At 38.2% G+C, this 72,089-nt stretch overlaps 2 protein-coding genes and 1 long non-coding RNA gene across 4 annotated transcripts; 1 reads left to right on the top strand and 2 right to left on the bottom strand.

The window, feature by feature from the left end:
• Window positions 1-4,666: 4,666 nt before the first annotated feature.
• On the bottom strand, window positions 4,667-5,320 carry LOC131018574 (uncharacterized). The gene has a single exon (XM_057947288.1). It carries the CDS (start codon window positions 5,318-5,320, stop codon window positions 4,667-4,669), a length of 654 nt encoding a protein of 217 aa, XP_057803271.1.
• A 17,021-nt stretch (window positions 5,321-22,341) lies between these two features.
• Window positions 22,342-50,600, top strand: LOC131015788 (xanthine dehydrogenase 2-like). 2 transcript variants are annotated; one of them, XM_057944211.1, is made up of 14 exons: window positions 22,342-22,828; window positions 23,284-23,383; window positions 26,612-26,720; window positions 29,119-30,624; window positions 33,641-33,883; window positions 35,087-35,401; window positions 42,335-42,574; window positions 42,891-43,175; window positions 43,308-43,529; window positions 43,628-43,789; window positions 45,980-46,114; window positions 47,540-47,776; window positions 48,989-49,162; window positions 50,133-50,600. In XM_057944211.1, exons 1-14 carry the CDS (start codon window positions 22,687-22,689, stop codon window positions 50,373-50,375), a joined length of 4,113 nt encoding a protein of 1,370 aa, XP_057800194.1. In that variant the 5' UTR covers window positions 22,342-22,686; the 3' UTR covers window positions 50,376-50,600. The 2 variants fall into 2 exon arrangements, with proteins under 2 accessions (XP_057800194.1, XP_057800195.1); XM_057944212.1 differs by lacking the exon at window positions 22,342-22,828 and having other exon boundaries at window positions 23,284-23,379.
• Window positions 50,601-56,246: 5,646 nt separating this feature from the next.
• Window positions 56,247-57,139, bottom strand: LOC131019190 (uncharacterized). Its single transcript, XR_009100119.1, has 2 exons — window positions 57,012-57,139; window positions 56,247-56,932 (listed from the first exon to the last, which is right to left on the bottom strand). It is a non-coding gene; the product is annotated as an uncharacterized LOC131019190 (long non-coding RNA).
• Window positions 57,140-72,089: the final 14,950 nt, after the last annotated feature.

Genomic DNA, 72,089 nt, shown 5'->3' with positions numbered 1-72,089 from the left:
CATCCCATCACCTTATCACTTATCTGACACTCCTCAACGTCATCTCCCGTTTTCCCCATTTGCGTGTTATCCATTTACTCACTTGGTCGACAAAATACGTCAAAAATAACGAGACGAGTTTTATTAAAATAAAACTCCCCTTAAAATATATACATAGCTAATTTATATCTATAATTAAAATTCCCACCAAATAAATATATAATTTAATAGGAAAATATTATAATTACTAGAATTTCATCGCAATGACTCTAGTAATATTTTTCCCCAAATATTAGTAAAAATATTATCACTAAATAAATAATATAAAAGAAATTAGCATCTTGGCTAATTTAAATATAATAAATCTGTTATAATTATAATCGCTTTGATTAAAATAAGCGACTAATTACTTGTGAGGATAATAAATTCTCTTCTAAATTTCCTCGCTAAAATATATATAACATATTCTGTATTGATGCTATAATTTATAAAATCGCTTAATTAGAAAAGCAATTAAATTCCATAGGAATAATTGCTCAATTGCAACACACAAATAAACTTTCAAGCTTTAGTCATTGATCGTGCTATTTTATTTGTATATGATAAACGTACAAATATATATATATATATATATATATACACACACACACATATATAGCACATATATCTTACCACATAACAACCTCCGACAATATATATAAGCACAGAGAAATAACGATTATTCAAGGTTCTAATTCCTATAAGAATTAACTAAGGAGTAAAAATGTCGGGTATTACATCCTCACCCCCTTAAATAAATTTCGTCCCGAAATTTACTCACCTTCTGAAAATAGTTCGGGGTATTTCTCCTTCATTTTGTCATCGAGTTCCCAAGTGGCTTCTTCCTCCCCATGATGTTTCCACAATATCTTAACCAAGGGTATAGACTTGGTTCGTAACTGTTGAATTTTTCTATCCATGATTCGCTCGGGTTTTTCTTCAAAACTCAAGTCGGGATCCAAGATAACATCCTCTTGATGGATGACGTGTTTCGGATCGAACACGTATTTCCGTAGTTACGATACATGAAAGACGTCATGAACATTCGCGAGACTTAGGGGTAGAGCTAATCTGTAAGCGACGGGTCCCACTTTTTCTATAATATCGTAGGGCCCTATAAATCGGGGCTTTAGTTTTCTTTTCACCCCAAACCTATGGATGCCCTAGGATGGTGAAACTTTCAAGAAAACTTTATCTCCAACAGTAAATTGGATTTCAGTTCTCCTTGTATCGGCATACATTTTCTGTCTATCCTGGGCTTCCTTGATTCGCTATCGTATTTGTCGAATGATAGTAACCATTTCCTCGACTGCCTCTGTTCCAAGTATTTTCCTTTCTCCGACTTCATCCCAGTACAGTGGTGATCAACATTTTTTCCAATAGAGGGCTTCATAAGGTGCCATATTAATTGTGGCTTGATAACTTTTGTTGTATGCAAATTCTATCAATGGTAGGATTTGCGCCCATTGTGCTCCTCTATCTAGGATTACTGTTCGAATCATGTCTTCCAATATTTGGATCGTTCTTTCGGATTGTCCGTCTGTTTGAGGATGGAAGGCAGTGCTAAAATTTAGTTTGGTGCCCAATTCCCTTTGCAAGCTCATCTAGAAACGAGAGGTGAATTTGGAATCCCTATCCGATGTAATGCTCATAGGGGTTCCGTGTAGTCTCACAATTTCTCGGATGTAAATCTGTGCTAGCTTATCAGATCCATATGTGTTGGGAATTGGTATAAAGTGTGCACTTTTGGTTAATCGATCCACGATCACCCACACAACAGTATTCCCTTTGGGTGACTTAGGCAATCCCGTAACAAAATCCATTGTTATATGGTCCCACTTCCATTATGGGATTTCTAAAGGTTGCAACTTACCATATGGTCTTTGATGCAACACTTTTACTTGTTGATATGCCAAGTATTTCTCTACAAACGAGGCAATGTCTCGTTTCATTCCTTCCCGCCAGAAGGTTGTTTTTAAATCTTGGTACATCTTAGTACTTCCAGGATGGGCAGTGTATGGAGTATCATGAGCTTCACTCATGATTTCTTCTTTTAAATTGATATCATTGGGTACACATATTCGTCCTTTCATCATTAGCGCGTTATCTGGAGCTTCCTGGTATTCTCCTTTTCCGCCAGTTCTCACATCCTTCCTTATCTTTTCTAGTTGGTCATCACTTCGTTGAGCTTAATAATTCAGATTCTCAAGTCTGGCGCAACAATCAAAGTGGCGACAACTAGTTCGGTGGTTAGAGATGGGGTTAGCATCTCTAGCTTCATTCTTTCAAATTCCTTAATTAACTCCTCCTCTTGGGTGATAAGGCATCCCAAGTTGGTTTGTCCTTTTCTGCTTAATGCATCGGCAACCATGTTGGCTTTTCCTGGGTGATAGTTGATTCCACAATCGTAATCTTTTACAAGCTCCAACCACCTTCTTTGTCTCATATTGAGATCTTTCTGTTCGAAGAAATATTTGAGACTCTTGTGGTCTGTATATATTTCACATCGAACTCCATAAAGATGGTGTCTCCATATTTTTAATACGTAAACTACTGCTGCCAATTCTAAGTCGTGGGTAGGGTAGTTATGTTCATGTGGTCGTAGTTGCTGTGAAGCATACGCTATTACCTTCCCATCTTGCACAAGCACGCATCCTAATCCATTCTTGGAAACGTCGGTATATACTGCGTATCCTTTATTGGCGTCAGGTACCGCAAGTACTGGGGCGGTAGTCAATCTCGCCTTAAGTTCTTGGAAACACTTCTCACATTCTTCTGTCCATTTGAATTTCGTATCTTTCTTTAGCAGCTGAGTCATAGGTTTAGCGATTTTGGAAAATCCTTCAATAAATCTCCGATAATAACCTGCTAACCCTAAGAAACTACGAACTTCATGCGGTGTTGAAGGTGACTTCCATTCCTGTGCAGCTTGCACCTTGGTAGGATCGACCTTGATTCCTTCTGATGAGATAATATGCCCTAAAAAGTTCACTTCCTTAAGCCAAAATTCACATTTTCCAAATTTTGCATAGAGTTTCTCCGAACGTAATTTTTCAAGCACTGTTCGGAGGTGATGCTCATGCTCTTCTTCACTCTTGGAATAAATCAGGATGTCATCAATGAATACCAGTACAAAATTATCCAAATATTCATGGAATACCCGATTCATTAAATCCATAAACACTGCTGGTGCATTTGTTAACCCGAATGGCATTACTATAAATTCGTAGTGGCCATATCTGGTTCTAAAAGCAGTCTTGAGTATATCTTTTTCCCGAATTTTCAGCTGATGATATCCCGTCCTTAGATCTATCTTTGAAAATGTGTTAGCTCCACGTAGCTGATCAAACAAATCATCGATTCTGGATAGCGGATACTTATTCTTCAATGTGACTTTATTCAATTCTCGATAGTCAATACACAATCTTAAGGTACCGTCTTTCTTTTCCACGAATAGCACCGGTGCTCCCCACGGAGAGACACTAGGTCGTATGAATCCTAGATCCAGTAATTCTTGGAGTTGTATCTTCAATTCTTGCAGTTCAGCAGGTGCCATACGGTAGGGTGTCTTGGAGATTGGTGCAGCTCCCGGCTCGAGATCAATGGTAAATTCCAATTGACGATCAGGTGGCAATCCTGGTAGGATGTCTGGGAAAACATCCTTGTATTCTCGTAGAACTGGAACGTCATCTAAATTCGTCGATAGATCCTCCTCCTTATTTAGGTAGACTACATAAGCTGCCGCGCCTTCTGTTTGTATCAGTTTCTTTGCCTTCATTGTAGAGATAATTGATATTTTCTTCCACTTACGTTCTATACCGTAAAAACTCGTGGGCTCTTGTCCGGGCGGCTGAAAAGAAATTTGTCTTTCTTTACACCGTATCGTCGCGAAATTTTCTTCCAACCAATCCATACCTAAGATAATGTTTGTAGTCCACATAGGCATTACTCTCAAGGTTTTGGCTAAAAGTTTGAGTGACCCTAGTTTGAATTCTAGGTTCAAACATACATGTGTCACTGTAGTGAATCTCCCTATTGGCGTAGCTACCCGTAACGGTTGGGGAGCTATTTCTACCTTTAGTTCTAAGGTATCCACGCATACGCAAGAAATAAATGAGTGTGAGGCACCAGTATCAAATAGGACAACAATGGGTTTCCCATTTAGTTCTCCAATACCTGTTAGGTTTCCCTGATCCTTGTCAGTCGCTTTGTTCTCTATAGCATACAATCTCGGTTGGTGGAGCGGTTATTCTAAGCGATTATGACAGCGAGGCTGCCAGTATCGCTGCGGCTCTGGAAGTGTAGGAACTTCCTCCACTACTCGTAACTGGGGCTATAAATTGGGTTTTCCTCCGCTATTTTGACGATTTGGGCATTGAGCAGCATAGTGACCAATCTTTCCACAAACGTAACAGGCATTGCCTATTGGTTTACACGTGCCATGGTGTGGTTTATGGCATTTCGGGCAGAATGGGATTCGTGGAGCATTCTGAGATGGTATATTTGGTTTAATCACGGGTCGCTTTTCTCCTCCATGAAATTGAGGAGGTCCAGACATGCCGTGCCACGATTTCTTCGGGAATGGTCCGCGAGATTCCCATTTCATTTTTCCCTTATTTACTTGATGAGTAGGTGGGGTAGGATTTATCTAAGAGTTGGGGGTTTCCGAGGGTTGGGAGCCAGCGGTGGGTCGTTCTGGCTGCATTGCCAACTCCATATCCAATGCTCGGTTTAGAGCTTCAGCATAAGTCAAGGCATGCTGACTTGCTAACACAATTCTTATTTCTTGGCGAAGTGCCGCACAGAATAATTCGGACATTTTCTCATCCGAATCCACTCGGTATGGTGCGTATCTAGCCAGGTCATAAAATTCTCTATCATACTCCGCCACCGTCTTCTTTCCTTGTCGAAGATTAACAAATTCCATCTCTTTCTTTCTCCTGTAACTTCGTGGAATATACTTCTCACAAAGTGCAGTTTTGAATTCTTCCCACGTAAGTTTCTCCAATTGCCCAGGTGTCATTGTCTTTTGTTTTGCCTTCCACCAGAAATCGGTTGAGCCCTTAAGCTGATAGGACATACACATGATTCGTTCCTGGTCGTTACAGCGTAACAATCGAAAAATCCTTTCCATTGACCGAATCCATTCCTCAGTTACTGCAGGATCACCTTTTCCATCAAAAACTGGTGGGTTTTGGCATAGGAAGATTTCTTCTATTCTCCTTTCTTGGGGTGGGGGTGGTGGTGGCATAATTTCACGCTTTTCTTCTTCCTGAACTTGATTCCTTCTTCTTTGCGGCATATCTTCCTAAATAATACAAAATGTCTTTGTTGCAATCAATTTGTCAACAAAGCACCACATCTATAATAGGTTATCATCAACGTAGTTGTGAATGTCAATAATAAAAATATAAGCACTCTTGACCACTCATGTCATTGTGCATCGGAACTTCTGTTGGCTTCTTTTATTAGTAACATCACAACTTTAACACCATATGAATTTTAATCATATTCATTCATTCTGGTTATGCAACACATAACTAGGGAGAACCTAATCGTTATACGTTCCGTCCGTAGTTCTTTGTTTGAGTTTGGCGATCTTGTGTAACACATTTTCATATTAACTAGTGATCGCTTTGGCTACAACGAAATTTTCACTAGGAAAATTGCCTCATTAATGAGGACTGGTACAAGTAGGGCTCGATGAGTTGGAAAATTTCGAGTCCTAACAAGTTTCTTATCCCCTAATACCTAACTAGAGACCTATCTATCACCATTACAAACATATTCATACCTTGAGCCTTTAGTGAAATATAACTAATACTAATAGTACACAACTTATCCTATAACACAACTTCAAGTGCTATCCTTAACTACTTCCTTGCATGTCATTGCTTTATCCCAAGCGAAGTCGCTCACTTTCTCTGTTTCCAATGTAACTCCCGGTATCACTTTCCTCACTTTCTGAATTGTCTGCTCCTTCTTCAATGAGATATCGATCAGTCGTCCAGTAATTATCACACAGGTGAGTCCCATAAGCAGCTTCAGTTGTCAAAAGGGGCAGGTCTCCTGTTTCAAAAATTCCTTCTCCACACATTCCTGATTGGTTTCTATTATTCGGGAATCGTGATGATCCCACCTCGTGGTCATTAGCTGCAGGAACCAGGTTTGGAAATGGGTAAGTAGGATCATAGATTTCTAGCTGAGGCAGGGCGGTAGTGAAAGTAATTAATAGGCCTGCCTGGTGGAAAAGTGGATATATTTCCAATGGAAGGGTCATCTGGCTCAGGGTAGGGCAACAATGGACAGTCCCTCAGGCTTCCAAAATTATCTTGAGTTACCGCAATATCGAAGGTTGGTATAAGCTGAGCTTCTTGTTCCGGTAAGGCCAACGTAAACTCTAATGCAGAAGGGACTGGAAGGGCATCATCTAACACTGCTCTAGGTGGAGTAAACATGAATGGTACTGGATCGTATTGTGGTTTTGGGTCCACTAATCCCGTCTCTACATCCACTGGTCCTTCTACTTGAGGAAATGGCCCTGGGGGTGGCGCACCCTCCGCATAATATCGTTGGCTAATAGTAGCAATAAATCTCTTAAAGTCACCATAATATATTCCGTCATCCGTCCTCTGAACGATATAGTTGGACATTATGTAGGCAGCCCATGATCGCCACTCCCGAGGCAGTAATGGAACTAAACGTATGATGCCTTCCACACCCTCAACACCATACTCTTGGGCCTTAATCCATCGTGCATGGTAGTAACCAAGAAATTCTGCCAAGGTTTCCTCCTCATTTGGCTGGTACGTTCGAAAAGCTTTCAGGGTTTCTACGCGGCTCGCCATCCTGTAAGGAAATGCGTCTTAGTACTAATGTTAACTTAATATCCCCTCCACACAGGTATCAACTACATCGACTTACGTATTTTTGAAAAGTTATTACTATCACCAATAACTTAAGTATATATGTCAATCCAAGGTTCTTCATCTATAATAGCAAGAGTAATAATAGTGTAACATTTCAATCAACCACCAATGTAACTTGAATATTATGCATATCAAACAATCATACCACCACTATACATACCTTGGCGAACGGAAGGGAGGAGAGGTGAAGCTCTTGTTACACTCTGACTTATACTCGATTCAAGATTTAATATTTTACTAGACTCTGTCAGATAATAACCCTAACAGGATTAAAATTGTAGGGCGTTTGAAAAAAAAAAGTTCTCCCCCCCCACTTAAAAGTCCCCCCCACAAAGTTTCTAATAATATGACCTTAGAGTCCAAAACGGAGCTCTGATACCACTCTGTCACGCCCCCTCCCCCCCCCCCACTTAAGGCCCGTGATAGTGTGGATAAATCATCACGCAAATATATTACACCAAGGACCGATTTATTAACAGAACTTTGATATCTTTATAAATTCAGTCGATAATAACTTAATATTATAGATAGAAAGACTCATTCAAGGAACATCTTGCAAATAAAATACTAACCAATTATAATCCAACGTTAGAATTTCTCACATTGGGCTTATGCCCTTATTGCACAAACTATCATAAAGAAGTAGTAGACATCGGAGTTCAAATTATACACACACAACCAAAGCGTAGTCAGATTACTCGTCTGGAGACGAATAATCCGTGAGGTCCAATCGAGACACAATACGAATACCCTCACAAGCGAGAGCATCGATTTTACCATTTGTAATAAAATAGAATTTAAAACACACAATAGAAGTAATTTTAAACTTCCGAGTGTAACTTGTGCCATGCACATAGAGCACTCTCACCTCCATCGCCATTCAACCTGCACATTTAGAAATACATGCAGGGCTGAGTAATGAAATTATTACTCAGTAGACACGTACCGAAAATAATTTGAAAGGTGCTCAATTAGAGCTATATGTTGAACTTGCCTGGCAGTAGCTGAACACATGATATTATTTTAGGAAAAGAATTACATGTTCGCCATTTTCGCAAATAACCAAATAATAATAATGAATAAACATATATTTCACGATTCAGGATATCCATTTAACTCACAGCATATGTACCATTTTGCTACCCAACATCATCATCTTAAAGATGGAATCATAATAACCATGGGATAGAGAAGGTGGCCACCCTCTCAATCCATGTGACCGGCCGATGCATGACAACGGCTCACGATCACACCCCTGTGCACAAACCTTAACTAGTAGCCCGTCGGCTCACGTAGTTCAAGGCCGATCGTATCATCATAGTAGCGGGTACCATATACTCATCAACACAAATCATGGCAAGTCAACGGTTTAACAATAATTTTTTCACCAATATAGAGGATTATTGATAATAATAATAATAACGTATAAAAGATTTTATCTTTAACCCACATAAGAGGGTTTTCAAGGCCCGCATACTAGGGTTAGAAAATATGCCTACCTTTCGTCCTTGCTCTTTCCTTATCATCACTTATAATCACTGGCGTGCTTTACCACGTTCAGACCTTAAATAAACGAGAATATATATATATATATATATATATATATATATATATATATATATATATATACTCGTGTTAATAGAGAAAAATAAAATAAATGATTAACAATTATTAATCGTTTATTCACTGTCATTAATAGGAGTTCTTCTCCATCATAAATATATATATTTTCATATGAATCACGTAACTATGCTAGATAAAACGAGTCATCTATATATATATATGTATATATAAAGTACTTTATTAATAAGTACTTACTTATCTCCACAGGGCGTAGCGAATCGATATTCTTTCTCCAACTGAGCTAACTTTGAATTTCCGTTTTCCTCGTCCTGATCTATCATAATAATCCATAATATTACTATGTAAGATTTCTTTTCAAAGAAAAGAAATTTAAACCAAAAAATATAATTATTAGAAATAAGAATTTTCTAATAATATTATCATTATCAAATCCTTTCTTATATAAATGTATACTCAATATATATATATATATATAATAAAACCAATACTAAGTATATATATATATATATATATATATTAAAATCGCACATACATATATATATATATCCTCATGCTTATATACATATGTACGTACACATACATATATATCATGCATGGATATGTGCACGAGTGCATGAGAGAGAGAAAGAGTCGGGACAAGAAAATAAGCGTCGGCTACCCGAGAAGCTAAGACTGACGACTGCTCTTCTCCTCGGTGCGAGCTGCGGTGGTTCCGGCGGTGCGTAGGAGCTGCATGCTACTCTCTTTCGTTCCTTTGGGGAGTTACCTCCGGTGGTGAGCTAGGGAGGAGAGATGTGGTAGCAGCCGAATGATAATTTGAGGGTGAGAGACGAGAGAGAGAAGAAAGGCAGCAAGGGCTCATAGAGCTTGGCCACTTAACAGTCCGGCGTTCGCTTCATCGTCGTCAATGAGGTAGAACGCGAGGAAGAAGGGTGGCAGTTTAAGGTCAACGGAGCTTGCTGCACTCTCTGTCGAACAACAGAAGAAACGGGAGAAGCTCATCTCAAAATTTCAGCCTCCGGCGCTTGCCTGTTCGCGGTTGATGTGATATATGCGAAGGAGGAGGGTGAGCTGGGCTGAGCATGAGTTTCAGAGAACTCCTAGCTGCTGGAGAAGAACCATTGAGTTGAGGAGGGAGAGGGTCGGCACACAGCTTGGCCTCCGGCCGCCGTGCTTGGCTGGAATCGAGATGAGCTAGCCGTAATGCTTTGGCGACTAAGGCTTACGAGAACTCCTTGCCCTTTACAAATATCACCAAGTGATTTTGGCTTCAAAGATGGAGGTACAAGAAGTAGATTATAAAGCTCCGGTGAGTTTCCTCACAATCTGAAAATTCGGCGTGAAACATCAGCAAAAGAGATCGAAAGCTCGATAGTAATAGCGGTGAGTGAATTCACTTGCAGGAGTTACTTCTGCTGCTTCCGGCGATCGATGGCGGCAATGGAGCGGTGGTACAGCAGAGGTCGAAAGAGAGACGAAGTAAAGGGGCGGCGGCTCGGCGATTCAGCCGCGAGCTGCTGCTGCTGCTCCTTCATGTTGCTACTGTTGCTGCTGCGTTACTGTTGATGCTGCTTCTTTAACGCTGCTGATGCGTTGCTCCAAATGTTGGCTGCTGTTGCTTCTTAACTAAGGCTGGAGAGGTGGGGTGGTCGAGAGGAAGGAGGGTGTTAGGGTGTTAGGGTGGTGGGGTGGTGTTGCGTGTAAGAAGGGGATAGGTGGTGAGTGCTGAGCGAGAGGGGAGGGTGGAGTGCCGGGTAGGGGAAAAGAGAGAGACGTAGGTGCTAGAGAGAGATACACTCTGATTTGTTTAGTGTGTGTGTGGGAGTGTCTTCATGCCTATTTATAGACTTCCAATACACATCACAATCAGCCTTAGTTCCTTTAATATAAGCAGATATCTATATAAGCATCCCATCACCTTATCACTTATCTAACACTCCTCAACGTCATCTCCCGTTTTCCCCATTTGCGTGTTATCCATTTACTCACTTGGTCGACAAAATACGTCAAAAATAACGAGACGAGTTTTATTAAAATAAAACTCCCCATAAAATATATACATAGCTAATTTATAGCTATAATTAAAATTTCCACCAAATAAATATATAATTTAATAGGAAAATATTATAATTACTAGAATTTCATCGTAATGACTATAGTAATATTTTCCCATAATATTATCACTAAATAAATAATATAAAAGAAATTAGCATCTTGGCTAATTGAAATATAATAAATCTATTATAATTATAATTGCTTTGATTAAAATAAGCGACAAATTACTTGTGAGGATAATAAATTCTCTTCTAAATTTCCTCACTAAAATATATATAACATATTCTCTATTGATGCTATAATTTATAAAATCGCTTAATAAGAAAAGCAATTAAATTCCATAGGAATAATTGCTCATAATCTTATAAATTATTCTCATCAATTGCAACACACAAATAAACTTTCAAACTTTAGTGTTGGGAACCTTGTGAAATATCCTAATCCTTGTTTTGATGATACCAAAATTCATAAGTCTTAGTTGTAATAGACTAGAACAGTTTTGAACTCAAGTGTTAGAGTTCTTTTCTAGTTTAGGTTGCGGTTCTGAACACTGAAGACCGAAGGACTGAAGACTGACGACTGAAGTTACCAACTGAAGTATCAGTTGAAGAATCCGTTCGGAACTGATTACTTAATGCGTGCCGCGTGGACTCAGCGGACTGATACTAAAGTCAAGTATCAGTAAAACATTCTTCCTCAGACTGAACTTCCAACGTTCAAAGGAAGCCACGTACTCACAAAAGTACAACCGCATTAAATGCAGAGATCTCAGGATCTCCTTATCTCTGCAGAGGTCATTCCTATTTGGTGGCTACTTTATCAGAGACGTCGCATCTCCTGTTCATCAAGATAGCCGTTCTCACCAAACAAGGAACCTCGAAGATTGAAGCCTCAGCCCAAATTCTAAAAGCTCTCCAACGGAAGAAATCTTGAAGACGTTCTCCGTCAACGGATCTATTCAGGATCTCTCCTATAAGTAGCGCTCGAAGATCAACTTCAATCTTCACCGATTCAACAACATAAGCTGAAGCTCTACCGAAATTGCTACTCAGCTCAAAGCTTAACCTCACCAAAGATTGAATCGAAGAAGAGAATTCCAAAGCCAAAATTAGTCACTGCTGATTACACACATTCTCTTAGACCTTAGGCATATATTTGCTTACGCAGAAGCCCAGGTCAAAACTTGCTCCAAAGAACTTGTTCTTTGAAGTCTAGTTGGCAAGTTTTTCAAACCTCCTTTCGTAAGAAAGAAATCGAGTGTTTGAGTGGAAAAGGAGTTCAGGAAGGTACTCTGACTCCGTGAGATCCTAGTGCAAGGTCGTGCTAGGAGTGAGAAATCTGACGCGAGTGAAGCGTGGGTACTGAAGACTTCAGTGGAACGGTTGTGTGCACCCGGCAAGCACACGGTTCGGTTTGCAGTGCACCAGTTAAGCACTTGCGGAGTGGATTGTTGGTCTGATCAACCGACCGTGGATGCATGTAGAAGCGAATTTCCCGAATAGCATATGTTTCCATCCGCAAAGAAGGTAACCCATAAATATCACAAAGAATTCCCATAAGAAGGCCCATTTTCGTCCGATATGGAGCTCATGCGAGAAAAATTCCCCAAAATCCCACGGATCTAACAGATCTCTACCACAAATAAAGTAGCAGAAAACCGTATCCCCAGAATTCCATAGATTTGTCAGCGAGAGACTCCCAATACCTATTGAAACACAAAATCAAACAGAGATTAGCACAGCAAACCACATAGTAACGCAAAAGATACACTAACACAAAAATCACGTAGAAAACAGACGCAATAACAAAGATCACAGCAAACACCCCACCATAAGATCAATTAAAACCGCAGTGAACACACACATACAAGTGTTTGTGCCCATCAGATCCGAATCCTCAGCAAAGATATGTAACTTGTGCCAAGAAATTCGGCTGAGCAGATTCCATGCACAACTATCTTCACGTCTTAAGCTCGATTCGCCTTTCCCACAGACGGCGCCAGTTGGTGAGTTCGATGATTTCACCATTAGATTATGAGTAAAGGGGTTCACCTGCAGTGTGTTGGTAAATCGGTAGAGATAGAGCGAGAACAATTAAAGCAAGAGAAGAGAGAATTGTATTAAAATTTGAATTACATGTGTTTACAATGACCGGCGCTCTTCCTATTTATATACGTCTAATACAAGGGTAAAGTAGTAATTGTACAATTGAAAGTGACCATAGCAGTTAGAGAGAATCTTTCCGAGGTCGTTATCAGTCGTTGGGAGTTGCCCACCTTTTCCAGCACTGCGTCTATCTTCCAGCTCTGAGATGCCCTTCCTGGCTATATCAGCTCTGATCAAGTTCACAACGTTGCTCCTTCCCTCTTTATATCAGCCATGTCATGCATAGTACCTGAATTCTCCCGAAACGGCCCTGCTGCTTCTATCCTTTATGTTTTCCCCGAACTACACTATTCAGACCCTTCGCTCTGCCTTTGTTCCCAGCGCTGCCAACCCTGGTGCTGTCTGTTGGATTTGTATACTGAAAGCAAGAACCTTTTATGCTTGTATACAATGATTCCTATGTTCACTGTTTTAATCTCCTATCTGATTGTGTTCATGATTGCATATGTATGTTCTTTATCTCTATATAAGTAGATTATATGGTGTGTTGTAGATCACAGAAGACCATATAATTGGAATAACCTTAAGAGATATAAAATGATCACAGCCGAAATAACTCTAGGACAAGTTATTGGTTTAGGCTGCGGTATAGATGGAAGTAGTTTGTCTTGGCTACTTATCTATACTGGTACGTCATTACGTATTGATAGGACCACAGTGAGATACATTCTTCTATCTGACTTAAGTGAAGAATCAAAGATCTCGGTGACTTATAAGATCTTAATACTAATAAGATTTCATATATATATGTTAATTCGTATATCACTTTGATTTACTATGAGTGAGAGTTATATAGTAACTTGAGTACTCTGCATCTTGGGTGATAGCGGTTAATATATGATATTTGATTATCTGTATTAGTACTCGTATCCGGTATAGGATAATAACATCCCCTTAAGGAGCTCAATAATATTTATTGCGCTAAACCCTGCAGGTTGATTAAGTTCAGGCGCAATAATGAGGTTTGAGTGGTACTGCTTAAGGATTACAACGAGATTAATTAATTTAAGCTGTCAGAGCTCTAATTAATTAATGGATGTCGGATATTTTAAATACGGGGATTTAATAAGTCTAAATACAAGCCCCGACTCATCACCGGCAATAAAGGGGTAAGTTAATATTGGTTCTCTAGTGGAATGAACTGATATTTATAAATTAATTATGGTCTGGGCTGACCATGGATAATTAATTTATTTGAGGCCCATCTTTATTCCTTGTATCTGGTCCCTGGACTGGCCTAAAGTCTCCAAGGCTGCCGGCGCCGAGGGCAGCGCGCGCACGAGCGCTTGCGCGTTGTGCGCTGCGCGCGCCTGGTCAGGCGTCGTGCACGCTGCTGCTACACGTGTTGCTGCGGGCTGCGGGTTGGGCGAACAGGCAAGGAGGCAGCCGGCAGGGGCGGTGCGCGCCCGGGGCCGCGCCTGCGCGCTGCGCGCCCAGCGGGTGACGCGCTGCCGCTGCTGCCGCTGCTGTTGCCGTGCGGTGGACCTGCTGCGCTACTGGATACTGTTGGTGGTTCTGCCGACCGGGGGCTGCTGCTCGCGCTGGAGGCTGGCGCGCCGGGCTGCTGCAACGCCGGGGCGGCTGTCAAGGGAGGCGGCGGCGGCAGCTAGGGTTTCCAAACCCTAGCTGCGTATCTCAAACCCTAGGGGGCCCAAACCCTAATTCCAAAGACGGGCTTGTTTGAAGTGTTCAGGCCAAGTTTACGTTTTTGGGCTTTCTTTTCTGTTTTTAATTTAATAGATTAGATATTGGGATTCCACGAATGGGTCACGAAGAATTTAATTCTTTTATTCTGTTCTTTGCATGCCGTGGTGTTAATCCCTTATGCTCGTTGCCTGATTTTCTGTGTCTTTGCTTGTTAATATGTTTTTGTTAACTGCGCTTAGACAAGTATGATAGTATGTTTATCGTTTTCTTAAGCATGTTTTACATGTTGCGTTCTAGAAGAGCATGTTTAGGATTATGTGCTTGAGCATGAACAAACCTTTTGAAATTAAAAAGACTAAACAGTTTTAATAGTTTTTAAGCAATTAAAAATTATTATAAGACCTCCACATGCGGTCTCAAGACAAAGTGATTGAGAATATGAGTAAACGTCCACACGAACGTGGCTTACTTCGTATTTGATTTCACAAGTTTGTTAAGTTGAGATTTCTATTAAAAATATTTAAATCCATTTAAGTAGTGGGAGCTATGCGGTAAACGTCCACACGAACGTGGCTTACTCGTGTAATTCTCATAAGTACTTTAGAGGATGGATTTTAAATAAGATAACCAAGAGATTAAATTGAAAGCGGTATGGTCCTAGTGAGTATGCTAATTTCAAGAATTTAATCATCAAGGTTAAATTGTGGTCATTGTTTAGATATCATTTCAAGTACAATGTACAACTCCCCAACGGAGTCCCTTCTTGAATATGATATGGTCTGGTTTAAGTCCAACTATTAATTTCCTTTGTCAAAAGGTTAAGTTGACATGGATGGAAATTAAATGACTAGGTAAATAGCCTGGTTGAGGGGTTCATGTGTAAACATCCACACGAACGTGGCTTACACACGGAATTCTATGAGCGGTTGGAGGTTTCATTAATATTGTTTTTATCAAAAGGTTACAATATTATTGTTATGAATTATGTGCTTCATGTTCTTACATGTTTAAACTGTTTACTTTCAGATATGTCTATGTCTCCAATCATCTCTATTCTTGCAAACAATCCTCTCACAGGTCCTAACTATACCGAATGGAAACGCCATATAATGTATATTCTTGACGCTGATGAGCACAGTTTTGTGCTTACCACTCCACGTCCCACGGCCCTAACTGCTGAGTCGACTGATGCGCAACGTGAGGCACATAAAAGGTGGCACAAGTCGAATAATATGGCCAAGTGCTATATTATGATGACTATGTCGCAAACTTTGCAACTCCAGCATCAGGTCATGAATGACGCGACTGAAATCATGTTAAATCTCAAGGAGGTTTATGGGGAGTCCGAGAGATCTGCTCGCTTTAACATAATGAGAGAAATCTTAGCATGTAAGATGAGCGAGGGCAGTTCAGTGCACGAGCATGTCATGCATATGATAAATTTGTTTGACAGGCTCGATTTGCTCGGAGGGGGTATCGAAGGCGAAGCCAAAGTCGATATCATCCTAAACACTCTCCCCAAATCCTATGAGAACTTCCGTCTCAATGTCGTTATGAGCAAGGCCAACTACACTCTTAATGAGTTGTTGAATGCTCTAGTTACGGCGGAGGGAGTCATGGGCAATAGGAAAGAGGTTCTTGTCGCTGCCAAGGGATCTGCTTCTTCGTCGAAAGACGGGAAAAAGAAGTGGAAAGGTCCAAAGGGCAAGAATGACAACGAAGCTAGTGGGAGTGGCAAAGCTAAAGTGGACGGCCCTACCGACGGCGTGAAGAAGCCAACGACAAAGGGAAAGTGCTTCAAGTGTGGCAAGACTGGGCATTGGAAGAAAGATTGTCCAATGCTCAAGGCAAAAGGACAAGGTACGTCACAAGTTTTAGTAACTGAGACATGTTTAGCTTCATTTTCTACTCATTTTTGGGTAGTGGATACGGGGGCAACTGACCATGTTTGTTACACCTTGCAGGGCTTCAAGCCGACAAGGCAGCTGGAAAGTGACGAGATCACCATCTCCATGGGCAATGCGTCGAATGTCGCAGCTGTTGCTATTGGAGATTTATCTTTATGTTTTGGTGATGACATTTTAGTTTTGAGAGATATTTTATATGTGCCGGAGTTTCGGCGGAACATAATTTCTGTTTCAAAATTGTTTTTGGATGGATATTCTGTTACTTTTGATAGAGGTGTCTCTATCATGAAAAATAACATGACTATTTGTTCTGAAATTTTGAATAACTCTCTCTATACTATTACATGTCCAATTAAGAATTCTGTCCATGTTGCATCTACATCACAAATCTGTCCTAATCCGAATAAGAGGAAATATTATTCTCATGAACAATATACGCATGCGTGGCACCTAAGGTTAGGCCACATCAATCTAAATAGGATCCAAAGGCTCGTGTCAAATGGAATCTTGAAAGACTTTCAAGCTGTTCCATTTAGAACCTGCGAATCCTGTATAGAAGGAAAGATGACGGCAAGGCCTTTTAAGGCTAAGGGGAATAGGGCCTCGCATGTGTTAGAATTGATTCACTCTGACTTGTGTGGATCGATGTCCACAAAAGCTCGTGGAGGGTATGAGTATTTCGTCACTTTCATTGACGATTACTCAAGATATGGGTACATTTACCTACTTCAACGCAAGTCTGAATGCTTTGAGAAATTCAAAGAATTTAAGGCGGAAGTGGAGAAGAGATTGGGTAAATCTATCAAGTCATTGCGGTCTGATCGCGGTGGTGAATACCTCGGAAATGAATTTTTGCAATACTTGTCAGATTCTGTGATTACATCCCAATTGATTGTACCGGGTACTCCCCAACAGAACGGTGTAGCGGAGAGAAGAAATAGAACTCTTTTGGAAATGGTACGATCGATGATGAGTTATGCATCGTTGCCTATTTCGTTTTGGGGATATGCCTTGGAAACAGCGGCTTACTTGCTAAATCTAGTACCGTCCAAATCGGTTCCTAAAGCTCCTATCGAGTTATGGTCTGGGCGCCAGCCCAGCTTAAGCCATATAAAGATATGGGGTTGTCCTGCATACGTGCTAGACAAGGAAGCGAAGAAACTGGAACCTAGATGTGAAGTAATGTTGTTTGTAGGGTATCCTAAGGGAACGAAAGGTGGTTATTTTTATAATCCAAATGATCAGAAAGTGGTTGTTAGCACCAACACACGATTCTTGGAACAGGATTATATAGATAAACACAAGTCAAAGTCCAAGATTGTCCTTCAAGAAATCGAAGGCAATGGACAGGCGATTCCATCACCCCAGCCAAGTGTGCAAGTGAATGCACCGCAGGATACTGCACAAACCATTGTCACAGCTGTACCACCACCGCTTCATCGTAGTGGGAGGGTTATCGTTCAACCCGATCGATTTATGTTCTTGGGAGAGTATTTGGATCTTCTTCCTGTTGATGAACAAAAAGATATCGACCCTGATAACTTTAGACAAGCGATGGAAGATTTAGATGCAGATTCTTGGTACGACGCCATGGTTTCTGAAATAGAATCCATGACTGCTACGGATGTATACGAGAAAACTGAACTACCGGATGACTTATTAGCTATAGGTAGTAGGTGGGTATACAAGAGAAAGCGAGATTCGGATGGCGAAGTCGCAGCTTTTAAAGCTAGACTGGTGCCGAAAGGATATACCCAGGAACAGGGTATAGATTATGATGAAACCTTTTCGCCGGTTGCCATGCTTAAGTCTATCCGAATACTCCTTGCCATAGCAGCCCACATGAACCTTGAGATTTGGCAAATGGATGTCAAAACCGCTTTCCTAAACAGTTTCCTTGAAGAAGGAAGGGACATCTATATGCAGCAACCCGAAGGGTTTGTGAAAAAGGGCGAAGAGCATCTTGTATGGAAGCTAAAGAAGTCCATTTATGGACTTAAGCAAGCTTCGAGGTCATGGAACAAACGTTTTGACGAGGTCATTAAATCCTATGGATTTACTCGTTGTGAAAACGAAAGTTGCGTGTACCGTTTAGATGCCAATGGCGATGTGGTTTTCCTTGCACTTTATGTAGATGATATCCTCCTCATTGGCAACAATGTTGAGCTATTATCGGACATAAATAAGTGGTTATCCGAACAATTTCAAATGAAGGACTTAGGAGATGCAGCGTACATCCTAGGGATCAAGGTTGTCCGTGATCGCCAGAAAAGGATGTTGAGCTTATCTCAAGCGTCCTACATTGATAATGTGATTGCTCGTTTTAGCATGCAAACTGCCAAGAAAGGCTTGCTACCTTTCAGACATGGCATTCCTCTGTCTAAGGACATGTGTCCTAAGACGCCTAGTGAGGTTGAGGAAATGAGGAAGATACCATATGCTTCCGCCGTAGGTAGCCTCATGTATGCGATGCTTTGCACGAGACCTGATATTTGCTATGTCGTTGGCATGGTTGCAAGATATCAGTCAAACCCTGGACCAGGACATTGGACTGCGGTAAAACATATTCTCAAGTACCTGAAAAGGACTCGAGATTATAGGCTAGTTTACCAATCAGACAGTCTAAATCCTTTGGGTTATACCGATTCGGATTTCCAGGCTGACCGAGATGAGAAGAGATCTACCTCTGGATATGTGTTTACTTTGGGAGGTGGAGTCGTATCATGGCGGAGTGCAAAGCAGAAGTGCATTGCAGACTCCACCATGGAAGCCGAGTATGTAGCTGCTTCCGAAGCTGCTAAAGAGGTTGTATGGTTCCGGAACTACCTCTTGGATCTAGGAGTGGTACCTAATTTGCCTAAGAATATCATAATTTATTGTGATAACTCGGGTGCAGTGGCAAATTCTAAGGAACCCAGGACCCACAAGGCGACCAAACACATAGAAAGAAAGTACCACATCATACGAGAAATCGTAAACAGAGGAGATGTGCTGGTGGAGAAGATTGATACTTTGGAGAACTTAGCTGATCCTTTCACGAAGAGCTTGCCGCAAAAGGCCTACGAGAAGCATGCTCGAGGGATGGGATTGCGGTTGATGCCACCCACTTAGAGAAAACTTTCAGTATAAGTGGGAGAAGAAGTGAAGTGATTATTGTAATAGCTAGTATTTAGACACATTGTATACTAAAAGTTTGCTTTAGTATAAGTGGGAGATTGTTGGATTTGTATACTGAAAGGAAGAACCTTTTATGCTTGTATACAATGATTCCTATGTTCACTATTTTAATCTCCTATCTGATTGTGTTCATGATTGCATATGTATGTTCTTTATCTCTATATAAGTAGATTATATGGTGTGTTGTAGATCACAGAAGACCATATAATTGGAATAACCTTAAGAGATATAAAATGATCACAGCCAAAATAACTCTAGGACAAGTTATTGGTTTAGGCTGCGGTATAGATGGAAGTAGTTTGTCTTGGCTACTTATCTATACTGGTACGTCATTACGTATTGATAGGACCACAATGAGATATATTCTTCTATCTGACTTAAGTGAAGAATCAAAGATCTCGGTGACTTATAAGATCTTAATACTAATAAGATTTCATACATAAATGTTAATTCGTATATAACTTTGATTTACTATGAGTGAGAGTTATATAGTAACTTGAGTACTCTGCATCTTGGGTGATAGCGGTTAATATATGATATTTGATTATCTGTATTAGTACTCGTATCCGGTATAGGATAATGACATTCCCTTAAGGAGCTCAATAATGTTTATTGCGCTAAACCCTGCAGGTTGATTAAGTTCAGACGCAATAATGAGGTTTGAGTGGTACTGCTTAAGGATTACAAAGAGATTAATTAATTTAAGCTGTCAGAGCTCTAATTAATTAATGGATGTCGGATATTTTAAATACGGGGATTTAATAAGTCTAAATACAAGCCCCGACTCATCACCGACAATAAAGGGGTAAGTTAATATTGGTTCTCCAGTTGAATGAACTGATATTTATAAATTAATTATGGTCTGGGCTGACCATGGATAATTAATTTATTTGAGGCCCATCTTTATTCCTTGTATCTGATCCCTGGACTGGCCCAAAGTCTCCTAGCCTTAGTAGAGCTAGAAATCGCCCCATACACTTCAAAATAGGCGTCCCATGTATTTTATTTTAGGGAAAATGTGCAGATAAGTCCTCCTAGGTGTAGCCCTTATAGCGTATACCTCCCCATTCTCACTGTGCGTGCAACTAAACCCCCCAACTCAAGAAAAAGGGTGCAAATACCCCCTCGCCCTAACCTCCGTTTTCTCACTGTTAGTCAGCATTATTTTATTTTCTGTGGGGCCCACCATCTGAAGTCACGAATTTCACATGTATGACGGATTTCCACGCGGCCGCATCGATTCATAGCCGACGTCGACGACGATTGGTGCAGTTTCCTCCGCAGCAATTCGATTCGAGATCTGATGCCATCGGCCTTATCGCTTAGTAGCGCGTAGAATTGGGAGGCTTGAGAGAGGAAACTGCACCAATCGTCGTCGACGTCGGCTGAGAATCGCTGCGGCCGCGTGGAAATCCGTCATACATGTGAAATTCATGACTTCAGATGGTGGGCCCCACAGAAAATAAAATAATGCTGACTAACGGTGAGAAAACGGAGGTTAGGGCGAGGGGGGTATTTGCACCCTTTTTCTTGAGTTGGGGGGTTTAGTTGTACGCATAGTGAGAATGGGGAGGTATACGCTATAAGGGCTACACCTAGGAGGGCTTATCTGCACCTTTTCCCTTTATTTTATTATAAAATACAGCTGTCAGCTCTCAGGAAAACACACTGATAAAATTAGGGTTTTGAGAGCTGTGAGGGGCGCAGGTAATCGTGTGGAGCTTTCTGGCTTGGGACTTTCATAGTTTGTTGTCCATCCAACGGTGAAAGCTGAGCGGAATACAGTTCAGAAGATCAGAACTGGAGTCTTTCGATTCGATCATCAACGACCTCTGCATATGCTTCTCAAGTAAGTATTCCTAACACCAATGTGCAGTTGTTAAATTCATAGGAGCATGTTAAAATTAATTGTTGTATGATAAATTACTAATAATCCAAGAAACGATCATCGGGCAAACGGAGCATTAATTCAGTTTAATATTCCTTCACTGTCATACCTGCCTTACGCATATTTTACTCCTCATCAATAATAATAATAATAATAATAATAATAATAATAATAATAATAATAATAATAATAATAATAATAATAATAATAATAATGTGTAATGTCAATTTTCATTATCAAATAATTTAAATTTATTTAATAACTATAATTATCATTATAATTTATACAAAGTGAAAATATACGTTTTAAATTCAATATTTTAATGAGTAATTGATGTGGATTATTTTATTTTAGTTTATTATCAAAACATTTTTTTTATTTGTTTATATTTCAATTTTATGTAATATTTTTTTATTATTTAAACATGTCATTTCATTTCGATGTTCGTGCATCACATGAATGGACGTTCTAGTGTAATTTTAAATCTTAATTTAAATGAAATTTATGTTATTAAATATGGTTTTTAAATTAATTGAAAATAATACTCCCTTTGTCCATGAAATAACTTCATCATTTTCTTTTTTGGGACGTCTCCCCAAATAACTTACTATTTCTTTCTATTTTTGGACAATTACCCCATCACTAATAATACTTTATTTATTCTTACTTTTCACTTTTCACTTTTCACTACTCCAATACTAATTATAACATATTTTCACAACTTTCAATAATAATTATATAACTCTTTATTCACTATCAATACACTTTAAATACTAATTATAACACATTTTCACAACTTTCAATAATAATTATATAACTTTTTATTCACTATCAATACACTTTACAAACGGAGGGAAGTATTAAAAATAAAAATAAAATAAAAAAGAAAATTTAAGAATAGGTCGCTGGCTCTTTCAATATCAAGGATGAGCTCTTAAATTCTACTAGCTCTTCCAACGTGGATGTCCTTAGGGTTTGCCAATTTATCTTTTTGACGGGACAAAATTTGTCCAAATAACTTTTTCATTGAGGAAAAATCGAATGCCAAGTTCATGAATTTGAATGCAATTAATCCCTTTTAACTTTTTATAATTATTGCACGCACCGAAATGTAGTAATATAAGCATAAGATTTCGTGATGGGTATGAGATGAGTTTCCGAAGTGATTATTGGGATAAAACCTGCAGAAATGTCAATTTTGAATGCACGCGCACGTCAGCAAGCTTTCTGCTATTTCCTACCGCCTAACCTACCACCGACTCTTCATTCGATCCCATCTATATACGAGGTGAGAGAAAGATCGGCGCGCGCGGAAGATGGGGTCTATGCTGAGTGAGAAGCAAATGGAGAGTGTCGAAGAACAATCTGAACTAAAGGAAGCGATTCTGTACGTTAATGGAGTCCGTCGAGTTTTGCCTGATGGCTTGGCCCACTTAACCCTTCTCGAATATCTCAGAGGTGGCAGATTTTTGACTTACTTTTCTGTTACTATTGTGATTTAGCTTCGAACTCTTTCTATTTTGTTCGAGAATTTTGATGAAAGTGCCATAGTGAATTTTGCAAACTGATTTCGCTTATCCATTATGATCTCAATAGTAGGAAAAGCACGTGCGCAGTTTTCATGCTCCGATTGGTTTGTGTATTTTGCAGTGTTTAGAGAATAGAAAACATGTACGATGGGTTATTCACAATACTCAATAAAACTTAACAATGAAGAACAGTATGAAGCTAAAGGAGACGAGAGGAGAGGATTTGAAATTCTAATGAAAAATATCTCAAAAGCTACCTTTACAACTATTAGATTTGATACTTGTACGAAAATAAGAAATTTTGTTTAACTTTGCACCCTTCATAGTTGACAAACAAAAGCAAAAATAAATTAAGCGCATGTTGTATTTTCATCTGTAATGCAGATATGGGCCTCACTGGTACAAAACTTGGTTGTGGCGAAGGAGGTTGTGGGGCATGCACGGTGATGATTTCCTATCTTGACCAAAGCTCGAAGAAATGTGTGTGAGTCTCTCTCTCTCTCTATGGTGTGAGTGAGCGCATGTTTGTATTAATCTGTACCTGTTTGTGCTTTTACAGAGGCCAATCGGACCATATGCAATCAAAATATATTAGATGTGATTCTTGTACACGCTGATAAAAGTTGATACTTTGCTTCTAGGAGTTTCTTGTATGTCAGCTTTTTCTCATACTTGATCTTGAAAGCTCTAGAAAATTATCCAACTAATGGCTAAGTAGTTGACTTGTCTGCCATGTGCCATCTGGAATTGAGAGAGTTTTCTTAGCTAGGAATTGAGTACATTAAGTAATAATCTAGTGCATTTTCTAAGTCACCCCTAGATACATGAGATTTTCTAACATAAAGGGATGTCAATAAGGGCAATCCATATGCTAAACCGTACTTTAGAAGTTCATAACTCTAAGGTGATGGCCTATATGCTGTAACGAAATTAAGTAGGAAATTAACGAGCTTAGTAATAGAATAATGATGAGAAAGGAATAAACCAAGTAGTGTAATTCATATGGGTGGTATCCATGTGGAACGAAATGATAATTCCGTAATTGATTTCATTCCCATGGTTAGTAATGGGCTATAAAATGCGTGGATTAATGTATTTTTTTCTTCAAAATAATCAGTTTACCATTAGGGTGCGTTTACTCTGATTGTAAATTTATCACAAGAAAATGAGGGATAAAAAAATATTCCCCCTCTAAACCCCTCCTTTCTTTCCCTCATTTTCTATAAACAAGAATTTCACCCTTTCTTATTCCTCCTTTTCACCCTTTCTATAAAAATGAATTTCACCTTTCTTGGAGTGAAAAGGAGGAATTAGAGAGGGTGAAATTATTTTTTATAGAAAATGAGGGAAAAGAAAGGATGGTTTAAAGGGAGAATATTTCTTTATCCCTCATTTTCTTGTGACAAATTTACAATCAAAGTGAACGTACCCTTAAAGTTAATTGTTGCAAAAATTATTTGTCATTTGTCAAAAATTACATTTTCATTATGTTTTTACTGAATGACAATAAAAATAAGCAACGGTAGTAAAATGACGATTCCCAATTTTAAAATAATGCCAACCATGATGAGATTAGGAATGAGCATAGGAATCATCATTCCATTGAGTTGGCTTACCAATGTTTCTGATGGTTTATGACTTAATTATGCGGATAAAGTTTTGACCCAAATACTGGAGACTGACAAGATCAGCCCGACAAAACCCGCTAGCCCATATAGCCCAAATCCATTTCGGGCTAGAACTTTTCTTTGTCTATTCGGTACAATTAATGGGCTTCAGGCTAGATGGCTTCCCTATGTCTTTCTATATGTTTCATTTCTACTAGTTACTTGTCTTATTCCACTTCTGAAGTTAAGAAGTTCAACTTGTTCATGAGGTGCAACTGTGCAAGTGGTTACAGCCATTTTATACTTGTGCATACAAACGTCTCCTTTTTTACTTCAAACAAATTGTATTTATTTCTTTTGTTTCTGTATGATAGTCTGATCAGATTATTAGTAATAGAAATTTTATGTCATGTTTACAAATGAAGAAAAGCATTATGTGTGACCAAAATACTGATGCTACTGGCCAAAAATTTTACAGATGCTCCATAGTAAGACTAATTGAGTTCTAGATTCTTATTTCTTGCTATTGACTGAGCTACTAAGATAAAGATTTTTGTAGATTTTATGTAAATCAGTTTCCTTGTACATGTACTTATTTTAGGATTAAATTGTAACCTAGTTTCTGTTCTCTATATATGAGTCTCTCTACTACAGAATATAATTTCTCCAATACATGCTTTTTCACAATTATGGGTGTGTTCTTTTTGATGGAAAAGGGTGAAAAACAATTATTTTCCACTCTTTTCCATCCTTTTCACATGTTCTGTAGAGCAGATAATTTTTTCCCCATCAGGTGGAAAATTTTTATAGGGCAGGGATTTTCCCTCCTTTTCACTCCAATTGTGGATGATAATCATGATATTACTATTCTTATTCTTTAATCAGATCAGATTCTTGTCCGGTTTTCCTCGCAACACCGGTAGCATTACCGTTGCTTGGTAATTGATCATTGCGATCCCTTTTTGGCTTCTCGGATGGGATGAGAGTGAGAGCTGAGCACGAACACTCTATGCTTTTCCCCAAGCAAATAAGAATATTAGGTTCGCTATACACTCACGGAGCCCTAAATTAAACCCAGTGACCAGATAGTGCAAAATGATCCACTAGTGAGGAAAACAAGAGACTTCGAAGAGAAGACATTCTTTGTCCCAGGCAGTTAAACCAAGACGGGTTTGGTTAACAAATGGGGACTTGAGCGTGATAAGTTGGAAAAGGGGTCGGGTAAGGGCAATACCATATCCATATTGAATAGGCTACTCTAGTACGTTCTGGCATCTCAGCAAGGGGCGGTTTGATTGGTGAGATAAACTGTTTTTTCCACCCTAGCGAACATGGAATATAAAATGTGGGGACCACTAAAATGTGATAAAATTTTCCTATCTTTTCTTATCCATCCTTTTCTTATAATAAATTTGCAAGCAAAGAAAATGCGCCAAAGATAAAATGAAGTTGGACGAGCTGATCATTGTTGAGACTTAACAAGTCAAGGCCTATAATTATCATCTTGTATATGCTCCACCTCTTCTCTCTGCTGTACTTCTCAGACCCAAATATCTTGTCGTAACAGAACCATGAAGTCTTTCTCAGCTTATGTTTGTTTCGATTTTCATTTGCACAGTACTATATACTCCCTCCTATTCATATTATATGTCGTCCTAAGCTGGTGCACGTATATTAATAAAATATAAGTTTACCTAAATTAACCTTATTTATTGATAAACAAATAATTAGTGGAAAGAGAAACTAACTATCTTCCCTATTATCTGCCACCGCAATTGTGAATACATATGCATGAGTAATTAATGAAAGAGAAAATAACTAAGGGCAAATATGGAAGAAAATTCTAAAACGACACTCAAATTACAAATAATTTAAAAGCTTAGAACGACAATCATTAAGAATAGGAGGGAGTAAATATTAATTTTATAATGTTATTGTTATACATAACCTTTCCTTCATTGGTAGCTTTTAGGCTTCATCTATTACATGTTGTATCTGGTGATATTGCTCTTGGCCTACATGCCAATGTTTTAGTTAGATTTGGGTAATTATTGATAAAAGGAGCAGGAATAACTCTTAATTTTCACATCTTGAAAAAATTTCAGGCATCTTGCTATTAACGCATGCTTGGCTCCATTGTATTCTGTTGAAGGAATGCATGTAATTACAGTTGAGGGTATTGGTAGTTGCAGATATGGGTTACATCCAATACAGGTAGAATCCTTATTTCATCCATGATAAAAGAGATAATAGTTATGGGTTACATCCAATACAGGTAGGAATGCTGTTATTGCATGTTTTGTAAATTGCCTTAAATCTTGTAATGTGGTCAGTTATTTTGTTTTGATGTTGAATGAGCTCTCCTCTTTTATTGAAAATCAGAAATTGCGAATTCAGAAATTTGGATGTGAATCTGCTTTCTATCTTTCACTTTTATTTTCTCTCTCTTTGTACAATGAGCTTAATTTTAAATACTGGGCTTACTTCCCCATGTCAATGGTTTGATTCCTTATCTCTGTGTTTTTACTTTTTGAATTACCTTATCTCTGTGTTGATCATACATAAAAAAGAGAAGGGAAAAAAGCCATTAAAGAGGAGCAACATTTTGTAGCTTTTTCTTCTCTCCGTTTTCTTTACCCCAGTCTTTTCCTTTGGTCTTAGCCACTGCCATTGTTCAGAAATTAGGTAAGTTTCTATTTTTTGACTTTTTTGGTAATGTTATCACAGGGGCTATATGTTAAGTTGCAGACTTGCAGTAGACGTACCATTTCTCTTTTTTGATTAATACACTTAACCAATAGATTTTTAGATCAAGATTTTCCCAATATTACAATGTAATAGTTCATTGTTAACAATGCTAGTCTACACTTTAAAAAGGGTACTTTGATTAACCTTGCAATCAAAAAATAGATAAGGTCCACTCTCAAATACTTCTCTTAGGGACACAATGCCTTTAGGGAGGTTTTAAGACTTCAGTATGAGAATGCAGCATTACTTGGTGGTATTGAGACAGAATCTATGCATCTGTAATTAAACTTCTTGCCTTTATGTTGGATCTCTTTTCTATGCTCTACTCAAATGTAATGCAAAATGTCAAGAATATTTTGTATGTTGAACTATATAGATATCTGACAATATTACTCCTTCCGTCCCAATTCAATAGGCCATATAGGGCCTTGGCACGGATGTTAAGAAACAAATAATTTATAATAAAATAGGAGAGAAAAAGTAACTTTCTTTTAGGGTATATTTGTCAAAAAAGTAGTAGAGAGAATGAAGATATTCTTTTTTAAATGAAAAAATAAATAATTATGTGTGGGCCACAATAACATTTGGTCTAAATAATGAGAGCATCCGCAGCGCTGGGTGCGATGGCCGGATCGAACCCGGCCTATCGCACCCAGCGCCGTTGCTGCACCCGGGAGCGAAGGGAGGGGGGCGATGGGTCGCACTCGGCAATAGTGGGAGCGAAGGAGGGGCGTGTTTACACGCGCCCCTTTTCAAATCACTTCTATTGCACCCACTATGGGTGCAAGCGTTGCTGGAGTGGGTGCAAGTGAAGGAGGTGCAAGCGTTGGAGGTGCAAGCGTTGCTGGAGTGGGTGCAATAGAAGTGGGACCACTTCTATTGCACCCACTATGGGTGCAAGCGATGCTGATGCTCTGAGTTATGCAGTGATATTTGTTATGTAGTGATTTTTCATTTTAGGAAGTGGCCTATTGAAATGAGACGTCCAAATAATGAAATGTGGCCTATTGGATTGAGACGGAGGGGTATAATTTTTTCAAGGGCAGTAAGGTCAACTTTTCTAGTTTTACTTTACCATGGGGAGTGTAAATGTTCAATTAAGGTAAACCTTTTAGTTGTATTTTACCATTGCTAATATAAATGTGTAACTACATTCATATTATTTAAGGCTAACAAGATTCAATTATCTTTACACAATGACAACCATCTTTGTGATATTAAGCCTAAAAAGATTCAACATCTTTACAATGGTAATTCCTCGAAATGATCTTCATCTTGTTGCTTTGAATACCAAAAGTACATGTTTAATACTCCCTCCGTCTTGTGAAATTAGTCGTAGGAGGGATGAGGGAGTGGCACGGGTTTTAATAATAAAAGTGGTTAAGTATATTATGAGTGGAGAAAGGGTCCCACCTTAAAGGTAATGTTAATAATGATAGTTAATTGTATTGTCAGTGAAGAGAGGGTCCAACCATGTGGTAGAATAGGTATATGGAGGGTCATCTATTGTGGGGTAGTGTCCATAAATAAAATAGGACTATATTTTGTGGACATCCCAAAAAGGGAAATTAGGACTATTTTTACAGGACAGAGGGAGTATATTTGTGACCTAAGATGTTCTAGTTCATCTTCTGAAGTAGATTCACATTGGTCTCCTGACTTCTTTTGCTAGCTTATTATGTTGGGCGTTATTGCATAAGTTATAATCCTGTGTGACATCATGTAAATTCATGCTATTTGCACAAGTACTAGCCTGTATGCAGTTTATACCAAGGACAAGTTCATCTATTTTCATACCTGTGATGAATTTACTTGATGACATATTTTATGAACATCTATTGTGATATATTTGTGGCTGGTGCAGGAATCATTGGCAAATTCACATGGCTCACAATGTGGTTTTTGTACCCCTGGTTTTGTTATGTCCATGTATGCCCTACTGAGGTCATCCAAAAAACCACCTACAGAAGAGGACATCAAAGAAAATCTTGCCGGAAATTTATGTCGGTGCACAGGTTATAGACCGATAATTGATGCTTTTCGTGTATTTGCGAGAACAGATGATGCCTTGTACACAATTCGATCTTCAGGCCTTTCGAGCAGTGAGTTCGTTTGCCCATCTACTGGTAAGCCATGTTCATGTGGGCAGAACATTAAGGATGATGAAGGAACTACCACAAGAAGGATCTGTAACAGTGACATTCTGAAGCCAGTCTCTTACAGTGATATTGATGGAGCTGCATACACTAGTAAAGAGCTTATTTTCCCTCCGGAGCTTCTACTGAGGAAATCAGCTGCTTTATTTTTGACAGGGTCTAATGGCCTTAAGTGGCATCGTCCAGTAAGCCTTCAGCATGTACTTTATATAAAAACAAAATACCCTAATGCCAAATTAGTTGTTGGTAACACCGAGGTGGGAATTGAAACAAGGCTTAAAAGTTTCCACTATCCTGTTCTTGTCCATGTTGCTCACGTGCCTGAACTTAATAAGTTGAACATAAAAGATGAAGGATTGGAGATTGGTGCATCAGTTAAACTTTCAGAACTAATCAATGTACTAAAATTAGTTGTTGACCAGCGAGCTTCTTTCCAAACTTCATCGTGCAGAGCCATCCTTGAACAGTTAAAATGGTTTGCTGGGACACAAATAAAAAATATTGCATCTGTTGGTGGAAATATTTGTACAGCAAGTCCAATATCAGACCTCAACCCTCTATGGATGGCTGCTGGAGCACAGTTTCACATTTCTGATTGTAGAGGAAACATAAGGATATGTGCAGCAGAAAATTTTTTCATGGATTATCGTAAAGTTGATTTGGCAAGTAATGAGATCCTTCTTTTTGTTTTTCTCCCTTGGAACTCTAGATATGAATTTGTGAAAGCATTTAAGCAAGCTCATAGGAGAGATGATGACATAGCTATTGTGAATGCTGGAATGCGCGCCTGTCTTGCAGAGAAGGACCAGAAATGGATAGTTTCTGATGCATCAATTGTTTATGGGGGTGTTGCTCCTTATTCTATTTCTGCAAATGAAACAAAGAAGTTTCTGCTAGGGAAGTATTGGAACCAGGAGTTGTTTCATGGTTCTTTAGAAGTACTGGAGAAGGACATTATCCTGAAGGATGAGGCTCCAGGGGGGATGGTAGAATTTCGGAAATCTTTAATCCTGAGTTTTTTCTTCAAGTTTTTCTTGTGGGTTTCTCACCAGATGGATGGATTGCCATGGTCCAATGGAACAGTACCGGCATCTTATCTTTCCACAATAAAATCTTTTCACTATCCTTCTACTATAGGAAGACAGGATTATGAAATTGTAAAGCGTGGGACTGCTGTTGGAGCTCCTGAAGTCCATCTTTCTTCAACGCTGCAGGTTTCTATTGCATACTTTAGACTGTTACATATAATTATCTGTATACACGAGAAGTTTACCACTCGTAGCTTCTTTTCAATTGCTTGTTTGGGTAAATGCTTATGCACATATATTCAGCACATGTGCACTAATAGGCATTTATGTAGTCTTTACTTCAATAACTGGATTTTGCATCAGCATCTAAGAGAGAGATACGATGGCTTTTGGCTTTCTAATCACTGCAGAACCGTTAACATGCTTCCTTTAGCTACCATCGAGATGAATATAAACATTTTCATTTTCTTGAGGACCCATGTCCCATGTTTATGACAATCCTTTATCTTTTCTACCATTTACTGTCATCATTGGATAGAAACATTGATTATTGAAGGGTTGATCCAGGCATTGTTTCCAGTCTGAACGACTACCAGCAAATAATAGTATTTTATGAAATTAAACATTTTGATCTGCTGTTAGTCGTTGAGTTCACTGGGTTTAACAGCCTAAGCTTGCACTATTTTCTCTATGTAAATATTCTTCTGTATTTTCTTGTGTGAAAATCCTCCTTTGAAAATGGTGATGCCTATTACATGGCTTGTACTCCCCCAAGCTGTGGATTCTGGACAAATGCAGTACTTTTTTGCATTGTAGTTTTAACTCCTGCTCACATTGAGAAAAAAACGACAAGTTTTTTGTTGAATGAACCTGAGGGGGAGTGTAATTTTCAGTTAGTTTCATTTGGACTTAGCAACCATTCAAAGATAGCTTGGTGGATGAGGAATTAGCAATATTTTGAAGAAGGATAAAGGACTGTTGGGAGATGGCGATGGAGAAAAAAGAATTCACTTTGGTGCAGAAAAATCAAAAGCAGAAAGGGCTGAGGATAACTAATGGGATGCTTTATTAGCTAAGAGAGCAGCCAATTGTTTTTAGCTGTATCCCTTTGTTTTTGTCTGTTTTTTTATGGGTAAAAAAATGCATTATATATAAAAAGTTTATGATACTGCTAGGGTGATACCGTTCATTATTTTAGTTATAGTTATCTTTTATTTATTTAGTTATTTTGGGTTAGAATACATATATGGATCAGATCATCAGGCTTTTATGTGGGCCTCCAAGTTATTTGCCTGTGTATCAAGTTTTTAGGTCTTTAAACAGGGTTCTTGAGCTAGGGTTTATTCATCTAGGATATTACGTTGTTTTAGGGACATCTTTTGCTGTAGGCTCATTCGAGGATTGGCCACGTTCGGAGGGTTTCTCTCTGTTTTATGGTTCATTCAATCGGTTTCTTCTCTGTTCATTGTTATTCATTTATCACAAACCCTTAACTCTATCACAGGGGCATACCCCAAGGAGACAACCCACAAAGTGAGTAGGGGAGGGAGTAATAGTCTCATTAAAACCTGGTAAGAACCCCCCCCCCCCCCCCACCACCCAATAAGGAACAAATCTCGCCAGGAAAAAGTGCACCGCAAGATACCCCCTAACTATTACCAAGATAATGCTGAACATCTTCAGTTGGATAGATCCCATAAAGAACTGTTGAGAGCATTAGGTATTTGCAGGGATACACCTCAATCAGACACAATTCTATATTCACTCATTGGATCACTGAATTAACTAAAGAGGGAGATTTATATGGAGTATCATCTTCACGCATAATGTTGCACTGTTCTTGGAAAGAAATAGGATATATAGAAGAATTTCTAGATACTATGTGGGGAAGGATGAAAATCAGAGAAATAGTGTGGATTCTAAGAACAGAAGAAGCTTAGGGTTTTTTTATGTGAACTATATCATTACACTGTGTAATGCTTCTCGAAGATGTTCAGTAAGATGAATATATGGCGGACATCTTGTCCCCTTGATGTACTTTAATTAATATAAGTTTTGTTTTGTATAAAGAAAACTAATTTTAGGAGCCCAGGGAAAGTAATTTCTAGAGTTCACCAATCTTTCCTTCTTCTTGTTGAGGTTTCAGTTCGAGGGGACAGGTAGTGTATGTCTTTGAGATAACCCATAGAGAAGAGTATTCCTTTTCCATTCTATCTTTGTATCAGTTTCCTGGTTTTGCACCAATGACCCACCGCTTCTCTTGTTTGATCTTCTCCATCAAATGAGTTCCTACGTAGTCTTGGAAATGTAAGGGATTTTGAGATATCTAATGTATGTTCAGTTCAATGATGAGTCTTTTAGAATCTCAGGTTGGTAGAGAGGATACCCAGGATATGAGGAGGTAAAGGTGGAAGTTGTTGTGTGTTTTCTCGTCTAAATCCTTTTCTAAGTCGAACTTGCCTTCTGCTTTTCCTTATTCTTTCCTTTGAAATCACATCAAAGGCTCTGATACCTGTTCTCAGGAACATATCTTTCTTAATTGTCATTTGTGAACAGCTTCTCTGGTCAAGGTTTTGGTGCAGCTTGCGTAAATTTGGGTGTGCCCTAATTCATATCTTGGATCCTTTTGCATCTAATTTTTGGTGTTTTCTGGGTGCTATGTGGGAATTTCTCTGGACATCTATATTACCTTTGTATGTTGGTTTATATGATTGCAAATGAATAGAAGATTTTTTTTATAATATATCAAAAGACTTTAATTGATTGTTGGGATATAATCAAAAAAAGGGGTAGCTTATGGGTCCAAGAACATAAAGTTTTCAGGCATTCACTTGTATCAGGAGTTGGTAAAGAGACCGAGTTTATTTATACCACTACTTGTTTTATTTGTTATGTTTCGGGGTGTATATTGTGCCCACTCTTTGGGGGGGGGGGGGGAGGGAATTTCTGTTTTACTTTGTTATGTTTCGGGTATCGTGCCCACTCTTTGTACTTTGTTATGTTTCGGGGTGTATATTGTGCCCAGTCTTTGTACTTCAAATGGATAATTCAATAATTTTTTTTTTTTTTTGTTTCTTATTAAAAAAAAACGCCACTTGCGGTACCTGCAAACAAATTGACATTCTGTTTCCTCTAGTCCAACCCCCCTTCCCCCCTTTTCAGCTGAAGTCAACCCAACTACCCAAGTGTTCTCTGATGGCAGGTTACAGGAGAGGCAGAGTATACAGATGATGTTCCTATGCCTCCTAATGGTTTACATGCTGCATTGATATTGAGTAAGAAGCCTCATGCACGTATACTTGCGATTGACGATATAGTGGCAAAATCTTCTCCGGGGTTTGCAGGAATTTTTTTTGCAAAACATGTGCCAGGAAGCAATATGGTTGGACCAGTTGTCATCGATGAAGAACTTTTTGCTTCAGATGTAGTCACATGTGTGGGTCAGGTAAATGTCCCAATTCTTCTTTGGCTAGGAAACATTCTCTTCATCAGTTTGGGTATGTGGTTGAGCTGCGTTAGTATGTCCCTGGAGCCTAAGCGCCTTTGACTACCATGTTTTATTCCAAAGAATCATATTCCCAGGCATCCTCCTTTATTTATTTATTTATTTATTTATTTATATATATATATATTGTTTTGAGAGGTCCCTGGCATCCTCTTAAGTAGCTGCATTTGAAGAAAGTGTTATTAGCTAGAATTATATTGACTGCCACCATAAATAGATTCTATAACTTTCTGGCAGATAAGCTCTTTTCAATTATAAAGTCTGTCTTCAACATTAAAAGCGATTCCTCGCATAACCTCAAATTGCTCTTATACTGCTCTTCTGCTTAATTTAACTCTTTTATCTGAAGTTTTGTAATTGTATGCATAAGTTCCAAACTGTTAAGTAAATAAGAGTCTCTAGGGACTTTTAGCCCTGTAAACGGTAAATATTTCTAGTATTATTATGTAGGTTATTCTTTTAGTTGCTTAGTAATGCTGGAAATGTTTTCAATATCCAATTTGTATGTGTAGAGAAGCATAAAAGAGAGACATGTATTGGAGAGAAAAAAATATGTACATTTACAACTTACAAGTATAGAGACTCTCATATATATATGTGTGTGTATATATATATATATATATATATATATATAGAGAGAGAGAGAGAGAGAGAGAGAGAGTAGAGAACTATGTTGCAATTTAATCCTAAAATAACTAGATATACAAGGAAACCTAAATATAAAGAAACTCTACAATAGTATTTATTAGTGATTGCAACTATGTAGTTATAATGTAATAGCCTTCACGCAGTTTCATACCTGGGTGGCTGGGTTAAACCAACAAACTCATTATAATAGCAGTACATGTTATCCAGAAAGTCCTGGGGCAATATCATATAGAAGGTTTAAGTCAGTAATTAGATGCTTGCTAAGTGATGGAATGTCCGGTCATCTTATGACAACTGACATAAAGAGTTAGATGCTAAATCTATAAGTTGAAATTACTTTAGTATACCAGATACATTGGTCTAGAATAAGGGAATGTTGTTACTAGAAATGAATCTTTGCAGAAAAAGAGGCCAACAACTGTTTTTACTTTTTATTTGCTGTCCGCTCATTTACAGTCATCAAAGTCATAGAGTTACATAATCATTATCTTTCAGGTTATTGGGGTGGTTGTGGCTGATACACATGAAAATGCAAAGCACGCAGCTCGGAAAGTTCACATTCAATATGAAGAACTTCCAGCGGTCTTATCTATTGAAGAAGCTATTGCATCTAACAGTTTTCACCCTGAAACTGAAAGGTGCCTGAGGAAAGGTGATGTGGACCTCTGTTTCTTGTCATCGCAGTGTGATAATATAATAGAAGGAGAGGTTCAGGTTGGTGGTCAGGAACATTTCTACTTGGAGCCAAATAGCAGTTTAGTATGGACTATTGATGGTGGAAATGAAGTTCATATGATCTCATCTACTCAAGTAAGTTTGCTAACCTGAACTTTACGACCTATGCATGTTTCTGATAGAGTGAAGGTATTGAGATAAATGAAGAACGATGAAGAGAAAAGAAATATATTTTGAAATGAATAACGGACAAGAAAAACAGATAGAAACCCTCCTCTTGCGAGACCCTACAACAAGATGTTGTCTCAAACTCCTCTTGTGAGGCCCTACAGCGGATGCTGTCCCAGATTAATACTCAAACGATAATGCTAACCCTAACTCACTAATAGCTTTTTAAAGACTTAAAGAAACTTGAGGCCCAAGTAAATAGCTTGGGGCCCACACAAAAGCCTGATCCATTACTTTACCCTAAATAACAAAATAAAAGATAATTATAACTAATTAATGAACGGCATCAGTTTCCCATGTGGCCTTTGCTGGAGTTTTCCTAGTTTTTTTGCCATGCTCAAGCTTGTGGCAGGAGATATCACACACTCATTTTGAGAGAATACCTGCTCATAATAAGCTTTGGCAGATAGAAACCCTCCTCTTGCGAGACCCTACAACAAGATGTTGTCTCAAACTCCTCTTGTGAGGCCCTACAGCGGATGCTGTCCCAGATTAATACTCAAACGATAATGCTAACCCTAACTCACTAATAGCTTTTTAAAGACTTAAAGAAACTTGAGGCCCAAGTAAATAGCTTGGGGCCCACACAAAAGCCTGATCCATTACTTTACCCTAAATAACAAAATAAAAGATAATTATAACTAATTAATGAACGGCATCAGTTTCCCATGTGGCCTTTGCTGGAGTTTTCCTAGTTTTTTTGCCATGCTCAAGCTTGTGGCAGGAGATATCACACACTCATTTTGAGAGAATACCTGCTCATAATAAGCTTCCAAAGCTCTCTTAACACTCAGAAGTGTTTGGAGATAATTGCAAAATCAATTGTGCGTTCTTAAATCAAGTGGCCCCTTTCAGATCACCCTATTCAGTTTTACTTTTAAGCACTTATTCAAAATCATTTGTTATTATAGTGGGGAGTAGTTAAGTAACATAGATGTAAGACATTTGGATGAAATTCTGCATGATTCTAAGATGGTTGATGTGGAGAACATGTTGGGAAATATACACAAATACTTCCGCCCATTATCAAATCGAAAGCAATATCAAAGATATAAATTATCTAAGACGGAAAAAATAATGACACCGATATTTAACGTGGTTCGGCCAAACTGCCTACGTCCACGGACCCACCCCAATATATTAGAGAATCTCACAAAGGAGGAGTACAACAATACCACACTGTATTTTGTATTCTTGCCTACACAGAGGCTATCTCTCGACTCACTTTTATCACTCGTGTTTAACTTTCACACTGAAGTTTTCTCTCACTATATTTCTCACTCTCTAACACTTCTTTCACAAGACTTCTTTTGTGAATTTGGGATGATTTTCAAGCTGCTGCGATGCTCCCATTTATAGCCTCCATGTTTGTTGATTCCACCTCACACCCCAACTTTCTCAAAGTTGATTACACCGCACACTCCAAAATGGAGCTGCACTTTTCCCTTTTGGTGGTGGCAAAGTTGTGGTGGTGGCAGACAACTTTCCTCAAAGTTGTGGTGGTGGTGGAGCCTCCATGTTTTTTGCTAACAATCTCCCACTTGAAGACTGATTTCAATCTGTCTTCACACCTCGATCAACGCAGCAGCCTTTCTGTCTTTGTTATTCTAGCAAACCAATTGAAGCTGAGCACAACTTCAATTTATCAATGGTTACTGCCTTTGTAAACATATCGGCTGAGTTCTTGCTTCCCTGGATCTTCTCAAGTTGTAAGATCTTCATCTCCAGCAGGTGACGGATGTAGTGATACTTCAACTCAATGTGCTTTGTCCTTGAGTGAAACGCTGGATTCTTAGCCAAGAAAATAGCACTTTGACTGTCACTAAAGAGTGTACTATTCTCATGCTTCTTCCCAAGTTCTCCCAAGAAATTCTGCAACCATACCATCTCCTTGCTTGCTTCCGTCACGGCTACATATTCAGCTTCCGTAGTAGACAACGTGACAATCTTCTGCAACTTAGAAGACCAAGAAATAGCAGTACCACCAAAAGTAAATACATACCCGGTTGTACTCTTCCGACCTTCCAGGTCATTTGATGCCAAATCTGCATCAACATAGCCAACCAACTTGGCACTCTTGCCATCAAAACATAAAGCCTTGTCCGTGGTACCTCTTAAGTAACGAAGAATCCACTTGACTGCTTCCCAATGTTGCTTGCCCGGATCACCCATGAATTGGCTTACTACTCCCACTGCATGCGCAATATCTGGCCTGGTACACACCATGGCGTACATAATGCTGCCTATTGCCGATGCATAAGGAACTTTTATCATCTCGGCACGTTCCTCCTTTGTACATGGCGACTCCTTCTTCGACAGCTTGAAGTGACAACCCAACGGGATGTTCACCGGCTTCGAATTCTGCATGTTAAATCTTTCCAATACCTTCTCAATGTAGTTGGCTTGTGAAAGATACAACTTTCCTGCCGCCTTGTCTCTTTTGATCCTCATGCCAAGAATCTGATTGGCCTCTCCAAGATCTTTCATGGAGAATCGTTCAGACAATTGCTTCTTCAACTTATCCATTTCCTTTGCATCAGCTCCTGCGATCAACATATCGTCAACGTATAGCAAAAGGATAAGATAACTTTTGTCGAACCTCTTGTAGTAGCAACAATGATCAGCGTGGCATCTCGCGTAGCCAATCTCCAACATAAAACTGTCAAACTTCTTATACCACTGCTTCGGAGCTTGCTTCAGGCCATACAAGCTCTTTTTCAACTTGCACACAAGATTTTCTTTTCCTTTCACCACGAATCCCTCGGGCTGTGTCATGTACAAGTTTTCCTCCAAATCACCATGAAGGAACGCTGTCTTTACATCCATCTGATGTAACAACAAGTTTTCTGCAACTACCATGCTCAACACTAAACGAATAGTGGTCAGTTTCACAACAGGAGTAAAAATATCGGTATAATCAATACCGTATCGTTGCTCAAACCCTTTGACAACCAGCCTTGCCTTGTAGCGTTTGCTACCATCAGCTTCAATCTTGATTCGATAGATCCACTTGCAGTGCAATGCCTTCTTCCCCTTCGGGAGCTCTACAAGTTCCCAAGTGCCGTTTAGGATAAGAGATTCAATCTCATCATCCATAGCAACTCTCCACATCCGCTTATTACTACCAGAATCTGCCTCTGCATAGCATTCAGGCTCACCACCATCAGTAAGTAGTAAATAAAAATTAGAGGGCGAGTACCTATCAGGTGCACGTCGCTCTCTAACCGGTCTTGGCAGCGGATTGTTTGGTGGTGGGGTTCTTGGCTCCTCATCTGGAACCTCTTCAAAATTCTGGCTCTCCTTGCTCCCACTCGAGTTTGAGATGTCTAACTCGACTACTTGGGAATCAGAATTGCCAGGGCTAGATGCTTTCACTCTTTCCTTGTACAACACCTGTTCATTGAAAAACACATCTCTACTTCGAATAACCTTTCGGTTCTGCTCATCCCAGAGCCTATAACCGAACTCGTCTCCACCATAACCAATGAACGTACACTTAAGAGATTTAGCATCTAACTTGCTTCTATTAACATGATCAATATGAGCATAAGCAACACATCCAAAGATGCGTAGAAAAGATAGGTTTACCTCTTTTCCTGTCCATTCTTCCTCAGGTATCCGAAACTCCAATGGAACTGATGGACCTCTATTGATTAGGTATGCAGCTGTGTTAACTGCATCTGCCCAAAACATCTTAGGCAACCCACTTTTCAGCCTCATGCATCTTGCTCGCTCATTTAGTGTTCTGTTCATCCGTTCTGCTACACCATTCTGCTGGGGAGTTCCTCTCACGGTTTTCTCCATGCGAATCCCATTCTCAGCACAGTAGTCTTTGAACTCCTTAAGTTCATATTCTCCTCCATTGTCGGATCGTAGACACTTTACTTTCAGCCCTGTTTCAGTTTCTACAAGGGCTTTCCACTTCCTGAAAGTATCAAATGCATCGGATTTATTTTTAAGAAAATAAACCCATACCTTTCGAGTGGAATCATCAATGAAGGTTATGTAGTATTCCGAGCCACCAAGGGATTTTACAGGCGCCGGTCCCCATAGATCACTATGGACCAGCTCTAGCTTCTGCGTCTTCAAGGTTCTGCCACCTCTCGAGAAGCTTACCCTTTTCTGCTTTCCGAACACGCAATCCTCGCACAGGCCAACTTCAACAGTTTCCAGGCCAGGCAGCCTACCCTTCGAACACATTATCTTCATCCCCTTTTCGCTCATGTGGCCAAGCCGACAATGCCACAAATCTGCATTGTTCACTCCTCCTGCAAGATCAATGCAATCTTTGGAGTTAGTTGTCATATACAACGTGCCATCCTTCTTTCCACGAGCTACAATCATAGCTCCCTTGATTATCTTCCAATTACTGCAGCCAAATGTCACTGTGTAGCCTTCTGCATCAAGCTGCCCAATTGAAAGTAAGTTCCTTTTCAGTCCAGGAATATGTCTGACTTGATTCAGCTTCAACTCGGATCCGTTGGATGTCACAACTCGCACGTCTCCCTTTCCCACGATTTTCAGGGGCTCATCATCAGCAAGATACACCTGTCCAAAATCGCCAGAGACATAATTTTCAATTATATCTTTATTACTGCATGAATGGAAAGACGCTCCAGAATCCAGCACCCACGACTCCATCGGACTGGTCACGCTCAGGACCAACGCCTCGCCTACATCTTCTGTTGTGGCTGCGTTCGCTGTCTTTTTGTGATCCTTTTTCTTCGGTGGCGCTTTACACTGATTCTTAAAGTGCCCGAACTCTTCACAGTTCCAGCACTGGATTGAACCCTTATCCGTCCTGGATTGGCTCTTTCCTCTGGACTTTGACCTTCCCCTGTTCTGCCTTCCTTTCGATCTTCCTCGATATTCCGTGTTCAGTGCAGCCCCTGACCCTGAAGTAGATGGAGATTCTTTCCTGCGAATCTCCTCGCTGATCATCAGATCTCTTACTTCGTCAAAGCGCAACTTTGCCTTTGCCGATGAAGCGCTAACTGCTGTCACTGTTCCGGCCCAACTTTCTGGCAAAGAAGATAGCATTATTAGGGCACGAACTTCATCATCAAACTCGATCTTCACCGAGCTCAGCTGTGTGGTGATCATGTTGAACTCGTTCAAATGATTCTGCACTGGTGTGCTCTCGGACATTTTTAGATTGAACAATCGTCTCATCAAATGTACTTTGTTTGCAGTTGATGGTTTCTGGTACATCTCCGCCAGAATCGCCAACATCTCCTTTGTTGACTTTGCTCCAGTCGTGTGGTAGGCAACGTTCCTGGACAGCGATAAACGTATTGCACTCATCGCCTTTCTGTCCAGCAGCTCCCACTCGTCCGGATCCATCTTATCTGGTTTTTCTTTGAGGGGCTGATGTAGATCTTTTCCATAAAGATAATCCTCGATCTGCATCTTCCAGAAACCGAAATCCGTACCATCGAACTTCTCAATCGTAATCTTTCCGTCGCCCATCGTAACTGCTCCCAATTGATAAACAAGATAATTTTCTCAAAGTAATTCTTTTCTGATGTGGAGGTTCAGTAATTACTGCAACCACAGAGCATACTAAGAATTACAAAAGAACAATCACTGTTCACAACGAAATCACTATTCACGATGAATAGTAACAGCACAAGAAAATTATCAGACCGCCACAAACGTGGCTCTGATACCAGTTGTTGGGAAATATACACAAATACTTCCGCCCATTATCAAATCGAAAGCAATATCAAAGATATAAATTATCTAAGACGGAAAAAATAATGACACCGATATTTAACGTGGTTCGGCCAAACTGCCTACGTCCACGGACCCACCCCAATATATTAGAGAATCTCACAAAGGAGGAGTACAACAATACCACACTGTATTTTGTATTCTTGCCTACACAGAGGCTATCTCTCGACTCACTTTTATCACTCGTGTTTAACTTTCACACTGAAGTTTTCTCTCACTATATTTCTCACTCTCTAACACTTCTTTCACAAGACTTCTTTTGTGAATTTGGGATGATTTTCAAGCTGCTGCGATGCTCCCATTTATAGCCTCCATGTTTGTTGATTCCACCTCACACCCCAACTTTCTCAAAGTTGATTACACCGCACACTCCAAAATGGAGCTGCACTTTTCCCTTTTGGTGGTGGCAAAGTTGTGGTGGTGGCAGACAACTTTCCTCAAAGTTCCTCCATGTTTTTTGCTAACAGAACAAACTCAACTGATGAGAACGAGAAAGAATAAGATGGTATTAGGAAATGAATATACTGTATTATGGCTTAATTGATTAGATCTATTTGTTTAGGTGATTTATTACTTCTTGTTGTGGTTCCGCTTGAAGCTCTTATGTTTTCTATCTAGTATAGTGTTGTGTGGGTGTTTTGATGGAGCTTATGATAAACTGAAAGTGCTGATTATGTTCTCCAAAAAACAGCTTGTAGGCTCTCTTTAACCAACAAAAGCGCTTATAGGCTTTCAAAGTACTAATTTACGAGAAGAGCAAGAAGCTTCAAGCTTATTTTCAAATAAGACCTTGCTTTAATAAATCCTTAAAAAAATTGGCGAAGAACCTCAAATTAATAAATTTAATTGACTGCTGAACTCTTTCCTAGTTTAAGTTAACAATCTGACATTTTCTTTGATTTGATTCCCGTCGTTCTCTTCGTCCCCTTATTTTACAAAATTAGTTCACAATAAGAATTTCATATATTCAATTGCTAGAAGTTAGTGAATGTCCCCTTCATTTTGAAATTTGAACATGTCTACGTCTTTTATTTTTTGTTTAAAAAAATGAATGTAGAAAAAAACTTGACTCTCGAAGTCTATGCTGAAGTTCTGAATTTCTGCCAGGCCCCTAAGAAGCACCAACAGTATGTTGCCCGTGTTCTTGGTCTTCCGATGTCAAAAGTGGTGTGCAAGGCTAAAAGAGTTGGCGGTGGATTTGGAGGGAAAGAAACCAGGTCTGCTTTCCTTGCTGCTGTGGCTGCCATTCCATCATATTTACTAAATCGTCCAGTAAAGATTACACTAGATAGGGATATTGACATGATGATAACAGGACAGCGGCATAGCTTTCTTGGGAAGTATAAGGTATACCTTGTTTCTGTGAATAATTAAGGTTTACTGTTTTTGCACTCCTGATATCATCACGTAGAATTTGCATCTTGATTGCTTCACATAAATTGACAATATGCACTAGGTGAAGTTCTCAACATCTGAATCTGCTTTTATTTGAGGAGGGGGGAAGACTTATGTCTTTCTGTGTGTTGGAAGATAAAGAGTGTTATGATACTATCTTTTAAATATGCCTCTCTTTTTAATGAGAACTCGTTACTGATTGACGATTCTTCATTTTGTTTAGTTATCTTTCTTGGGTTAAGTTGCTCTGTGGAAATACATTTTGTAGGTTGGTTTTACAAAAGATGGAAAAATACTTGCTTTGGATCTTAAAATCTTCAACAATGGAGGAAACTCACTTGATCTCTCACTTGCTGTGCTTGAACGTGCCATGTTCCATTCAGACAATGTATATGAGATTCCTAATGTTAGGATCAAAGGAATGGTTTGCTTCACAAATTTGCCTAGTAATACTGCTTTCCGAGGATTCGGTGGTCCACAAGGTATGCTGATTGCTGAAAACTGGATTCAAAGAATATCCATGGAACTTAAGAAAAGCCCGGAAGAGATTAGGGTAAGTGTTTTGTCTCGATAAGAGTATCCAGTGTTTTTTTTATTATTTTATTCTGTGTGTATGTTTCTGGTTGGTGGTTTAATGCAGTAATAGCTTTTGATGTCTATATCTGTTCTCTTTGCTGTTTTGCAGGAGATGAATTTTCAGAGGGACGGTTCAGTGTTGCATTATGGTCAAAAAATTGAAAACAGCACCCTGGAGCGTCTCTGGAAAGAACTCAAGATATCCTCTGACTTTTTGGCTGTTAAAAAAGAAGTGGAGAGGTTCAATACTCATAATAGATGGGTGAAGCGTGGAGTGGCTATTATCCCTACAAAATTTGGCATATCTTTTACTGCAAAATTTATGAATCAGGTAGTCTTTTGTTTTTATACTCATCATGGCTTTTGTATCTTCATTCTATTGAACATCTGATGGTGATTTTGATTCGTTCATACGCTTGTGGGTCCTAGGCAGGTGCGCTAGTGCACGTTTATACAGATGGAACTGTGTTAGTCACACATGGGGGCGTTGAGATGGGGCAGGGTTTGCATACAAAAGTGGCACAGGTGGCTGCGTCTTCTTTCAACATTCCGCTCAGCTCCGTATTTATATCAGAGACAAGTACAGATAAGGTGAATAAAGATGCGCTTTCTTTCTTTCTATTTCTTTTTTTTTTTTTTGGGTTATGACCAATGTTGCCAAAATTGCTATCCGCAAGTTGGGCATTTGAGTGACATCTAAGCTCTAGCGTGCCTGGCTGCCAAATTTGCAACTTATTAGTATTAGTCTTTTTTTGGGGTAAAAATCACTTTATCTCCCAACGTTAGATCATTTTATCAAAAATGTCCCAACGTTAAATAAATACATTTTTTTACCTTACGTTTAGGAGAAGTTAAAAAAATATGCTGATACCATAGTTTTGACATTTCCCTCTGGAAGAAATATATAGCATTGGCCTTGCCACCTCAACAAGGATGATATTGTTTTCTAGGGTGATTGTATAGAGAGATGACGATTGCCAGATTTCTTTTTTTTCTTTTTCTTTTTTCTTGTAAAAAATGATGTTATCCTCGTTGAGGTGGCAAGGCCTCAATGCCAAGTAGTTCTTCCGGCAAGACATGTCAGAGTTCTGATATCTGATCGCAGAAAGAGTTGTGGGATATTTTTGTGACTACTGTGAAACATTAGGTATAAAAATGTAATTAGTTAAACATATGGAAGTTTTTGAAAAAGCAGTCAAAAGTTGGGATATAACGTGATAATTTATTTTATCAGATAGCTAATTTCAATAATTTAAAGTCGTAATACTATAAATTAATTTGAACAGTTTCAAAATTCCAAACTTTTGTTCCAACAGAAACAGGAAAAGGTTATCATCTTTTCTGAGGATAAAATGGGCCCCTTGGGAATCTTGAGCCACCTAAGTCATGTTAGGGACTCTTGAGCCACCTAGGTCATGTTTTATTGTCTAAGGTAGGGTGGGTGGGTGCCTAGGCTGATTAGTACAAAAGCGATTGTGACTGTGGAACATGAAATTGGTTGCCAATCTTATTGCAAGTCTGTACTTATTTTTATTATTCCACAGTAACAATTCTAACTAGAAGGATAAGGATGAACTTACGGTTCTATTGTAAAGTCCTACTGCTTTCTCGGTTACTTTCACTTTATCCATTGTTTCATGACTTAAAAACTTTTCTTGAAGCATATAGTTGGATGCTACTCACTTTTGGTTTATGTTTTTTTTTTAACTTTTTTAGAAAATCAAATCAACAGTGCCCTTTCATACAAATTCTAGATTGTCAATGCTAAAATTATCTGGGAAACTCAATCGACTTGGAGACCAACAAATGCTATGTTTTGGATTGATGAATTTTATAATCTGTAATTACTTATGGTTTGACACATTATTGGATGACTTCATTCTTTCCTGTCCAATTCTGGTTTCTTGAAAGTCCATGACTCCAGGTGTACATTGTATATGTACAACTCAATTCTCTGAACCTTTTCATTTGATGAGTAAGTTGGTCAAAAGTTCTCTTTCTATTAAAAATTATCAGTGGAGGACCAGAATTCACCTGTGTCGGGACTTTGCCCTAGGAAATCCAGAAACTCCTGAACGTATAGAAATGGCTTGTGTAAACGAGTTCACAAAGCCGTTCGTCGACTCCGTTTTCCATTCAAAGCTCAGTGTTTAGTATCAATACAAGCCCGGAAAAAATAGAAGGAATTCGGATTTGTTGTACCATACATGTCTTCTGTTAGGCATATAAGTTAGGGAGCCCTAACTTAACCCAATACTAGCTCGGAAAAATATTGACTCCCTCTTATGTATCATTCCTCACTTTAATGTGGAACCAGTGGGGGTTTTTTGTAACATCTTCAAGTATAGATTGAATCCTCAAATGCGATGGTAAATTCATCTGATCCTAGGGCAAAGTCCTCAACATACAGTCGTATACATGCAATAGTTGGCTGTAATATAATAGAGATCCATATTTGTTTCTTGCACTTCCATATTTGTTTGCAAATGGATCTTCAAATTCACCTGTATCAGTGAGGGACCAGAAATTCACCTGTGAGGGCGGAGGTTGGTCGAAAGTTCTCTTTCTTCTATTAGGGATTATCAGTGAAAGACCAGAAATTAACCTGTGTCTGGACAATATAATATGATTGCCTACTGCCCTTCCCCTAATGCTTGCTTGAAAGATGCATCTATTACAACCATTATTTTGAATGTTTTCACTCACTTTGCATAGTACTTGATTTACCATTTTTTGTGTGGACTCAAAGAAATAATGTTTTTCTATTCTTCCCCTAATTAGGTTCCGAATGCATCACCAACAGCTGCTTCTGCAAGTTCTGATATATATGGTGCAGCAGTTTTAGATGCATGTGAGCAAATAAAAGCACGCATGGAGCCTATAGCATCAAAACACAATTTTGTCTCATTTGCGGAGGTAATAATTTGACTTTTTTTTATTTTAGTGAGTTTCACTACTGCATCTTCCATCTCTGCCTTGCAGATTGCTAAAATGAATTAGACTTCTTTTTCTATTGCAGTGCCGAAAACAGGGAAATAGATGTGCTTATATTGATAGAAATTTGTCATTCTTATGTTGGCATGTTGAAACATTGATTAACATTCAAAATTACATGTAAAAATGATCATGAATTTATTTAAGTAAAAGTTTCTTCATCCTGTATGAAGCATAAAAACCGAATAGATCTATAGAGATGCCATAACAGCCCAAATTGGTTCTCATTCAGCTTATACTATAATGAAAATTATACTATAATCCTAACACAGTCAAAACTCTGTTCTTCAAATAATGGATCAACATAATAATGAAACCCCAACTTACTGAAACCTAACTAAATAGGCAATAAACTCCAATGGCCCAGAAAACCTTATTCCTAATCCTAATCTATAGTAAAAACAACTTATTAAATAATAGCAACTTAAGAAGAACAATATTACTAATCCGGGACGTTTCCTTTGAGTGATAGGAGGATAGATTGATAGAAATAATCCAAACTAATTAACCATTTACTTTGATCGATTGATTAATTTTGCACTTGTTTTACCATTTTATCTTTCAAATACACAATCCTATGTTTTATCAATCTATCCTATCACTCAAAGTAAACGCCCCCTAAGAGTATAGAGATGACTATGATAAAAGTATAGGGTATATTCTACATGAAGAGAGTATCCCATATATATATGGAGTAGAAAACTGGGGTTACAACTAGGTTACATGTGATGAAGATGTCGGCAATATGATTTGGATGAAGAAGTGAAAGGAGTACCAATAGTCTGGCTCAATACACAGTCCCAAATATAGTAGCAGTCAACCTCAATGTCATTCATTCTTTCATGAAAAAACTGGATTATCTGCGATGTAAATAGCTGCTTAGTTATCACGAGGCATAAGCAACCCCAATTCCTTAAGCAGATTCTTTAACACAATCATCTCAGTAGCAATGTGAGCTATAGCTATATACTCAGCCTTGACATAAGATCCAACAACCTTGTGTTGTTTCTTACTTTGCCACAGTTATTTCATAAGATAGTCCAATCAATATTTCATAAATCCACAAAAAGCTATTCATATTATATATTGATGCTGTTGGCGTTGAGCTGTATATGGAGTAACCATTATTGGGCTAAGCTTGACAAACTGGAGGCTTATGAGAATTGGATATAGGGGTATGTGTATACAGCATAAAAGTTCTGCATTTATATGCTTCTCATCTCTAATATGTTATCTATATTTTCCTTCTGAAATACGCATTGCAAGACTCACCATGCGAAATTTTAGATATGCTGATGAACTAATTTATCTGAGTCAATCACATCAAGTGTCTACTTTCAATATCAGCTCGCCAGTGCATGCTACATGGAGCGAATAGACCTTTCCGCTCATGGATTTTATAGAACACCTGATATTGGTTTTGATTGGGGAGCTGGTAAAGGGACTCCATTTAAGTACTTCACTTATGGGGCAGCATTTGCTGAGGTTGAAATTGACACATTAGTAGGAGACTTCCATACAAGGCAGGCAGATGTGATTTTGGATCTTGGTTTTCCATTAAATCCAGCTATTGATGTTGGACAGGTTTGTCCCTGCTGCTTTATATAATGTTCATCACTAACATATTGAATTTATATTAGCTCATCTATGATTCTATTATTAGTATGGTTTCTCTCAGTGAAAAAAAAGGCTTTAGTGGAACTTATTTAATTTGATATTTTTTCCTTAATGTTTGATATGCAATTGATGCACCCTTTGTTGTGGGAGAAAAAAAAAAGAACCCTTCTTGCAAGATTAGGTGTTCTGTTGTGTTGAATGTCAAAAGAAGTTGTCTGTCATAATCATGGCATAAGTGGATAATTTTACTGGCAAGTTATACAGTTACTCTTGTAAAATATAAGAAACTGTTTCGGTTCTCCACCTTGTCTTTTGACATATTTTCCCATCCATATTAGTTGAGTAATGAGACATCTTTCAAATTCATCTTATTTGTGATCTTCTAAAACAGTAAAACATTTGTTTTAAGGAATCCTCTAAAACATTATGGTGTGGAACATGATGTCCTAAAAATAAATCCAAATTAACCATCTTAAACTGACTTGGAAGTGGACTTGTTGGCAACAGGGGCCGATGATACACCTTAAAACCATATTACTTTGGACGCCAGATAAAACATATTAGAAACTTATCAGTTTGTTCCAGAAAAAGGAAATATGGATCCCTGTGTCAGTCATAGAGAAGCCTTTCACAAGCTACTTCAGACTACAACACCTCTACTTTTCAATTTCTCCCAATCATATAGTGTATTAGTGTTGCATAGGTTATCCTAGCCTTGGGCGTGTTTTTTCGATTGGGATTGGGCACACAACAGCGGAAAACTGGCTATTCTTTTAGGGGGCGTTTACTTTGAAAGATTAGCCTTGATTAGATAAAAATAGTATGGCTAATCCCTTGTTTACTTTGTTGGATTGAAACTTTGGGATATCCCAAGGCCCTTGATTATTTTTATCTTCTAAGCTAGTTTTGCTTGATTCTTAGGGTGGGATTGGAGTAATCCTACTATTGAGGATAAAAATACTCAATCATCCATTTTATCAATCATGCAAAGTAAACTCCCCCTTATGGTTTTAACTGAGTTAATACTATTGGAATTGGGAGAGTTATCTATTTCCTCTATTCTCATTAATGCCTGCTATCCAAATAAAAAAACCAGTTACTTCCTCAAAAAAAAAAAAAAAAAAAAAAAAAAAAACTGTTATTTCTCCTACCTAGAATTCATTTTGTTGTTCTCCACAGATTGAAGGTGCATTTGTACAAGGTCTTGGATGGGTGGCTCTGGAAGAGCTAAAATGGGGCGATGCTGCTCACAAGTGGATACCAGCAGGATGTCTTTACACTTGTGGTCCTGGTAGTTACAAGATTCCATCCATTAACGACGTCCCATTGAAATTCAATATCTCCCTCCTTAAGGTTAACATGCTAACACATTTTTCTGCCTCCTTGGGTTTTAGTTACGAAGGTGTTAATAATTATCATTCGCAATAATGGAGCAAATGTCATGAATGGCTTCAGCTCCCTTAAGATATTCTCCAATTATGCAAGTTTGTCCCTTTGCAGTTGTTTTCCTCTTTTCTCTTTACTGCAGAAAGTTTCATTACAATCACTATCTTAATAAGTAGCTTAACACTTGTTTTTACTTTGTGGTTTGTAGCTTAACAGTAGTAGTAGCCTAGTTAATAGGAGAGCCTAAATGTATTTGTGTACTTATCTGCACATCATCCATCATGCGCAGCTTTTGAATTATGTTTGCTTGATATATCATTTTGTTTGCTAGAGTGAATATAGAGGACAACCTACTATTTCTGGACTTTGTAGTTCCCTTTTCCTGGAATAATCAAGTCACTGTACTTGATACTTTAGTTTTCATTTAAATAATTGTAAAAACAAACTACTGTGAAATCTAGAATCTCTTTTATTTAGACTATTTGTTTCTTCACTTAAAAGTTCGGCAATGGTTGTCACTATCCTAGCCGGTTGTGGTTTCATGAGGAGGAAGAAAGGATGTAGAGGTAGAATTGAGAGATGTAGAGATGCAGAGAGATAAAAGAAGAGCAAGAGAGTGTTTAAAGAGCTGTAATCCCCTATTTTAAGGAATCCATTAATAATGTGATGTTATCTTGTATTTTTCACTTGCCCCAAGTCTCTTATGCAGTGTACGTTTTTTCCCCTTCCTTCGCCTATGGTTAAGTTAAGTCAGGGGACAATGGTGCTATCCCATACCCATTTCAATTATTTTAGTTATGTCTGTTGATAATCTATTTCTTGGAGATACTTGTGTACCTGGTCTTTTCGTTGCATAACTGTATGTTTTGTTGTTTACATCATGCATAAATTTTGTTGTTTATATTCTGGATTAACAACCCATGTATATTTGATGAAGGGTGCCCCAAATCCTAAGGCAATCCACTCATCCAAAGCAGTGGGAGAGCCGCCCTTCTTTCTGGCCTCAGCTGTATTCTTCGCAATCAAGGATGCCATCAGAGCTGCGAGGGCGGAGGTTGGTCTTAGTGATTGGTTTTGTCTGGATAATCCAGCAACTCCTGAACGTATACGGATGGCTTGCGTAGATGAGTTCACAAAGCCTTTCATTGATTCTATTTTCCATCCGAAGCTCAGTGTTTAGTATCAATACTAGCTCGGAAAAATGGAAGGAATTAAGATTTGTTGTATCATACATTTCAAGTATAGATTGAATCCTCAAATGCGATGGTGGATTCATCTGGTCCTAGGGCAAAGTCCTCAACTCGTACATGCAATAGTGGATTGTAAATTGTTTGCAAATCTTCACATTCATTTGGGTCTTTTGTACTTTCTATATTTGTTATTTGAACATTCTGTTTCGTTGTTATTCTATTTCTTAATGGCCACCTACGATTGGTCAATAATTCAAAAAGGGCAGAAAACAAGAGTTAAAACGATTTATTATGCATTATCAAAGAGTCTTTGGTGAAAGTTCATTTTTATTTGGACGTATGACTGATAATACTCCCTCCGTCCCGTAAGAGTGTATTACATTTTCCATTTTCGTCCGTCTCAAAAGAGTGCATCACTTTCATTTTGGGACATAACTCCTATTTTTCTCATTTTAACCACAATCACTCATTTCTACATAACCTCATAATCAATTCAACAAAAACTACTCATTTTTACTCAACACTTTATCTACCAATTTTTTTTCTTAAAACTCACACCATCCCTTATATAATACACTCTTACGGGACGGAGGGAGTATTCATTTTCGCATGTATCTGTTACATCAATCGGATTGTAAGTATTTTTTTTTTTTTTGTTTTGCGCACTTTTGCACAATATGATGCAATTTTAAGTGTAATATACGAATTGGCATTTGCTTCCTAATTGAAGCACAATTTTAAAATAGATTCAATATTAAATATCATATTATGATGTTTTCACATCAATCGAATTGAAAAGTTCAATTAAAAAAAAATTGTGCGCTTATGACAATAGGATGTGATTTTTAGTGTAACATACGAATTAGCGTTTTGTTTGGAATTGAAACATAATTTTGAAATAGATCTAAATTTTGTATCATATTATAATGTTTTCACATCAATCGACTTGAAAAATTCATTAAAAAAAAGCGCAATTTTTATTATAATTGCACGAATTAGCATTTTGCTCATAATGCAAGCACAATTTTGAAACATATCTAATACTATAAGTATCATATTATTATGTTTTCACATCGATCGGATGAAAAAGTTAAACAAAAAAATGTTGCGTGTTTTTGCACAATAGGATGTGAGTTTTTGTGCAATGCACGATTTAGCGTTTTATTCAGAATCGAAACACAAGTTTGTAACTAATCTAATACTGTGTATCATATTATACATCAATCGGGTAATATTCAATAAATAAATTTAGCGCATTTTTACATTTTCAGTGTAATGCACGAATTAACGTTGTGTTGGAATTGAAGCACAATTTTGAAATAGCTAAATGATATTTTATTAAGGAAATAAACCTAGCACAACAATGCAGATTAAGGAGTGGGCTTTAATGGGAGAAAGTTAGAGGGAAAAAAAGACCAAGCAAGGAAAAGAGTACTCGTTTATTATAACGAGAAGAGAAAAAACCACATAAGGACAAAGAATCAAAAGAACCATTGAGACCCAAACTCCAGCGCACCGAGTGTTTGTAAAAAGTCCCAACTGACGAAACAAGAGTGACGCAAAAAGGCCGACCTGCTAGAACCAAAATCCTAAAGCATCGGGCAATAAATCTCAATAAGCCACCCAAACCCAACATACCTGCCATAAGAAAGCAAACCTGCTGCACAACCAGAGGCTCAAGAGTATAAGCTAACAAAGCAACAAGAGCCATGAGCTCCCATGCCACAAAACTCACGACCCACGAACAACCACCCGCGTACAACAAGGGTGCCAACTACTTGACAAAACACCTCAAAGACCCAGCCAAAAGAAGCTCGCCAAAAGCCTGGCGGAATGCCCATCAAGTGCTCAACGTAAAATGGTACCCAATTCGCCGAAAGAACCAAGTATTGAGATTTGTAGGCCTAACATATGCATGATTTTCTTAAATGGTGCTGAATTTTTGGACCATTTATCATAGAGTTGCTCGATGACCAAATTACTTTGAATGGCTTTCTTGACATTAACTATTTCGTTGTCTGCACAATATAGTTGGATTTCAGCCATCACATTTCGTCTTTTAGAATTCAATTGACTGAACATGTTCCATCATTTGATGTAGCTCTTCATAGTCGGTTATCCATTCAGTGGGAACCAACTTTTCAAGATCCTTCTAGGTGATCTGCCTCGGGATTTGGATAATTCTACCAATTTTATTCTAGCTTTAGCTAAGACCATGAGAGCATTAGAAGAACTTTGATTTTTTAAATCAAGGTTGTGATTTTGCAGCCTGTACACGATTTGATGATGTAAAATTTTCATGAAGCAATTAAGGGTTTTGGGAAATCCACCACTAAGAATTTAAGGATCCTGGTCCGCGAAGCTCCCGCCTTTCCCCATGTCATTGGTAGTCCGAGAGATCCCAATGGTGTAATGGATTCTCCCATAAAGCCGTACAACGGATTATCCGGCGATTTAAGAGTATCATTTAGAGCCATAGTTGTTAAGCAATCCTTCTAGATTATGTTGACAGCACTCCCAGAATTCACAAAAATACAATGAATAGTACAATTGGCTACATCTGCCGAGAAAACTAATGCATCGTCGTGTGGGTGGACAAGCCGTGTTTGATCATCTGGCCCAAAAGAAGTGTTTGGCTCCTTCTCTGCATTGCGTACAGTCATGACATGCCTCGAGTAAGTTCCAGCTCTACACGAGCGAACAATCTGCTTTCTTGCTCTGTTGGACATAGGGCCATTCTCATCCCCAATTATCATATGTACTTGTCTCTTTTCCTCCCGTCGTGGAGTAGCAGCTCTGTGACCATCCCCTTTATTCCTCTGATTTCCCTCCGCCCTGGTATTATAATTATTATCTTGCAAATGAGGGGGGGCGTTTGCTTCACAAATTGGTCTAATCTTCCCTGTCTTATCAATATCTCCAACTGGTGACGAAGGTGTCCACAATATTTCGTAGGGTGTCCGTAATGATTATGATACTGGCATAGCAAGCCGCTTGGTCCGGGCTTGGGAGCTCCTACTGCAAAGTCCTTTGGAGCTCTGAACCAAGGTTCATTCTTGATCAAGTGAAAAATTTATTCTTGGGGTTTGTTTAGCGGGGTCTGATCAGTTAGTCTATTTACGTTGTGCACCAACCTGGGCCCTTGTTCGTTTCAAGCGGGTGGATATGCTAGTTGCGTACCCCCCTACATCACTCTGGAGGGGCAATCCCCCATATGGCGCCCTTCCCTGATAACGGGTGTCTGTTTGTGCAGGTCTGCCATCTACTTTCTTTGGTTTGTTACTGTCGTACTCCATTTTCCGGGCAGCTCTGGCCTCTTCTAGCTGAATATATCTCGGGAGACGAGTTAAAATATCATCAAAATCTTGTGGTGGTTTGACTTGTAAGTTCTCAAAGAAGGCCCCAGGCCTCAGTCGTCGGACGAAGGTATACCCCTTGATTCGTGATTCACCCCTGGGAACCTCCAGAGATGCTTTGTGAAGCGAGCTGTGAGTTTCTTTAAAGTCTCATTTGATCCCTGTTTCATGTCAATGAGTGACATTTTTACAACGCGCTTCAAACTCGCGAACTGGCATATGAAGGCATCATGGAGGTGTTCAAAAGATCGAATTGAGTTAGGTTCTAAAGTCCGAAACCACTGTTGAGCCATCCCTGTTAGTGTAGTGGAGAATATTCTACACTTGATCCCCTCAGTATACTGATGTAAAGTGATCATGGTTTCAAATCTGGCCATGTGCACCTCTGGATCATCCAATCCATCGTAATCCATAGCAATAGGCTTGTAGTGGCGAGGCAACGGGTCTGCCAGGATGTCCTCTGAAAAGGGGCTTGAGCCCAGCCTGGAGACAATTTCAGGACGATATGGTCTATGATGACTTTCTCCTTTTCCCTCGGTTGGAAATTGTTGACTTCCTCAGCTATGAAAGTGCGTCCTTCTTTTTCCCTTGGGCAGGTGTTTCTTTCTCAGTGACTTTTGTCCTCACACCATTTTCTTTTCCGCGCAACAGATCTGTTTTTCTCCCCAATTACCTCTTCCAATTCTTGAAGGTGCCTTTGCATAGCTGAGACTCTCTATTGTAACTGAGCTGGATCCTACAGATCTGGCTCTGTCATGATCGGACTTAACTAAGGATAGATAAGCTGGGAAAATCGTGACTAGGGAAGGGAAATTAGAAGAGGGGATATAAAGGGGTGATAAATAATATTGAGGGAATTGAAATAAGATCGAGATATAATATGAGAACAAGACACACATATATAGTTGATGACTAGTAATCAGTCATGAGTATCCGATCAAAATGTTTACACAATCCCTTGTTTTGATAATTCAACACAAATAGAATAAACTACATCATTATTGAGTGTTCGCAACAGAAATGAGAATGTGATACATGTATGAAGACATGTATCGTCAAAAGTTTATTTAGTAAATATGACAAAGCTTCACTCGACACCTCAGCATCACCCATCACTGCTCAACCTGTACATTTAGAAATATATGCAGGGTTGAGTACAAAGTACTCAGTAGACATATGTCGAAAATCATATACATATTTACATAAACTGTAAATTGTCGTGCCATCTCAACAGTATAGCCAGAGGTTTTTACTTATAAAGGCCCAAGCATACTAAATTCATTTGTGATTCTAAAGTTCGTCTGCAGACTAAGTTCTTTTGTAATCTATCATATCTGAAGTTGTGCGCCAGAGAGGTGGCCACCTCTCACGGACACTTGACCGGCCAACCCGCTTGATGACTCGCGGTCACTGTGTACACTAATCCCGGCAGGATAGCTATCCGCTCAGGATCCGAATTCGATTATAAACTGGCAGATAGATATCATACTAAAATCTAAAACATTTATGGCAAGACAATAGTTGAAATAATTCAATTCAAATGCTTTTGAAATTAATAACTTGCTTGAATGTAAACATTTATTTTGCTTGATATTTATATGAAAGTAATGCCTACCTGGTTGCAGTGTTTTGCTACTAAGGGCGGAAATTCTTCCGATAGTATTCACTCCCACGCTTGACCTTTACTACGAGAATACAAGGTAAGACGTTCGAAAATTCTCAATTAATGAGAATGCATGTTCACTATGAAGTCCTTATTAATCGAGAAATTATTATGCTAAGGTAATAACCCAACTAGTTTTATTAATAATCCAGAAGATTAAATAATAAAACTAAGTTAAAGACTTGATTAATGAGTTGGATTTAAAAACTCTCATTAATCATACCAACTTAGAATATTTAAGACCCTCGTAGATAAATTAGAGTTAATCCAATTAACTCCAAAAGCTAAGTTAATAAATCAAATTAATAACTCAATTAATCTAATCCAAATAAATACTAATTTGATAAGGATTAATCTCATTCATAAAATTCATTTAAGAAAATAATTAATGGGCTAAGAAATTTGGTTTAAGAAAATGATTCACTTATATATAATTCTCATCTAGATTAATCCATAATAAAGACAATAAGTATCATTAATGGATTAATTCATTCTAATTAACACCATAATTCTAATTAGCAATTTAATCAATTCTAATTAGAAAATAATTAAACATAATAGAGTTCCAATAATTAATTAATTAAAGGAACTAAGTAATTAATCAAACTTAGGCAAATTAATAATTAATTAAAGCCCTCTTAAATAAATCAAAGATTCATAGGGCTTAAGTTTAATCCCAATTAAACATTTTTAAAACAGAGCCCATTAAATATTTCTCTTTAAAAAAACGGCCCAATGAAAGAGAGGCCCAAATCAGTTTATTTTTTTTTTCTTAAGAAATGCCCAAGAGGAAGGCCCAATCTCTCTTATACCTCACCTCACGCCTCTCTCTCTATTTTCTTCTTTCACAACTCACGCACACACACAAAGACGCGCGCCTCTCTCTCTCTCTCTCTCTCTCTCTCTCTCTCTCTCGTTCGGCATCGCGCCGCCGCCCGCTCCGCCTGCAGTCGCCCAGTGAAGCCGCCGCCGTCTGGAGCTGCTGCTGCTTCGCCTGAGATCGACGGATCTGACCTCCAGCAGTCCGCCTCGCTCGGAGCCGTCGCCGCTGTCACCAGCTGGAGCTCTCCTTCGCCTGGAGTCGAGGTCGTCGCTCCTGAAACGCCACCTGCCGCCGCTGCTGCTGCCTGAGGTCGAGGGCCAGCAGCTCGCTGCAGGAGCACCGCCGTCGGCCGCTGCTGTTGGCAGCAAGAACCCGGCAGCCGCCGTTTCTGTGGACAGCAGGCCTCGGTAGTCCCTACTTCCTCCCTCTCGTTTTATCACTCAATAGGTTCGTGGATTTGAAATAGTTTTCAGAAAACTCAACTTTGTGTTAAAGACTCAATTTTGGAATCAAAACTTTTGTTTTCAACTATGAATATAGTAGAGCACATATCAGAGATAGTTCTTAGTCTTTTGTGTATGTCACTAATATCATGTAATTCATGCTCTTTATGAAATATGAAGTCATGAGTATAGAGTGTGTGAAACCTTGAAGATTGGTCTGTGATTCTTGTTGTTGTTACTGAATTTGATTGTTTTGTGTTGGCTGGAATGATTAGAGACAAAAGTTATTGGATGAAAAGGGTACTTTGTAAGCAATGCAGAAGAACTGAAATTATTCTTACCTCTCTCTGCACTAGTGTGGTTCTCGCTAGAGTCGAATGCTAAGTGTTAACTGATATGCAACGGAAATTATGAATGTTGAAATTCTTGTATGGGTTGGAGAGGGTTTACTGTGGATGTTTTGCAGCCTTTGAAAAATATGGAATGATCCCTTTAGAAAAAGTATGCTGGTTATGAAAAGTAAGATTTGCTACAGGGAGAAATATGCAACCTTTAGAAAAAAATTTGTAGTAATGATGTGTTGGAGGGGAAGGTGGAATAGTGTAGTGATGTGACTATTTATCGAGATCTAATTTCTCATAGTTCGTACTCGCTTCTGTAATAATTCTCCAATTCTCGTTGATTAAATACTCGTCGTATTTATATAAATTAAATCCTCATACTTGGGCGAAAGTCGGAATTAATTCACGACTTAACACTAACACATATAACACGAAATAATAAAATTATTATTCACATAAGCTCAAGTCATAATTCTAGCAATTCTATTTAAATAACACGATTTATGAAATCGGTTATAAATCTAAAATTTCTAATATTATGATTGAATCAATTAACTGGTAAAACAAAGTCTCTAACGTGTAGCTAAACCAATTTAATTATTGGTTTGATTCATGACTGAATATTAAATTGCAACTTTGTATCTCTTATACAGGTTTTTGCTGAAATAATATTATTTAGATATAATCATTTCCATTAATAATTTAATATGCAAAAGAACTATTATAACTAATGCAACTATTTAATCTAATATGTATTTAAAAGAGCGGGGCATCACAGGTTCTTTCCCCCGACGCTCTATGATAGGTCTGGTCTGACTGGAGGTATCCTTCAACATACTCAATGTGATCCATGTTTCCCGGGAACAAAGGTCCCAACCGGTGGGCACTCTCGGCTTTGTCAATTCTGGGTGCTCTGGTCCCTTTCGGGGGAATGACAACAATACTTCGTAGCAGAGTTGGAGGGTTCCTAGTCGGTAACCCCTCTGGGACAGCTTGAGGTGGCTTTGGCAGCCCTGGCGTCCCCAATCTTGCAGCCGCTGGCAAACCTAGATCTAACGATGGTGCCGAAGTTCCCAGCACTTGTCTCATGCAAACGTAACTCAAGAAGGATAACATCTGTTCAGTCATAGTGACATTAACCAGCCTTGTTCCCTGTGCGGTCGATCCCTGTACAGCTGAAGCAGCCTGCAGCCTTGAAAACACCAGCCTGACAGGACCGGTGGGCGTATAGTCACCCATGCAAACTCCCTCATTAGTTACAGTAGCAACAGTAGCGGGACCTCTGCCTTCGCCTGTGAATTCCCCCATCAGATTCTTTGCGATGTTAGTGTCTTCCATGACCTATAGAGAAATTGTCGTAATCCGGTAAATATTAAAAAAGTGTTGAGCCCATATCAATAAACATTCCGCTCGTTGAAATGATAACCCATAAGTTCCATGAAGAATTCCCAAAAGAAAACCAGCACTGAAATATTATTGATGCTGTATAAAGATTTTTCCCGATAAATTCGGTAGATCGGACCGATCTCCGCCACAAATAAAGCGACGTAAGACAAAATCACCTATTATCAAGAAAGTGACAAGAAAAACATACATAACAGCAAAAGCCACACAAAATCGAACGTTGCGCACATAGTCCACAAACAACCAGTCCCCATGCGAACAAGAAAACATAGATTGCATGCACTCAGTGACACACCCAACAACAAACTAAATGATTTCACGTAGACACCCATTACAACGATCATATGTGCTCTTTTGCCCAGGACCATTTGACAAAGATATGCGACTTTGCCGAATGATCCAGAAAAAACAGTTTCACGAAAAAGATCTTCTCCACGTCTTAAACTCGATTCTTTTTCCACAGACAGCGCCAGTTGATAAGTTCATTTATTGCGTTCACTAGTTTAATGTATAATTATTCACCTGTAGTGTGTAAGATGGCGATAAGATAGAATAAAAGCAATGAGAATGGTGGAGTATTTGGTATTTCAGTTAACGTAACATTACAATGATAAGTGAGCTCCCTATTTATAGAAGTTTACAAGGAGGGCAAATAAGCCATTTTACATCCCGTACGAACCCCAAATCAGCTAAAGATATCCTCCTGTAAGAATTGTCAGTGATCCGTACGCCCTCGCCCTTAATCCAGCGCTGAGATTCTCCATCTCTGTCTTTTCTTCAAGAGAAATGCCAGCTTAGTATGATGAAATAAGGTATTCCTCCTCGGTCTTGATTAAGCTCTATTGCCCGGTCTGTGCTGTATTTGTCTCGTTATTCCTGCTCTGGAACCCATCTTGGTAAGAACTCTTCTGCCCTGGTCCACAGGCTTTCATGAGGCGGGCTCTTCGCAAGGGATACTATTCGGAGTCCTTTCCGCTCTTTCGGTGTCAGGGTTGACATGCTCCGAGCTGCGCTGATCCAATCTCTATATATTTTACTCATCATCACTTGACATTCTTTCAAATCCTTAAATCTAATACCAAGCTCCACCTTCAAATCTTTAGCTCTCATACCAAGCTCTAGTATTCACTTTTTGTTGCCATCACAAGAAGCATCTAAATCCAAGTTCTCCATATCAGGTTATCAGCCTCAGTAAGAGGTGCTTCATTACTAGCCAACTCTTCCTTGTGCTCAATTATTCCTCAGAGTGCTTGTGCCGCACTCTTCCCGTTGCTTTACTATTCAAATAGTAGAACACAAATGGCTTGAACATAATCGGGATGAGTTTTAGTTTTGCAGATTAGGTTTCAGTGTTTTTCTTCGCAGATTAGGTGTTTTGGTGTTCTTCCTTGATTTTCGCATAATGTTTTTTATGAGGATTCAAGGATTGGAGTGTTTTTACTAAGTGTCTGATTTAAGTCAAAATGATGTTGCGCATGTTTATGTGAACTTTTTTTTTTCCAATAGAATTGTCACATCATTTAAAATATTCATATCGTATTGACATGGTAGAAGCTAGTCAGCACACATAGACATTCATTGTCAGATATTTTTTATTAGACATAAACAATTAAAAAAATGCAACGATGAATATTATCTTATAATAATTTTATTAAACTTGATATATACACATTTTTTAAAAGCTTTCAAACGAAGGGCCGAAAAAGATATTTACATGTGAATGTATATAAATTCTAAAATCTATAATAAAATTTTAATTAAGTTTATACCATTGCAACTTTTTATGTAAAAACAGATGACTGATTACTCCAAATACACGCACACAATATGATAATGGTTAATGATTGCTTTTACCTTTTCACAAAGGCAAAAAATAAAACATACTCACTATAAAAGAAAATTATAAAAATGGGTTAATTGCCCTTAAATACACCATCTTTCCTTGATTTCTACAATTGCATATCACCTTTAAAATCCGCCCCTAAATACATCACATTTCCTTGAATTCTATAATTGCACATCACCTTTAAATCCGCCCCAAAATACATCACTTTTATATTGTTTCTGTTTTTGCACATGACTAAAAAATCCTCAAGAAATAAATTAAAGTGTTAATTTATAAATTTAAATATCTTTTTAGCAGCGGAAATATAATAAAATAAAATTATTTATAAAGTTTAAAATCATATATATATATATATGTATTCATACATATATATATATATATATATATATATAAGTATTTTCGTAAAGAAATAAATTCTCTAATAAATTTTTAGAAGAGTGGATTTTTAAAATGGCCACTTTCATATTGTAAAAATAAAAAATTCCACTAAAATAAAAAACTTAAAAAATGTCCACTTTACATCACCCATTTAAAAAATCCCGCAATTCACAACCAATCGAATTCACATCCAGAATTTTTTTATTGTGAATTCACAACCAGTCGAATTCACAATCAAAATTTAATTCGCAACCAGATTTTTTTAGTTTTGAATTCACAATTGAACTGAACTGAAACCCTAAACCCTAAATCCTAAACCCTAAACCTAAACCCTAGTTGTGAATTATTAGGATTGTGAATTCACAACTGAACTGAAACAATAAATTCACAACTGAACTGAACTGAAACACTAAACCCTAAACCTAAACCCTAGTTGTGATTTATTACAATTGTGAATTCACAACTGAACTGAAATAGTAAATTCACAACTAAACTGAACTGAAATCCTAAACCCTAGTTGTGAATTATTACGATTGTGAATTCACAACTAGACTGAACTGAAACACTAAACCCTAAACCTAAACCCTAGTTGTGAATTATTACAATTGTGAATTCACAACTGAACTGAAACAGTAAATTCACAATTGAACTGAACTGAAACCCTAAACCTAAACCCTAGTTGTGAATTATTACGATTGTGAATTCACAACTGAACTGAAACAGTAAATTCACAAATGAACTTAATTAGTAAATTCACAATTGAACTGAACTGAAACCCTAAACTCTAAACCCTAAATCCTAAACCTAAACCCTAGTTGTGAATTATTATGATTGTGAATTCACAACTGAACTGAAACCGTAAATTCACAACTGAACTGAAATCGTAAACCCTAGTTGTGAATTATTACGATTGTGAATTCACAACTGAACTGAAACAGTAAATTCACAAGTGAACTGAATTGAAACCGTAAACCCTAGTTGTGAACCCTAAACCCTAAACCCTAAAATTTAATTCACAACCAGAATTTTTTGTTTGTGAATTCACAACCAGTCGAATTCACAATCAAAATTTAATCAACAACCAGAATTTATTTTGGTTGTGAATTCATGTAGTTGTGAATTTGGGGTTTTTAAAGTTTGAATTCACAATTAAAACTAGAATTTATTTTGGTTATGAATTTAAGTTTTAGTTGTGAATTCATAGATCTCGTTGTGAATTCAAGAATATTAAGTTGTGAATTCATCGAGTTGGTTGTGAATTCAAGAACATTAAGTTGTGAATTCATAGATCTGAGCGTGAATTCAAGAATATTATATTGTGAATTCATAAATTTGATTGTGAATTCAAGAACATTAATCAATTATCCAAAATATGTTTCTCTTTCAATCGATCAAATCTCTTTAATAAAATCCACAAATCATCACTAAAAAAATATTACTCATTTTATTTCTTACAATAATTAAAAATTCTCATTTCATCCAAGCACATGTAATATAAATTTCCAATCACCAACACAAGAAAAAAAAAGTTGAATCTCTGCTGCTGCCATGGATTCATCGAGTGGAATATCGTCGAATTCATCGGGGCTGCAGACTCGGCATCGAAGGAGGATCTGCAGCAGACGATGGATTTGAGGAAGAGGAAGTGGATCTGCTGACGTCCTCGATGCCGATTGAGCCCTGGAGGAAGTAGAGAGCGGGGCGGAGCTGCTGCTCCATGCTGCAGGCGAGGAGGCGGAGGTCGGCGGCGTCCACGCGGGCCTCGTGAAGGAGGAAGGTGGAAGACAACAGCCGCCGACTCTCCAGATCTGGAGCAAGATGTCGAAGACAACACCCCAGCTGCCGACTCTTCCCTTTCCACTTCAACCACCCCAAGGCCACCAGATCTATGCTCTCCACAAGTTGAATCCGACAACTCCAAGTTAGAATCGAGAGCGAGAGATAGACAGAGGTGTCGCGGTGGTGGTGGTTAGTGCGGCGTTGCCGCTGCGATTGCCGGACATCTACCACCGCAACTGCGGCTGCGTTTCTCCACAAATTGAATCCGACGACTCCAAGTCAGAATCAAGAGAAAGAGATAGAAAGAGGCGTCGCGGTGGTGGTGGCTATGAGGCGCTGCCGCTGCGATTGCCAGAGATTGAGTGGCGGCAGCGCGGCAGACGGGCGGCGACGGGGAGAGGGAGAGGGAGTGTGAGAAAGAGAGAGAGAGAGTACAACGATAGAGAGATGGCGGAGGCGACGAGGCCGAGGCGGTGCCGCTTCGCCGGCGATCTGAGCTCGAAGGGAGAGAGAGAGAGAGAGAGAGAGAGAAGGGGGAAGGTGTATCATGAGGGAGAAGAGAGAGAAAGAGAGTGGAGAGAGAGAGAAGAGAATGAGAGAAAGAGAGAGCACATATTTTTAAAGCAGGGTATTTTTGTCTTTTCAATTAAAAAGTGGACAGTTTTTATTATTTTTATCTTAGTGGACAAATTTTATCTTTACAATATGAAAGTGGATAGTTTTATATACTAACTCTTTTTAGAAAGAACTTGAATTAAAAAAATAAACAAGTCATGACATTCAGAAAATAAAATGAAACTTTTATTTTAATAAATTTCACACCAATTCGATATAATTTGGAATTTATAATGAGTTTGAAAGAAACATTTTTTTTATATTTTTTTTAAAGAGGTTCGACGCGCCCATTCGACTCTCTACGCGCCTCCAATGTCATTTACCTGAAATATTAAATATGGGATAAGCATACATGATATACTTAGTGTGGGAACATGCAATTATTGTCCACGTTAATAAAATGGTAACGCATACGATTATAACATTCAAAACGACACAGTTTTGCCAATCTGGAAGCCAGCGAAAATATAATAAAATAAAATTCTTTATAAAAATAAATGAAGAATTTTATTTTATTATATTATATTTTCGTTGCTAAAAATATATTTAAATTTATAAATTAACACTTTAATTTATTTCTTGAGGATTTTTTAGTCATGTGAAAAAACAGAAAAAATATAAAGGTGATGTATTTTGGGGCGGATTTAAAGGTGATGTGCAATTGTAGAATTCAAGGAAATGTGGTGTATTTAGGGGCGGATTTTAAAGGTGGTGTGCAATTGTAGAATTTAAGGAAATGTGGTGTATTTAGGGGCAATTAACCCTATAAAAATTATCCATTTTGAGCTTAAAATGATAAAATTGCCCTTACTTAAATCACAAATTTATTGAAATTGCGAACTTTGCTCGACATGCTCGACTAGGGATGTCAAAAAAGCCCGAAACCGACGGGTCGACCCGAATAGACCGATAAAAAAGGTGGGTTAGGGCTGAAATTTTTTAGCCCGAATGGCCCGAACCGAAAATAGCCGGAGTCCGATAGGGTTGGCCCGATTAACCGAACACTTTCTTAATAATTGATTTCTAAACTTTAATACTTTACTTTTTAATTTGATAATAACATTTTGATGCTTGTATAATATGTTTTGATTTTTTTCTAACGATTAATAATAAATATATATGATATAAAAGTCAAAGAAAGATAGTAATTTATGTTATATCTATATACAATTTTTATAAAAAATAAAGTTAAAATTAGATATTATGTAAATTTACATTAAAATAACATTAATTTTTGTATCTAAAATAAGGCGAAATGTTTTGATTTAAAAAACATGACATATTTTTATTACAATAATATGATTATCCATATAAAAAAAGTATACATATAAAAAAATCGTAAATTTGTGGGCCCGAACGGGCTAGCCCGAAATTGAGTGGGTTAGGGTTAGGGTCGAAAAATTTTAGCCCGAAAAATAAAAAAATCGACTAGCCCGAATCGAAAATAACCCGAAACCGAGTGGGTTGGCCCGATTGACATCCCTATACTCGACCAATGCAAGTCGAGCATGTTGAGCATTAGTAGTAAATGCAATAATGCTCGAACTGTTCGACATGCTCGACCATTGCGACTTTAGTATGTCAAACATTAGTGTGTTTGACATTAATGTTCGACATGTTCGACATTTTTGAGTTCAACATTAGTGGTAAATACATTAATGCTCGACATGCTCGATCATTGCGAGTCGAGCATTCTTAGAAAATACACTAATTTTTGACATATTCGACCATTGCGAGTCGAGCATCAGTGTAAAATACACTTATGCTCGACACAAGGGTAAAAGAATCCTAAATATGTATAATTTATATATTTTGTAAAATGTGAATATTTTTTAAAATTTTATCTTTTAAAATAAGTATATATTATTTTCGTCCCACTTATCTTCGCACATTTCATTTTTAGTTTATCTTATTTGTAATGATACTTTTAAAAAAATAGTATTGTCTTCGTCCCACCTATCTTGAGACAATTTCTATTTTGGGCGTTCCACCTATCCTGAGACAGTTTTTATTTGACAAAAGTTTTATCTTTTATTCACATTTTCACCTACCACACTTAACATACTTCCTCCGTTCACGAAAAAAATTTCTTAGGTGGATTTGTCACAAGTTTTAAGAAAAAAAATTATTAAGTGTAAGAAAAGGTTATTGAGTGTATTGAAAGTGGTGAAAAGTGAAAAGTAAGCGATGGTGTATAGTTCAAAAAAAAGTAGAGAGTTCTTTTGTGAACGTTCCGAAAATGAAAAATAGGAAATTCTTTTGTAGACGGAGGAAGTATTAAATATTTAATTTCTTAAATCTCATTTCTAAAATTTTTGTTTGAAGATAAATGGATGGAGGGAGTATATGATTCCTACTTTCTCTATACATATTAAATAAGTTATTCTTATCTATTTTATACTTTTAGTATTCGCAAAAACTTGCATGCGGGTGACTGCATGCTATGCGGCCACCCGCCTACTAAAGGTCTATATAGATATTTTAAGAGTAGGTAGGCAGAATTACGGTTTCTTCCATCTTGCACCTAGGTGTATTGCACCTAGGTGCCTTTGATCGACACGTGTCCCACTTTTTATTTAAGCTTTTATTATATTAATTGCTTTGTTTAACTCAACCCAGGTTCCAAAAACGGGTCCCACATGCCAGTCGGGCATGTGATTAGGATTGTTGGGCCCCAGAACTGTGAAGTGGCAACTGATTTGGATAGTATAATTTTTTTTTTTCAAAATTTATTTTATTTTGGCGGGTCCCACATCTGTTAAAGCTTCCCTTGGAAGCTTTCGGCCGAAACAATACAAAGATAGCCAATTTGAATTTCATTTTCTATTTTTACTTTTACATTTGGGCTGCCTCATTTTTTACCGCAAATATTCTTCGCGCGTCTTCCCGATTTCCCTCTCCCGGCGCTTTCCATCCGGCGTGTGGTCGGCTGGATTACCATTTTCGTATGTTCCCTTTCCATTTGGAGATTTACATTTATGTCTCTTCCCTTTCCATTTTGCTTGGATTACTATAAAACTTCCGCCGTTTGATCTTCCCCTTCCATTTGGCGGTGCCGTTGTTCGTTTCCCATTTGAGGTATGTTTGTTCGTTCATTTCGCTTGGATAACCATAAAATTGTTGCATGTCCTTTTTTACAAGGCCACATTTTTGGTGTTAGGTTTTGACAATCGTTGAAGAGAAGCTTAAACAAAGAAAGATGAGTAAGAAAAATGAAGCTACAAAGGCAAATGAGGAGCTAGGTTTGGTTTATTAGTTTTGCTTCTTTTTTTTTGTTTCTGCCGAAATCCTCATGACATTTATATATTTTTGGCTGCTTTGAGATTTATGGTTTTTGCTATGAAATTGTGAAAGTGATGGTTTCATGCATAACTTTAGTTAGAAAAAGAATGTCTCTTTCTTAGGTATTGGTCTTAATGTAGAAAATGACCAAAGTATTTTAGATTGTCTTGTTGTGTCGCTTTCTTATTAAAGCAACAATATAAAAGACATTATGTATTTGGGTAATATATAATATAGTGAAATGGGCAAATTTGTATAAAAAAAGTAACTAATTGATGTGGTCCATGAAGCATTTAGGCATGCCGAAGTGATTTTTTTTACTACCGAGGTATGTGGCGTTTATGCCGAAGTGAATACATATAGCAATATACATGTCTATATTGTTTATATTATATTTGTCCCAAATTTAAAAGTTGCATAATAGGTACAATCTTTAGTAGTTTCATCATATATGAATTAATATCTATGGATGTATTCTGGATATTTTAGATTTTTGTGTGTAGTTTTGAAGTAGAATCTATTTTATTGAATATGATTTAAGTAATATATATGATTCTAAGTTTGTGATCATTTTAAATATTATCTAATTTTCTTGACTTTTGTTTTATAAGTAAACTGAAATTTAAATAAAGCTTAAACTGTATTAGCCTAAACTTTTTGGTATACTTTGTGTAGGTGCCCAAATTTCCCAACGCAACCAAGCCACGACTTATTTACGTAGAATTCGACAGTTGTTAGATGCCCAAAATCTAGAGAGATTTAAGCGGTCTTGCTTTGGTTGCTTTTTAGATCTAGACGATATGCAATTCCATGGCCAATTGTTGTATGTGATGTATTCTTCCCTCAATGTTGAGTCATTTAGTAGGAGAAGAATGTCTTTTAGATTATGTGGGCAAGATATAGAATTGGGGCCTATGGAATTTTGTGTTTTGACAGGGTTATCCTTCAAGATTGCCCAATTTTCCTCTCCCTCTGGATTGTAACACATCAAATCGGGATACCGCTATAAAATAAATGTTACAATTCATCAAAAAAAATATAACATTGCAAACGTGTTTCTTATTTCATATAATTATACTTACACGACGAATGAGGTCCCACGTTTCTTGAGAAGCATAAACAGTGTTGGAGTCTTCATCGTACCAAACAGTAAAATGCTCAAGCAACATCTTAAATTGCAAATGTCTTACCTTCCATTCGACATACTTTAAATGATATTGATGTTGTGTGATGTAGTTGAGGAAAAAAGGGCGGCCCGATAACTCCTCACGCACTTCATCAAGACAAATTTTGTTCCAATAATCATTTTGCGGGAACCATCTATCCTCGTTGTAGGCTTTTTTCATTTATAGGAATACTACTTTTTCAACAACTCTAGTCCAAGGCTCTCTATAATATAATATGTCTTGAGTGTTGGGAGGCATTTTTTAGTAGAGAAACAAGAATTTTAGTAAGGCAAGAACACAAGGAAAAGAGTTACGAGGTTCACTATATTTATACTCAACTAAAGAAAACATTTCTGCATAAACTATAATGGAATAATGAATTTCAAAAAGGAGATTCCAAAAGGTACAAAAGCACATGGAAGAAAGTAATGATACAAATTCGTAACATCTTCAAATGCACCATTTGGATAATTTGCTTAATAATTTGTAAATAGCAAAGACAATCATCATTTGTGCCCTTCCCCGTGACTCACTTGTAGACATTGCTGGATCATATAAGTATAAGTATTAATATAAATCGAATGATAAATAGTATTGTGAATAGCTATCAACTAAGGAGCAGGTTATAATAGGAAAAAAAAAGTCACATGAAAGAATCTATGAAATAATTACCCAAAAGAATTTTGTTAGTTTGCAATCATGTTCAAATGAACCTTTTTGCTCAACACCTGCCATTCTGCAAAAAATGAAAACGTATTCAACCTATAATCACATGGCAGCATATCTTAAATAATGATTTGTTGAATTTCAAGTTAAAGCTTCTCTGCATGCACCTATGAATAGGTGTTAAGGAAAAAACAAAAGTAGACTATACGTTAGCATTCATATCTACGAAGTTGGTTTGTAAAGAATCATACCTGATGCATCAAAATAATAGGTCTTACTAAACCAAAAAAACAAGAACACTTCCACTTATTGAGTTGAGAAAAAGCAAGACTCAAATTGATCCATTCCCTACATACACAACATGGTTATTATTAAATAAATAAAAAAACTAACTGAATAATAATCGAATCAATTTACAAAAAATCAATCCTTGCATTATATATACAAAAATAGGAAAAAATAACATCTTAACTATAAATTACCCCATTACTGGATGTGGTTGCTTGAGAGTCTAATTATCTGCCTACAGAAAAATGACAACTTTGTAATTAGAACCAATAATGTTTATGCTTAATACTAAATTTTCTCCTAAATCAAACAAATAAAAATACTTGTTTTTCTTCCTTTTTTTTTCGACCTCTCCCAATGTCGGCTAAGACGAGTGTTGGTAAACCTTCGCTTCACAGGAATCGCCGGATCATGGAAGGGTGTACGTAGTAACGGATTTGGATTATGAATTGATGCATCATCATGGGATTTATCCACCTGCCTAACAGCCCGTAACCGCAATTGAATTTCTTTTTGTAGCTCATCGAATTTGTGTACAATTATTTGACGAGAAGTTTCATCCAATTTATCATCGTTCAAGAGCTCGTGCATCCCGCGCATGATGTGGCTGTTCATGGCTGAATTAGGCAACGAAATATGACAATGAGTATGACCAGTATTCCCTGCTCCGATAGATAGTCCAATGCGTGTTTTAGCATCCTTTGAGAACCTCCGCAACAAATATTTCTTCGGTATACTTTGCACATTCATATGATAATATATTCGAAAAATATGCGACACAAGATGCCACTAGTTTCCCACAATCGGCAGCTACATGAGGCTTCATGAGAAGTTCGATGGAATATAACACATCTAGTACGCAATGGATTTGTTGTCGTTTTGACAACAAAGCGCAACTGTTGCACGTCGTCCGCCGTCAGATTTCCAATTATGCTCACATTCAAGGAATGATTTGCCTCAAACTCATAAGACACAAACACAGCTCGCGTGAAATATTTTGCGGCAGCCATCACCAACGGGTTATGCTCAACAAATTGACCGGGGGTCCCGATACATAAAGCATCGTCAGCTCTTTCTTTCACCTGCCAATCCTTTTGAATTTGTTCATATTTTTGAACAAAATCAAATAACGAACCACTGCTGGCACACAAATCCTTCAAAACCTTATTCGTTACTTCACTACGCGAAGTAGCATGCAGTCCAACAGAAAAGCGAGAATTGGTGAAAACTGAAGCCCATTTCTTGCGCAATTTGTACATACTTCCAAACCACCTATGCTCAGCCAACCCATAATCTTCAATCATTTTCTTCCACAAGCTTTCGAATTCTTCTTCACTCTCGCACCAATTCATACAATGATACCATGCTCTTTTGAAGTCATTGTTACCATTCAAGGAACCAAAGTGAGAAGGGGCATTTTGATTGATATGCCATTGGCATAGGCGATGACTCGCAGCTTTGAATTGAGCATCAATACCATTCATTAAAGCTTGACATTGATCGGAGAATACAACTTCTGGTTTCTTTGCATTCATTGACTCTAAAAAGGTCGAAAACAACCATTCAAATGTCTCCGTCGTCTCATCTGAGAGGAAAGCCAGTCCGAACATACAATTTTTCAAATGATGATTAATACCTACAAAAGGAGCAGAGAGCAGATGAATGATCATACTAATAACAAAATAAGTTTCAAAAGACTTAGGTAATGTTATTACAGGTCAACTGGAGTCCAACCATTAACGAAGCTCCAACCATTAACCACGAACACTGGAGTCCGAATTTATGTGTATACAAGCCATATCATGTATTTAAATAAATTAAGCAATTATAACCACTAGATGCAATGACAGAAAAAAGTATTAAAGGCATATAATAAGTTTTCAAAGTGATGAGTATTACCTACAAAGGGAGCACAAATAAGATCATATTTGTTCGTCTTGTAGGTTGTGTCAACAGATAGCACATCACCAAAATACTCGTAATCAAGGGCACTACGAGAGTCACGGTAGAAGAAATTCATAAGTCGGCCCTCGTCATCCTTTTGCATATTCCAGTAGAAAAAAGGCTATTTGTTAGACTTGTCTACAAAGTATTGCATAAGGGCTATGAAATCTCCATCCGCCATCTTCGACTTTCTTCTAACATTGTCCATATGATGGTAGGCATCTCTACGAATAAATTCGGCATTTTCAGGGCCGCCGGCTTCATTTTCCATGAAACGACAGGTACGGCTTATTGGTATGCCGGCAGAATGCAAAGCCTCCAACATAGACTTCTTAGTATGCTATATATGACGAGAAGAACGGAGCAAATAGGCTTGATCCTTGGGAAATAACTCATGGTTGTGATCTTTAATGAATGTCGTTACCTTTCACGGCCCTCCTTCAACACGGGCAATCCTCAAAAGAGCTTGACAATTGCACCTACTGCTATGTTTCTTATATACTGACAAACGGCCTTCAATATGAGTAGTAGGTGTCAAACTGCGACAAGAACATACAAATGTCTTCATACGTACCTCTTTTGTCTTGCCGAGACGGTCTTGGTTCCCTTTCCTTACACTGAATCCAGTGTGTTTCACATAGTCACAATACAACAAAAATGCTTTATTGAACCCATCAACTAAACATCCAGGTGCTAATTTCGCCTCCAACTCTACAGCAGTTGAATGAACAACTTCATTCGCCACATCTTCAGTCTCATGGAGAAATTCAGATTCAACATCTTCAACATTCACAAGATTCACATCCTCAACATTTACGTGATTCACATCTTCAACATGTACGTCTTCTTCCATTTAAAACCCATATGTCGAAAACTCGTCATTTCGTACATTATTCAAGCCCCAATCTATTGCATCATCATTGACAATAGATTTTTGTCTAATTATCGCATAGTCTATTCTCCTAACATGCTAATTTTGAATTATGAATGTTAGGAGATTGATACTGATGGAAACCTTAGTTTTGTCGTGGGGATAATCCGGCTTCCCCTCTCCGTTTCTCGGTCGTCTCTTCGGTTTCTCCCCGGAGATGGCTCCTATTTTGCAAGGCTCTTCTCTCTCGTCTGGTCTTCCGAAGGTCTCCTCTAATTATGATAGATCTAATCCTACCGCCAAGTCCCACCGCTGGCGGCAGCCCGGCAAACAGGTTTCTTGTCAGTTTTGATTCCGGAGACTTCCAATGCTATAGATCTCTCTGTTGAGCCGCCGCCTACCAAGGGTCCAACTGCAAACCCTAAACCTAAAAATTTCAAGGCGGCTGTGCAAGGTAAAAAGCTACCTAAAACCCCTGAAGTCTTTATTCATGGCCTCAACTCGGTGCATCCAACTATGGTCAATGGTCTCCGGTCTGTTGAGATGCCGGAGTTCCTCTACCAAGAACGTCTGCAGTCTTTCTCTTTCACGCTGCATGCGCGTCTTGTGCTACGTAAAGGCGATCTCCCTCGATTCGCGGTGGATATCCAAGACGAACTGGCTACTATTTGGAGTCTGATACTTCCGATTCGTGTTATCCCACTTGGGCGAGGTTTTTTCACTCTCATTCTCTCGTCTCTTGAAGACTATGCTAAGGCGAAATTGCACCCTTTCTTAAAGCTTCGCAATGGCATTCTCTTCATCAAAGATTGGTCTCCCAATTTCGACCCGTATAAACA

This window comes from Salvia miltiorrhiza, chromosome 3 (genome assembly GCF_028751815.1).
Source record: "Salvia miltiorrhiza cultivar Shanhuang (shh) chromosome 3, IMPLAD_Smil_shh, whole genome shotgun sequence".
Lineage (NCBI taxonomy): Eukaryota > Viridiplantae > Streptophyta > Magnoliopsida > Lamiales > Lamiaceae > Salvia > Salvia miltiorrhiza.
The sequence above is the reverse complement of the archived record's forward strand: the minus strand, read 5'-3'. Positions and strand labels throughout refer to the sequence as shown.

What these genes read in the sequence shown, in the direction of transcription:
- LOC131018574 (XM_057947288.1), bottom strand. Translation starts at nt 5,320, where the DNA reads ATGCCGCAAAGAAGAAGGAATCAAGTTCAGGAAGAAGAAAAGCGTGAA.
- LOC131015788 (XM_057944211.1), top strand. Translation starts at nt 22,687, where the DNA reads ATGGGGTCTATGCTGAGTGAGAAGCAAATGGAGAGTGTCGAAGAACAA. An exon ending in AAAGCCCGGAAGAGATTAGG is followed by an intron (nt 43,176 to 43,307) that starts GTAAGTGTTTTG and finishes GCTGTTTTGCAG; the next exon opens with GAGATGAATTTTCAGAGGGA. An exon ending in CAGAGACAAGTACAGATAAG is followed by an intron (nt 43,790 to 45,979) that starts GTGAATAAAGAT and finishes TCCCCTAATTAG; the next exon opens with GTTCCGAATGCATCACCAAC.